General features: G+C 47.1%; 3 protein-coding genes across 5 annotated transcripts; 1 reads left to right on the top strand and 2 right to left on the bottom strand.

The window, feature by feature from the left end:
* The first annotated feature begins 2,633 nt into the window (after positions 1-2,633).
* Positions 2,634-13,338, top strand: LOC112565951 (eukaryotic translation initiation factor 3 subunit B-like). Its single transcript, XM_025241855.1, has 17 exons — positions 2,634-2,807; positions 4,561-4,753; positions 5,318-5,495; positions 5,968-6,093; positions 6,530-6,687; positions 7,110-7,241; positions 7,695-7,761; positions 8,349-8,395; positions 8,537-8,774; positions 8,963-9,035; positions 9,314-9,436; positions 9,663-9,741; positions 10,433-10,571; positions 10,970-11,095; positions 11,324-11,401; positions 11,788-11,896; positions 12,212-13,338. The coding sequence occupies exons 1-17, from the start codon at positions 2,678-2,680 to the stop codon at positions 12,304-12,306; spliced, it is 2,091 nt and encodes a 696-aa protein (XP_025097640.1). The 5' UTR covers positions 2,634-2,677; the 3' UTR covers positions 12,307-13,338.
* A 652-nt stretch (positions 13,339-13,990) lies between these two features.
* Positions 13,991-18,004, bottom strand: LOC112565962 (isoamyl acetate-hydrolyzing esterase 1 homolog). The gene is made up of 6 exons (XM_025241866.1): positions 17,865-18,004; positions 17,341-17,396; positions 16,599-16,818; positions 16,146-16,233; positions 14,835-14,953; positions 13,991-14,641 (listed from the first exon to the last, which is right to left on the bottom strand). Exons 1-6 carry the CDS (start codon positions 17,934-17,936, stop codon positions 14,471-14,473), a joined length of 726 nt encoding a protein of 241 aa, XP_025097651.1. The 5' UTR covers positions 17,937-18,004; the 3' UTR covers positions 13,991-14,470.
* Positions 18,005-18,281: 277 nt separating this feature from the next.
* Positions 18,282-40,400, bottom strand: LOC112569580. Of its 3 annotated transcripts, none has more exons than XM_025247411.1 (26): positions 40,245-40,400; positions 35,214-35,468; positions 34,352-34,704; positions 33,861-34,004; positions 33,288-33,448; positions 32,693-32,876; positions 32,091-32,281; positions 31,322-31,430; positions 30,894-31,085; positions 30,270-30,353; positions 29,599-29,763; positions 29,244-29,402; positions 28,571-28,765; positions 28,112-28,221; positions 27,788-27,941; positions 27,329-27,516; positions 26,926-27,013; positions 26,347-26,626; positions 25,786-25,961; positions 25,468-25,623; positions 25,187-25,332; positions 24,558-24,700; positions 24,276-24,373; positions 23,928-24,075; positions 21,362-21,884; positions 18,282-19,503 (listed from the first exon to the last, which is right to left on the bottom strand). In XM_025247411.1, exons 1-26 carry the CDS (start codon positions 40,342-40,344, stop codon positions 19,494-19,496), a joined length of 4,512 nt encoding a protein of 1,503 aa, XP_025103196.1. In that variant the 5' UTR covers positions 40,345-40,400; the 3' UTR covers positions 18,282-19,493. The 3 variants fall into 3 exon arrangements, with proteins under 3 accessions (XP_025103196.1, XP_025103188.1, XP_025103203.1); XM_025247403.1 differs by having other exon boundaries at positions 18,959-19,503; positions 21,258-21,884; XM_025247418.1 differs by lacking the exon at positions 21,362-21,884 and having other exon boundaries at positions 18,959-19,503.
* Between the last annotated feature and the right edge of the window lie 20,999 nt (positions 40,401-61,399).

Here is a 61,399-nt window from a genome sequence, read left to right as displayed (position 1 = left end):
AACATAGTTACAGAAAACACCTAGAATAATTTCAGTTACAAAAGGCTAGGATATGCTATCGGTATTGTTTCAACTGGTTGAAACCCGTTTACTACGAACTGTTCAATAAGTACTGTTGTAGTATTATCCTTAATAGGGATATTTTACATTCATTCCATATTTCACATTCATACAAATGGCAACTTTCAGCTACTTAAAAGTTATCGATAATGTCATTTTTGAAATGTTTAGGTTTTGGATGTCCTCATTTTTGCCTTTGTAAATACTGTAACTTTGCTTTGGAAAATGTTTAACTTTAAAAGAGGATCAAAACAGCCCTTTCTCACAGAACTGCATATACAATACAAACCTTTTCTGTTAACATAATAAACATAGCTTTTAATTATCAAGAAGATTGCTCAGTGAGAAGTATTTTGCTAATATTTAATCAAGAAAATAGGCAGTACATCTATCCATGAAGGCTTTATGTGAGGGACAGGGTAGCTCAGTGGTTTGACATGGGATCTAAATTGGAGATGGGGGCGGACTGGTTCATACTGTCTAGCACACTATTTCCCCAGTAGAAACGCCCTGTGGGAATGGGTTGTGGAAGGCAAGGCAGCGAAGGGTAAGAGATGATCTTTATGCAAGGGGAACATTCTTGGTGGACTTCAGCCATTAAAGAAATGAGGGGCTTAATGACTTTAATCTCAAGTTCCAGACTTAATACCCCTAAGGATTCTGAAAGAACTGAGTGTAGAATTTACCAGATGATTGGAAGAAAACAGGTAATAGCTTTATTTAACAACTCTTTGAAGTCTGATCCTGGTATAGACCAACATGCTTAACATGTAAAGTTTTGGAAAGTGCAGTCCAGGGCTTCTGCTAAGGCTAAATTCTTTGGGGTCCCAGGGACCCCTTCTTCAGATTTTTTAAGGGTCCTGTTTCTTACGCCAACTTTGGAGGGGACCCCATTGACGAAATTGAAGGGATCTCGAACATTTTAATGCGTCTGTAGCCCGAGACGAACCTGTACGCAAGTATGAAGAGGTGTGATATGATGTGTCTCTTGATTGGTGGTGTAGTAGTCATTTTTGTAGATCAAGCTGTGTAGAGTAGCACCCCTGGCAGTCAGAAGCTTACTTTCTATTGATAAGAATTTACACAGCACGCCAGCATGATTTCAGTGATAGAAGATCTTACATGACACAGTTGCTTGAAGTAATAGGGGATATAAATTTTGATTCTGTCCCACATAATAGACTTTAAATATGCAGGGCACCTGGTAGTTTCTGTAGAATGAGGTAAAGCTGAGGTTCAGACTGGAATTCTTCATGCAAGTATTTTAGATCTTACATTGTTCATGGTGTTTATCAACGATTTACCAGAAACATTCAGTACTTGAAATAAATGTAGATGATACAACAGTATATAATAATGCATGTAATAGCACAATGATTCAAAGTGACCGTAACAGATTGCAAGAATGGAATGTGAAATTGCATGAGAGAAATTATGTTTCAATATATGCTACGTGTGGAGTCATAAACAGGTAAAAATAATCCAGATGCATGCACAGAATAAAAATTGATGACGAGGTTCATGTGATACGGACTTGAAAGTCAATTTTTGATTGCATGTTGTGACTTACGCATCCAAAGAGTGGTAATCAAGCCAGTTCAAATGCTTAGTATTATTAGGAGGACATTGGGTTGCATATTATCACCAACAATCTTCCTGATGGTCATAGACTGGATTATGCACAAGACAACAACACCAGTATCCTGTGGACCTTCACCAAACAGCGAGAGGACCTGAACTTTGCAGATGACATTAGTCTCCTATCTCATAGGCAACAACATGCACAAACCAAACTGAGTAAGCTAGCAGAGAAGACTGGCTTAAAGGTCAACAGAAAGAAGACGGAAGTGATGAGGATCAACAAGAAGCAGGAACTACCAATCCAACTTCAAGGAGAGAACATCCTGGAAAGAGACCGCTTCACGTATCTGTGAAGCATTGTCAACAAGAATAGTGGAGCAGACGATGACATCAAAAGCTGCATCAACAAGGCCAGGCATGAACAGCCTACGCCCCATCTGGAACTCCCGAGCATTATCCTTCCGCAGTAAGACCTGCATCTTCAACACCGATGTGAAGGCAGTCTTACTGTATGGTTCTGAAACCTGGAGAGTGACAATTAAACACCATCACCAACAATTAGCTCCAGACCTTTAACCAATGCCTACGCCGTATTCTGGGAATAAGATAAGTATACGCACCAAATAAAAGCTTCAAATACTCTATATAACATTCCAAATGTATAGATCTGTTGTACAGTTTTGGTGTATAATAATATGTGTGTGAAACGCGACCCAGACAGTAGTGAAGGATTCAGGGTATCTTCGACCAAATCAACCGTTTCTATGGATACACATGGAAATGAGACGAGGAGCGTTTCAGTATTGTGTCTATGTTGGATACTCTGCCCTTTTTGCGCAACTTTGTTTGAAGTCGTTCTCTCGACCTGAGAACATTAATCTTCCTATAATTGGACGCACTATCAGAAAAACTGCTGAGAATTTTTAGTAAAAGATTTTACAAAACAAAAAGGGAAATAATTGTGAAATCTTTGCCATCGTGGATTAACTACCTTGCGGACGCATGCGCGAGGGCAAAGCCGCACACGAGGTGGAAGATGGCCGCTGGCAAAGAGATGGAGGGCAGAAAATCAAGAAAAAGTGAATCTCATGAATCTGATTTTGAAATCGAAGAGGAACCAAATTTCAGCGATCCCGAAGACTTCGTGGATAATGTGACTGATGAAGGTGCATATACTGGAATTCTTGATGTAAAACATATGGCGGTCGTACGCCGACCCTTGGCTTTAGATTACTTCGTTAGGCAGCAGGCACTTAAATTAACGCCGATTAAAGTTAATTTTTATTCATTATGTTGTAGGAATATTTTAGGCGATGTACATCAGATATGTTTCACGATTGTTGTTTCTTTTTCTTATCTGATTGAAGGCTGTTTCTTTGTTAAACATCAAGATTCCTAATGGCTAGTCTCTAACGTCGTTGAGTGGAATGCAGTTGCCTGTCGTGCTTTATTCGCATTTCAACAACGCCCTCCTCCTCTAATTCCTTATTAACATGCTTATCTGCATTGTGATGCAGATTGTGTATTTTTCTGTCACAACTTTAATAATGTAGGTTATTTACAATTTAGTTTAGATTTCTTTAATTTGTTTTCTACTCAGCTAATTTACTATCAGCAATACTTTCGAGAACAGTGGTTCGAATTCCTTTTGCACAACGCACTAGAGTTTTCTTGCAGATGACAAGTCAGATTTGTTATACAAGCAGTGGGTAAACAGTTGCTATTTACTACTTAAAAACATTCATGTTTAAGTCAACATTGGCCATTCTTCTAGAGTATAATTCAAGTGGTACCAAGATTAGAAAAGACTGAGCCATATGCGTACAGAGCTTGGTGCATTTCTTGATTCAGTATTTTCGCGTTGTAGCCAAACAAAAAACAGAACTTTGAAAAATCTTTCTATATGTTTTGCCCTTTATTATTAAGTGTGTGTGTGTTATTTTATCAAGTTTATAAAGCATTTTAGCCTTCCATATTTTATTCTATGAGCAACATATGTTTTGTTTTTGGATTTTCTTACATTTTAATTTGTTTGCTTCTTATACCACATTGAAAAGGGGATGCTTTGATGCATATAACTGTTTTCAATTTTGTCCTTTGATTTTGTTTACACAAGCAGAAAAAGTTTTGCAATTATAAGAAGCAGAAGAATATTTATTAGATTATGAATTTTAATTGTATAGACTAGTATAAGGATATAGATTTCATTAACAGATTTTATTCTAGAGCTCATTAAATTATTTTAAAAAATAGTTTTGTAAGTTGAGCATTTATTAAACAGGTTTGCAGCTGTTTAATAGCTTATCTGCTGCAATCTATGGTTTATTTTGACTGCTATTAAGCTTTGCAATATAGCTACGTTAGAAAATAAGCTAGACTCAAGATGTTGGAATTGGTATTTTATAATCCTGTGGTGATGAATTGTCATTCTTTTGCATATTCATTTTTTATCTATCAGATTTAATATAGAATATATAACAATATGTCCACTCACAACGAATTTGATGGGTTCATTAAGTAGGTATTTTTGTGTGATTGCCTGCGTTTCACTACTGTAAAGATTAAGGGGAAACTTTTCACCATAGGGCAGGAAAAAATGGATTTGATCTGGCAGTGGCAGATTGAAGGTACTTGTCGGGCTGGATGGAAGCAGTTAGCAAAGAATGGCCTCTGAATCGCCAGCACTGTGTGTGTGTTTCTTTCCTTCCCGCTTTCTATCCCACTGTCACCTAAAAGTTTAGCCTTTAAGTATGCTAATGCTATTTATAATCCTTTTTATCCATCTGTATTTACTCCAGGTTAAGTAGTTGTATGGAAGAATGCTGCATTATTTGAGAATAAAATGGGGCAACATGCCAAATCAGCTATGGTAATATTGAGTATTTAACATTTCAAGTAATTATGTAACTATTATTTCAGAACTGTTGGGTGACCTGCTGAAGAAGAAACCCAAACCTACAGATGGGATTGATAATGTGATAGTAGTGGATAACATCCCACAAGTTGGTGCTGAGAGACTAGAAAAGTTAAAGAACGTTATAAGGAAGCTGTATTCTAAGTTTGGGAAAATTGTTAATGATTTCTATCCAGAGGAAGATGGAAAAACCAAGGGGTATGCAACATTTTGTTTGTGTTTTAATTAAATATTTTGAAATCATAAGTATCCTCAAACTGACAGCAAATTTTGATACTGTCTTAAGCAGTTGTTTGGGGTTAATGCTTATTTTCTTTAAATGCATGAGTAGTGCAGAAAGGATAATCGTACAACTTAGTAAACATTGAAAAAGTTATGAAGGTTTGTCACAAATGCTGGGATATTTTCTTTTTTTCCACGCACATGTTCCCAGTTTCTGTTAAATATTGATTTATATACTGTATCTAATGATAAAGAAAACAAATTCTTTTCTTTGAAAAAGAAAGTTTTATAAGGGATTATGTGGATTGCAAGGGCAGTCGTGACAAAAGTAATGACTAGTAGGTGAATGCTCTGCCAATAAGATAAACTATGTATCATAAAATAATAAGTAGGACTCCATCATATCCAATGTTATAAGTCAGCATGTGGCAGAGTGGGCCCATTATTTTTGTCATGAATTCTTAAGAAAAGGCTTGTAGAACTTTTCCCCCCTTGCTAATGCTATTACAAGTGTGTGATAAAAATTATTTTCTGTCAAAGGTACATGTTTCTTGAGTTCTCTGCACCACTTCATGCACAGGAAGCAGTGAAAATGACAAATGGATATAAATTAGATAAGCAACACACATTTGCAGTCAATCTTTTCTCAGACTTTGAGCGTTTCAAAAATATTCCTGATGACTGGGAGGAGCCAGAAATGAGGCCCTATGAGGACAAGGTAGAAGACTTTTCAGTTTTATGTTAATGTTAAAACACTTGCTGAAGGTAAAATGTTGTATCCTATCATTTGTTTTGTTAGATTGCTAATACCTTGAATGGTATCATAATCTTGTTTTGTTTCAATAAGTAATTATTCTTACATGGAATGAAATAAATGAACAACTCAGCATATGCTTTTAGCATTGATTTGGGGGGGGGGGGCATGTGGTCTGATTAAAGATGTAGAAGACCTTTTCATTTACTTTTAAAAGGGGATAAAAACAGATCTTTGCTCAGGACCCCTCCCCTTGCCCCAATCTTTCTCTTTTTTTTCCTTATGTAAATGATGTTCAGATATACAGTATTTGTTTGATGTTGTAGACAAGTTTCAAATAAATGATATAGTTTATGTGAATATGTTACTTATAGATACAATCTGAGCTGTGTAAGATACTGACATCTAGTGTTAAAGCTTTTTTTTGACTCACCAGGGGAATCTACGACACTGGCTTCTCAATAAGGACTGCTATGACCAGTTCAGTGTTATATACGATGCTGGAGAGAAAACCGCCATCTTTCTGAACTCACCAGAACCAACTAGAGTAGAGGAGAGAAGTGTAAGTTACTGATAATAGCTGACATTTTGTTTTTGTGATTCTTGTGGACCATGGACATAAGGTTTCTGCATTTTTATGAATTTGAAATTAAAATGTGACACGTAACATCACTAAAGCTTTGATGACAGATAAGATTTATATATTATACAAAAGAGCATGCTCTCAGCACTAGAAACAACAATGATGCATAGCATATACAAAATGGAAGGATTTAAAAAAAAAAAAAACCAGAAGACCCAAAGAGGAATTGAGTAAGAAACAGATTACTGTTTATAGGAACATAGATGGGTGAAATTTCATCATCTTGGACTTTATGGTTGTCTTTCGGCATTGTATTTCAATGAAATGAGAGTAAATTTGCTAAAAGGAATAAACAGATTAGATCAGTATAAAAAAAAAAGCTTACATGATTTATGGACCAAAAGACTGATTTCAGCGGTGGACCGAGACCTATGTACGATGGTCTCCTCAAGGTACATATCTGGCCACGTTTCACCAAAAAGGCATTGCACTCTGGGGTGGAGAAAAGTTTGTACAAATTCAGAGATTCAACCATCCAGGTGTTCAGCTTATTGACTTTTCCCCGTGTGAAAGGTGAGTTAAAGTCCTGATGTTAGAGGATCTAATTTGTTACCCAGTAGTGCATGGCATTATTTCACTAAAACTAAAAACAGTACAGAGGACAAATAAAACTGCATGGATATTATAGCTAGAAGAAACATTGTTTTTTTCGCTGACAAAATATGTAGTCACATGAGATAAACATAAGATATTTACACTTAATAAAAAAAAAAAGATATTTGAGGAGCGTAAGTCCTTTTATGCACGATACCTAGCCATCTATTATTAAAGTAATAATTCATTGAGAAGTTTGATCTTGGTGGCCTATGCCTGAAAAAAACCAATTGGTGTGCAGTAACTTGTTTTTACTTAGCATGCATTGTGCAGGTGTGCAGTGAAGTTTGTATCTGATATTTAACAGTTACCATAGTTTTTTGCAATGTGTTTACATGCAGGTACCTGGTGACATTCAGCCCACTCACAGACAACAGGGAAGATCCACAAGCTATTATTATATGGGATGTTCGCACAGGTCACAAGAAAAGAGGTTTCCACTGTGAGAGTCAGACAACATGGCCCATTTTCAAGTATGCACCATATCATTTCAGCATATGATTTGTGCTGTCTAAATGAATTAGTTTTCAATTTTTTTGTGATGTATACACATGCCTATGGTATACTAGCATTCTTAAAACAGGCATAGATAAGACAGGTACACTGGTTTTAGCACTGTCATGTTCTGAACTTTTTGGTCTAAATTCAGTTCTTAATTCAGAACTGTTCGGAGTGAAGTCTTACCTGGCTGTTTGTTCACATATTAAGGTGGTTGAAAGGACTGAAGCTTGTGTTCACCTAATACCACTTCGGCTACTTTTATTTGATGATATTAAGTGATAGTATATACAGATCTATTTAGATAAACTTTCAGATGACTTCCTGCTAAGTAGATTTAGCATTTTATATCATTTATGTAAGATAGGACCTTCTGCTTCTACTTCTGTTGTTAACATAAATATTTCTTGTCTTCACATTCTTTCCAGATGGAACCATGATGGGACGTACTTTGCTCGCATGGGACCTGATACTATCAGCATATATGAAACACCAGTGCGTCAGCTTAAATATCTCTGACATTTTATATTTTATTAGTTTTTATATGCTACTTGCAGTTAATTGTATCTTTGCTGGATGATTACTTTTGATGATTGTTTATCTGAATGGTGATAGCAGTTTTCTTTTTGCAAAATCTCGTCAAGATAAAAAGAGTTTGCCATGTCTTGAGTTTTTGTAAAATAAGAGACAAGTTAAAACATCTATAGGTTTCATTGAGGATTAATTTTGTATAATAAAGTGTAATGCGCATAAATATCCCAGTAGTAGCTACTAGTAGGTTTAGTAAAAAAAAAGTTTCAAATATAATTTGATTTTGTAAAATGTAATTGGTTTGACATCTAGATGGTTTTTAGTTTATTTCATGCACAGTTTGCAAGATTCAAAAACTGTTTGGGTTTAAAAATATATCAACAACTCAGATTCTGTTTCATAGTACATAATAAACCATTGACCATTCCAAAATGATGAAATGGCGATACAAGAATTACTTGTGATAGGAAGACTACTCGCATTTACTTTTTTGTGACTGTTGTGCCATAGTATTATGTTACTTCACATGGAAACACCTTTTTACATTACAGAGTTTTGGTCTCTTGGACAAGAAAAGTGTAAAAATCACCTCTATAAAGTAAGTACTTGTTTATTACACTTATTATATGTGTAAATGACATATTTATTGTAAGTGAAGATAGGCAGTTTTGTTTAGGTGTGTCTCAAAACCTTTTATTACTGAAAATTAAGTGACTCTAAAACATGCTTTATGGAACAGAGATTTTAGCTGGTCACCAACGGACAACATTATAGCCTACTGGGTACCAGAAGAGTCCAACACGCCAGCCCGAGTCACTCTTATTGATGTCCCCAGCCGTAATGAGTTGTGTGTACGCAACTTGTTTAACGTAGCAGATGCAAAGATGCATTGGCAGAAGAGTGGAGACCACCTCTGTGTCAAAGTGGACCGCTATTCCAAGGCCAAGAAAGATGAGAAAGACCAGTTTAAATACAGTGTAAGTAGTCACTCCTGTTGATGTCATCCTTTTTGTGTGTGTGGCCTGAGTTCTTATGGATATGAGCTTTTAATTTTATGTGAACTGGTGGGGTTGTTTTTGTTGTTGTTGTTGTTGCTGTTCCTTCATACAAAATGCCACAAGTCACCGATGATACCATAATTTTGTAAATACTTGTACCTAAACAGGGCATCTACTACAACTTTGAACTGTTCAGGATACGAGAAAAACAAATCCCAGTCGACAAAGTTGAAACAAAAGGTAATGATTAAGGCGTTCTGTTAGGAAGTGATCAATGTAGTGCCTGCAACAGATGATTTGCTTGCTTTGAAATACATTAAAATACATTAATATTTCCTGGTGTCCGTGTTTAGTTGTGTTTAGCATATTCATATTCATTAATCTCCCACAGTTGTGGATTCTGCTATTTACTGGGTCCCAGAAGTGTAATAGCCTAAGCTTAACTACAGTTCTTTAAAGAATAAGCCTAATCAGAAGTTCAATTACTTTTGATGTTCTGTTGTTTTTTTAAAAAACAGATCCTGTTCTGGCTTTTGCATGGGAACCAGTCAACAATAAGTTTGCCTTTATTCATGGAGAAAACCCACGAATCTGTGTTTCCTTTTATGCCATTCAGCCAAAGGGAAAAGTGGAACAGCTTAGTGAGTTGTTTTGTTTTTTGTTGGTGCAGAAGAATTTGCTTGCATCATGCTGTGTTCTTTTGTTGATGTGCTTTATGCAAAGCCTCTGTGTTGGTGCAAGTCTGGTGGGGGAAAAGGTTGCATGTGTTAAAGAGAGTAGGAGTCTAATAGATCATAAAAATTGGTTGCAGCATAGATTCTTAGTTAACATCTGCAGTTTTAGAATAACTTGTTCCCTTTGTTGCAGAGACCTTTGAAAAACGAGTGGCTAACCATCTTTTCTGGAGCCCCAATGGTCAGTTCATAGTTCTTGCTGGACTCAGGAAGTAAGTGTATTTTTTAGTGAAGTAGCAAATGATTTATGTTTTCTAAGCTAGAATATCAGGAATACCGGTACCTGTAACTTACCTGTAGACCTGATATGCATAACTGGGGCACATAAGGCCTATTGCATACATGACAGATGCACAGGATGCTTGTTAGTAAATGGACACCACAGCATGAATTATATCGCTCGTCATTTGAGTGAGGAGGGCTTGCAACATTCCTTTTATCATCTTGCTCTTTAACGCTGCTGTGAGAATCAGTAGGAATGATAAGAATGAGTGTAGGTGCAGTCTTTATTTTCAGGTTTTCATCTAAAACATATCCGCTGCCCATGAAAACTATAAAACTGTTGTGTGGAGAATTGTCCAGTCTTGGCCAAAGAAATGTGTAGATGGTCATTAACTTGTTGACAGTAGACAAAGGACACTTCAAGTCACTTAAAATGTGATTTAAAGGTCAAACTGGCTTAGGGTGGAGAAAAATGGTTTGACCCATGAAGGGAGATGAAAAGCACATGTGGAAATGGCTAGCCTAGTGGTGGTCATGCTTCGCTAACTCTTTGGATCTACCTGACAAATGCCCTCACCTTCCTTTGGGTGTAGCTATTCTTTCCTGTCTGAAAGTTCAGCCTTTAAATAGTATGTTCGAAGGAGGATAACACTGAGATTTGTTTTTATGCTATGTGACCAGCATGAACGGTGTACTGGAGTTCATTGACACACAGGACATGACTGTTATGGCCCAGACAGAGCATTTTATGGCCACAGATGTTGAGTGGGATCCCACAGGACGCTATGTGACATCTGCTGTTAGCTGGTGGGGTCACAAGGTTGGTTGGGTTTTTTAATTGATGAAATTTTGTGTTGCTTTCAGTGTCTGAAAAAGTAGATATAGCATCAGGATAAAAATTTTGCTTGATATTCCATTGTTCATCTTAGTATAGATAACTAAGTGAAATCAAATGTGCTTGGTTTTCTGCTGATTTCTGTTCCCTTCAGATGACATCTTAAGCATCTTATTGGTACTGGCTGTTTGTGTGTGTACATCACATTTCATTTCACTTAGAGAGGATTTAGTGTTGTCCAGGAACTCCGTGAACAAGAATAGGCATTTAATTAATATTGTTGTTTGCTATGTAAGCAGTGTTTGTTGTATGATGGCTCTGGTGTGTAGTACCTTGGAGGACGGCCATAGATCTAATCATTAAAACTGTTTGCATACTTACAGGTGGACAACGCTTTCTGGATTTGGAGCTTCCAGGGTAACCTTATATGGAAGCAGCCATTGGAACGTTTCTGCCAACTTATGTGGCGACCTCGACCACCTTCTCTTCTTACTGAGAAGCAAATCAAGGTGTGCACACGTGTGCCTCTTGCGTGTTCGGGGGAAGTGGGGAAGACAGTGTGCAAATATGCTATCATGATGTACTGCTTAAGTATGTTAAAAGGGTGGGGGTTGAAGAGGGGTTCACATTAAAAACAGTGAATAGTAAATGAATTAATTGATTCTAATCCATTAGAAGAAGAAATAGGTAAACTGAACTTTCACAATAGTCATAGCAAGTATGTGTTTCCATCTTAGGAAATCAAGAGGAACTTCAAGAGTTGGGCTCAGAAGTTTGAAACAGAAGATGCAATGCGCAAGATGACTGCATCCAAGGTAAGAATTTTTTTTTAATCTTTAACTATCTATAGCAGGGGTGGGCAATTAATTTTCCCAAGGGGCCGCATGAGAAATTGGGATGGTTTTAGAGGGCCGGACTAATATTGTTAACTCAGTTTTACCCATTACTGTATATATATATATACTGGCTGGCGGGCCAGCGGGCGGGCCGGTCAGAGACAGGAGGCGGGCCGGCATTTGCCCAGGTCTGATCTATAGCTTTTAGAATATAGGATGTATTCTCCGCTGCTGTTTTTGTTTCAGTTTCTTAGATGGGACAGATGCCTTGAGTATTTGAAGTTGACCATAATGTGACTTTGTGAACCATAATGCATCATGTGATTTCAACGAAATCTAACCTGACAGTCTTGTGTGATTTACAGGAACTTATAGAAAAGCGCCAGAAACTTATGGAGGATTTCAATGCTTTAATAGCAGAAAAAGAAAAGCTGTTTGCAAGCATGAAGGAAAGAAGGCTACAGCTGAGAGGAGGTGAGCATAAGCAAAATGTTGAAACATTTCTGTATCAATATACATCTACATCTATTTACATAAATATCTTTTTTACATTTTTAAGCAGTTGTTTCAAAATAATAATGCCCCCCAAAAAATCTCTTGACAAAAAACAAGTGTTTGTAAATGTTGAATTTGCAAGATTCATGATTCATTTTGCAAATTTAAAAACTACATCGATGGTTTTATATTTCTTTAAGGTGAAATAATAGCAGTTAGGAAATAATTGGTGCCTGTGGGATAAATGCAGATGTCCTGTATTTCTTACTGAAACCGCGTGTTACTCTTCCTTAGGTGTGGACACTGATGAGCTGGACAGTCATGTGGACAACTTTGAGGAGGAAACCATTGAATTTTTGGTAAAGGTTGAGGAGACCATCGAGGAGTAAACCTGTGAAGAATTGGTCAGACAGTGCCCTCCCTCATCTGCGCCATTTTCCACACATCTGCTGTGTGCTTATGCTGCCACCTTGCAAGAGTTCATACACAGACTAGACATTAAAACTGTGTCAGTCGAATCTGTGCTTGGCAAACAACATTCACTGTTTGATTCAGAACAGGATTCTGTTGGATGCCACGGCACAATACGTTATTTCTGCATACATCGTGATCGATGATGAATGTTGTTGATAGCCGTAATCAAATGATTAGCTGTATTGTATTGCTTGATGTGGAGGCTAGGTTTTTTCCATCATACTTTGCTATATCTTTGAGTATTTTAATGGGACACTACTCGGGATTTTTCCCTACGCCTTTTAGATTATGTTCTTGCCTGCGTAGTAATACATTTCAGGGTGTATTGTCACTTTTATGTCCTTATTTTGGTCAATTAAACTATTCATTTGAATAATCTGTCAACTCTGTATATCTTGTGCGAACACAACAGTTATACTGCAGCATCTTGTACTTTTTTTTTCAACCTGCGAGACTTGTTTGCCACATATGTTGAGACATCTTCAATCTTCCATAAATGGTTAAAAAATAATTGTTACTCAATGAAACAATATAACAAAAATATACAAATTAGAACTAATGATACTGATATCCCTTCACCATACCAGCTTGCGAAGGTTAGGTCTGCATTTTTACCTTTTTTGTATCACTACATATAAGCGGGCCAGAGGAACAGATACTAACCACTTACTCCTCTGCTAGAGTGAGTCACTCTGTGGTCAGGTGGAACTGTTGGCATTTTTCCATAGATGTGTACAATCAGTCATACTTCTGCAGAAGTTGACTATGATAGTGACAAAAGGTGTCTGCATTTGGTACAGAAGTATATGCCACTGACAGGATCATTAAGTAGCATGTGTGTGTGTGCAAAGTTATGCAAGTGTACAGATGAGATAACGTAAAGGTGTTGTCTGTGTCCAGATGTATGTTGACATCATCCTTATGACTATAAAGTTTACTTTTCGTTGGCTGCTTTGTGGGATATTTTGTGGTTACCTGTTCCCTGATAATATTTGCGGAGAGTTTGATAGTCTGTCCCTTAAACTACAGGAGCAATTTTGAATATTATTTTTGGGAGGATGATTTTCTAAATGTTTGTTCCTGCCTAATCTGCCATGTGTTCCTAGTCTGATTATTATTTTAGTTGACCATGTAGCTCAAGACACATAAGAGTGGCCTTTGGCGATATATGCAATATATAGGTTCAAAAATGTAGGGTCATTGCTAAAAGTTTCATACTTTTACATTTTCTTAACACTTGGCCTTTAATTCATATGAATTTATGTATTTTTTTTTAAATCATAAAAAAATAAACATGACAGGAAGATAAATCAATAAAAGTCAAGTTAAAAGGAAAAAGAAACCATTCCTACCTCATTCCAATGTGATTTAGCACTTTCTTGTAAATCCAAAGGAAATTAGGTATATCCAATCATATTCATTGGACTTTGATGACAGCACACACCATGAAAAAATAAACATAACTTATGATGGTGAAGAACATCATTAGTTTTAGAAATAGGCTTGAAAATGAAAAAACACTATCTTCATGTGTGCATTTGACGTGTGGCTTTTTGAAAGAAAAGTACATCTGGAAAAATTCAAATAAACCTTTTCCTGTTCCCATGTTAAGAGATGTTTCTTTATTCAAATGTGATTCACCTAAATGACCAGATTTCGTCCCTCTTATTTTTTTTCTTTCTTACATAGCTTTGCAATAAACATTATTCAATCTGATTGACAAGGGTGGGCAATTCAGACTTTGCTGCTGAAGGGGTTGGATATACATTTTTATCTCAGACTCTAAGGGTTGGGATTGTGCAAAACACATTTCAATTTCATGTAGTGGAATTCAAAAATTGTTTATTTTCTCTTTCTGGAGTTCAGAAATGATGAGATTTCATAGTCCAAAATACTAGATTAACAATTTTTTTATATAAATCATTTGGAAGGATTCCACTTTATCATACCCTTTGCACAGCCAGAAATGGACAGCAAGGAAAGTGTGTGCATAATCATTAAGGATGTTAGCACGCTAACACAAAACAGCTTGCATTACAGATGCTTGGAACGAGATGATGTGCTGAAGTAAAATCAGCTTTACAGAATGAGCGATTGACGAAAGTCTTCCACATCCACTGCATCCCAGGCTGGATATATCATTGGTATGTTCTTTGTAAGCTTCTCTATGAGTGGCTTCAAGAGGCTGAACAGCATGGAGGATCCTGATGCAGACAGGTGAAGGCCATCAACCAGCAGTTGTTCCCAGTGCTGTGAATAACAGGACAAGAAAGTGGAGGCACTGTTTCATGAAAAGCATCCCACAATGATGCTCTCCAATGTTCACTATACAACCAGAAGCAAAACATTTGTTCTATAAATGCATATGCATGAAATATTTTAAAAGTTGATAAAATTGAATAAAAACATTAGCTGTGTTGATAAAAAAATGTATGACACCTACTGAAAGTTTCATCATTTCTGAGTACAAGTCAACCACTGGAGTACCCAGCTCTTTGGCAACCTCTACACATGCCTTGGCATATTCTCCAGTTGTTATATTATTCTTGCTCAATGGTCGACCTGCACACAATTATATTTCTCATTTAACAGAAGGGTTAATTTTTGTATGACGGGAAAGACCTTATAAAATCAGTAAAGAACAATGAATGATTGCTTGCACCTTGCTTCTTTACACAGCAAATCCCAGTTAACAGAACAGGCTTTTAAAATAAGTCTGCACTCCAGTCTTAAACAATAAATTTTGACTCTTTTATGCATTGCTATGAATTTGAGAAATAAACATTTTCATAGTGTTGTATATCATTTCTATGGTAGTGTGGAATGGAGGATGGCACGCATACACAGGCACACAGGAAGGGTGCGGGCTGGCGATGGGGGGTGGTCGCTGGCCGGGTGTCGGCCCAGTGAAACAATGACGGGCGGCGTGGGAGCAAGTTGAAACAATAGATGGGTGACGAGTGATCACCGATTTTGCCGCCTTGATTGATGGACACGGTCACGACCCAGAGTCGTGGGCGAAGTTAGTGAGGGAGCGCAGTCACCACTTCACAGGTGCGGGTGTTAATTGAAAGACCGGTACACTCGGCCGTGCGCACACTGTTTTGTTTTCTTTACCACCAACGGGACACCGGTGCTGAATGAGAGAATTAAACTGAATGTCGCGGCAGCCAGAGGTTGATGTGGCTGACCGTGAGATATTCACCCAAGTATAGCGTGGTGGGATGTAGTCACTTTAGTTAAAGATCGATAGTGTCAGGACAGGTTCATTGTAGTTCAGAGGGACCACGTGCTCCAGAAGTATATAGGCTAGGACAGAGCGGTAGTCGGGTCCTTTTCCCAAACACACGAGCAGGGACTACCGTCTTTGAGCGTCGGAGAGAGAGAGTGTGTGGTGTGGAGTTTTGAAATTGCCAAAACCATCGACTGGTGTTGGAGTAAATGATCTAGAACCCACGAAACGTGTTTTGTTGTTGAGGAAGGATTGGGGAAGAGAACCGCATCTAACCCTGTTACATTTCTATAAAGTGTTTGAGGAAATAGTTGGAGATGATATACAGAAGTAAACAATTACCAACCATGCACCCATATTCATATATATAAAAGACAAGCTAACTTCTACAACAGAAATACCTGCTCATACACAAAATAAATACAGACAGGCTAGGCAAGGTCATAAAGTAAACTTATTGTCACCACCATTATTATTCTTACTGACAACTTGCAAAGAACTACAAATATATCTTTAAAGTACCTTTCTTAATGCACTCTTTTCCCCATTCCTTTACATTGAAAGCAGGTGGTGTAATCAAAATTATTTTCTCTTGACTTACTCCAAGTGACTGGCAAACAAAAATATTCATAATTAACTGTTTAGTGAGTAAGCAAAATGTTAATTGCATATCGTAGAACCATCAGAATACAGTAGGAATGCTAATGTTTTAAGCAATTTTCTCCCTTTTCCACTTAAATGTTCCACCTTCCAGTGGGGAGATGGGAACCAGAAATGAAGGAAAGCTAATTTCACATATTTATGCCAATTGTACATACAATGCTGCTTACATTTAACTCTATACTTCTGCTCTTGTTTGAGTAATCTTAAATATCAAGGTCTGGATTTATGACCTGTTGACAAACAAGTTCTGGACCAGCAGGCATGCATATAAGGGCAGTGCACACTATTCATATAAACAATGTTTTAGTTTACCTTTAAGTATTTGATCATTCGTGCTAGTCCATCACGGTATTCTTGTATTGGAACATGCTGGCGTGGGTTTAATTCATAATCATTTGAGTCATTGGCCCCTAAGAAGATAGTAAATGCTGCTATTTCCTTTGCAACATCCTTGGTGATAAGTTGTGGAAGAATAAAAGAGCACCACCGCACATTATAGCCTGAGAATCCACGGTTGACAACATCACATTTCCTGCCAAATAAAAAATTTCCAAATGTACTTCTTTATATATTCTTTTTTATACATTCACTTCTTTATACATTCACTGGAAAAAATGAAATCGTTTAGGCTGTTTATCTACAGCTATTTGAAAACTCAATCTAATACATTCTATAGAGACATAAAAAGGAATAATTTCAAAGTCATTTTCAACCAGTGGAGGTTAATTAAACTTGTGAGAGGAATCTTCATATGCTTTAGCCTCATAAAAGCATCCATAAGGTGTTTATTTGATACTGAATAAAGTAACTTCAGATATCAAATAAAGTAACTTAAGAATAAACAATTTTAATAATAGAAGTATAAGACTTGTAATTAAGAATTAATTTTATCAGTCCTGGTAATAATGAAAATAATAATAGTATTATTTTAGAAACCATTTTTATCACATTAAAATAAAACAATATGATATTTTACAGTACTAACATAGCCGAACTCAGCCGCTTAAAGACTTTCATAATTTTTATTTATAAGCAATAATTACCATAGCAATACCTTTGAAGCAAATCAGCCACCAGGGCTCCCCAGCAACCATCTGAACTGAAGGAAAACTTATGGGGAAAGAAATCAGAAAAGAGTTCAGAAAAGACTGAATACTGTCAGCCAGTCAACCTCTCTCTCTCTCTCTCCTCCCTACCACATGTATGAGCAAGCCTATCGTGTTTTCTGTTTACGTGTGTTGTACTGATTTTATTGTTAAGTTGCATACCATCGACACTTCATGATTTTTAGATTTATGTTCTGTAGTATCGATATGAGATTCGCAGATGCTCACAATTAAACAACAATATCTGGAGATGTTCTTCGTGTTGCTCAATATATGGTCTTGGCTTTTGGCTAACGCTTCGATTTGCAACGTAGGCATATCATGCGATAACTTAACCGTTAAAAATTATACCTGTGTGAGAGAATCGCCAGATGGAATGACCTTTGGAAATCTCGATTAGATATGCTCTTGGCTACTTCGATTTGCAAAGCAGGCATATCATGCGATAACTTAACCAAGTCAAAAAATATACCTGTGTGATAGAATCGCCAAATAGAATGACCTTTGGAAATATCGACGGAGATATTTTCATCGTTGTGCACATTTTTTACAATTATTTGTATGCAAGCTGCCAGAGAGTTCAAAGCGTCCGCTTCCAGGTAAATGTGGGGTAACTCTGCGTAAATGTCGAGCATTACTTCCCTTTTGCAAACCTTATAGACAGGTGGCTGAAGCATGCTGCAGGCCTCAACGTAAAACAGTCGGATCCCATCACTAATATGACCGAGGCCGCCAATAAAAAGCAAAACATAACTAAATATAGAGAAAACATTAGTTATCACAAACAACACAACTGTCTTCGAGGACAGCAAACAGATGTAACTCCTTCCACCTCATCACCAGCACTATATATGCCACTTCGATCAGTGACAATATCGACAAGTTGAAAACGAAGAAATTGTTTATTTCCATCGTGAAGGCATTAACAACGATCCGAAAAGGCATGACATTTAGGAGTAATGAAAACAAGGTGATTCACTAAAAGAATCCATAACCACGAGAGCAAATGACAAGTTGATTGTTATTATGCTGGCTGGTACTCATTGTAATCCAGACTCAATAAGGATCGACATGATTAAAGACACATTAATTGTTTCATTCAAAATACGACTGAGAGACGCATATATGTGATAATATCATAGCTGTTCATTATTTTTGTTTCTTTTATTTCCACTGTAGACATCTGATTGTTTTTCACAAACTGATAAAGCCTAAAGAGTTCAGTTTAATTACAGTGTATATTCTTTCTGTTTTCATTAGTTGCTGTAGAAGTTGTACAAGATTTATTTAATTCTGAAAAATTTTGAAGCAGAACTGGATAGGTGATTATGGAATACCATCACGTACAATGTTTAGTATATTTTTGTTCGATACGTCGCAATAAAACGAACTTCAAGAAAGTCGATCTCACAAGTAGTTAACTTTGATGAGCGCTATAATTATTTTTCCTAAACAGAGGGTGAGTTGAAAACAGCGTTTCTAAATAAAAAGGATTGCTATGAACAACTGAACCACAGTGACAAAACATCACATTTTTTTGTACTTTTTATAACAAACTCAACTAAAGAAGTTGAAAGTAAATTTTTTTAATCAAATAGGAAACATACACATACAGGTGCCTACACATACAGACACACAGACACTCTCGTTTGCACAGAAACATATTAAAATATAAAAGAACATCAGTTTAATATCGCTTTCTGAAAATCTTAAAAGAATGGAAATTTAGAATTCCGGTTGTCTCTGATAAATGGCGAGATGGTAGTGACAACAATATTTTTAAAAAAAATTTAAACTAAAGAGCGAAAAGGAACGATCCAAATTATTTGAAGCAGAAAGAACATCGTTTCACAGTTGTCCAGACACTCAATGGATCATGGTGGCATTGCAGTATAGCTATCTCTTGAAGTCGTTGCCACAATGTCCTCTGACTTCAACCCTTCTCCCCCAAGTCTCACATTTCTTTTTGTAACAGGGAAGCCATCAAGGTGTACAGTTACATAGAGAGGAGCGCAACGTGTGACTCAGGTCTGTAGATCATCGTAAGAGCAGGTTCACCGTGACAGCCAAAAGAAGCGTGGTGAGACTCCAGACCAGACCACTAGTTCCACCTGGAACACAAATTTCTCAATAATTAAATATACAAAATGGTGATGGAAGATAATAAAGGTTAATCATGGAGGGTTAAATCATTTTTCTATTTCCAGCGTAGTGTTATGTGCACAATTGTTTTTAAAGGAACAAAATCAGCGACACACCTCCAACTGCGATTCACCTCCCTTAGTAAAGCACTACAAAAGAAAATCTGTATTTTTGCAAACAGAAATGTTGGTGATAAATGCAGTAAAGCAGTCTATTACATTTAATTTTTAAAATAATAACATATTTTTAAAAAACTGCGTGTAAACAAAACGCACAATAGCAGTTTTATTTCAAACAGACGCGCTGACAATAACGTTTCAAGGAAACGGCTGATATCCACATATTCATAACAAACAAAAACATAACTAGTTTCCATGATGAGCATGTCAAACAACACTGAAATTGCGTTAAAAATAATAAGCGAAGCACTTGCGTTCCAGACGAATAAACAAGAACGAACATAAAGGAAAAACACATCACCAATTAAAAGCAGGCAGTAATGGAAGGATTTAGGGCAAGCGTTTTGTTATTGTTGTTGTTTTTAAGTCAGCTTTAAGCATCATTACATACAACAAAAAAAAAACTTGAAGCCCGTTGTGACACATGCTTATTAGGAGCATCTTAAATGAGACATAAACTGTCGAATATATGACTGTTTAACAAGTTTTCGATATGGCGGTGATGTAAACACATCACCAAACATAATCGACAAAGTGTGTCTGATTAAAGATCTTCCTAGGCGCATTTTTTTTTAAAACAAAATAATAATTGCCAAAATCCTAGCGAAGAACACACCTACCTCCTCGAGATACACCTTCAAAAATATCACCACACACAAAAAGAGATCAAAAGCACCGACTGCAGAAACGCACCCAGACATGTTTTCTGATGGTTTCCAAGGTTACAACCAGTTGGAAAACTGGGGTTATAGGTTAATTAGGTCCTCACGCAGACATTTGTGACTTCACAGGTTTTGAACTCTCTCTATGCATGATGATATTTGTGAGCCTGTATCTCGAGAACGGACAGGTTATTCACTCATATTTAGGAAAATAATATTTTGTGAGAAGTTTGTGAGTCGAGGCAAGCGTCTTCAAAGAACAGCAATGCTCCAGCAAGAAACCACAAACATATTAATAAAGAGCAGGACAGAACATTTTACAGAGTAACAAGCTTTAGCTTCAATTCCTTTTTTATATGTACAATGTCGTCAGATAAAAAGGATATACTTCTGGTGCTTTAAACAAATTTTTTCTGGTGTAAAAAGTTGAAATATAGTTGATCAACATTACTCAAAATTCTGAGTGTGTGCTATTACTTGAAAGTTTAAGACTACTGGTAATATGTGTGTGTGTGTGCATACAATTACTATTGTCTCAATTTTGCTATATTGATGAGTATCACTTGCTGTGATGTCACTAAATTCTGTTACTTAAATGGCAATGTTACTATATCAGTTTGTTTGTACTAACAATTAGACTGTTACTAGGATATCGGGTTAACATTTTTGTTCCCCGTCTTAAAGCAGAAAGGTGGATATGAGGAGAGTGATACAGGCTCGCCGTCTGCCCATCCCGGGTAGATGAAGTGCAAGGACATCTACCTTGCAGAGGTGATGGAGATGGCGGAGGTTTATTTGGATATGTCTCAGACTATTGGGGACAAGCCATGCTGGGGGTTTGCAGGAGACGGCAAACAAATGGATACAGAAAATGGAAACTACCTTGTGACTGGCTCTGGCCGAGGCCACTATGTTCTGCTGGTATTTGTCTGGATGGAGATTCTGATGATGATGAGGGTGAGTTTGTTTCTGTTACGTTTACCGACCCTGCCACTTTCGAGGCCTCATTCTCGCCTGCTTCCGTCTGCTTCGTGTTCTCGGGTTTTACCGCCGTCACGGGATTTCCAGCCGCCGTCTTGGGCTCGGATGTAACTGTCGTGGATGTCGTGAGGTCACCACCAGGGTTAACTGCGACATCTTTTGACGGGTTTGCGTTAACTTTAGACGGGGTCGTGGTCTGAGGCGCTTTGGGAATCGTCGAGGTTTGCTTCTCTGAAGCTGGAGTAGCTCGCTCATTCTTTGTATCTGACTCCGAGTTTTGTCCAACTGTCCTTGTGGTGGTTGTGAAGGTTTCGACATTCGTATTTGACGAATGACCAGATGCCAGAGTCTGCGAGCTGGAAACTTCCTCGCGACTCAATGCCGGGGAGGATGTTTGCAGGACACCGGACGACTGTTGTCGACCAGGTGTTACAGTATCTCGAGCATTTTCTCCAGGCTGTTGTGAGGATGTCTGTGGTTTTTCGGAAGAAGAGCTCACTATACCCGTGTCTGACGTCACGCTGCTACCTAAGGAGGGGACACAGTCAGGTAGGATTAGAAGCAGAAGTAGCTGATGATTCTGGTCTTCTCCAGGAGTTTTTGTTCTTATTCTACCTCCTTTAAATGAAAGTTACTAATAATGATATAAATGTATACCTTCAAAAGGGTCAATGAAGGTATTGTATATAGAAATCTAAAAATACCACAACTGAAACTGTTTCCCTTAAAATATTTCAAGCTTATGTTGGATTTTTTTTTTTCCATTTTCATCTCTTGTGTCAAAAGACATTGGCATTAGGCGTTGATACATTTCAGTTTCTATGATCAGTTTACAGTTTTACACTTTCTGCATTACAAAGGTCTACAGTCATCATCATGGCTTGTTAAGGGTCACGTGAGAAGCCAAGGCAGTTGCCCGAGGAGGACGAAGCTTAAGACTTGTTTGTCATGCGCGTTAGAATGAAGCCATGATACATCGTCAGCGCACAGTTTCCACAAGAAGCAACGGCCAATGAAATGTCAAGCAAAGAATTCGCTAAATAAATGAGTGTTAATCACAAATGAAATTCTCTTCAGCCTGCTGGCTTTTTAATTGTCTTGCAACACCAGACTTTGTTAGCGTGAGATGCACTGGCGCACGGAGTTAGAAAAAAATGGTGCTCTCACTCTCTTCCCATCTCTCTCTCCTCAGATGAGAGAGTGAGGCCATGGAGGTCCCCGTAGAAACATGAGACAGATGCAGGTTGCCCAGTTAAAAAGCAGGAAACAGCCTGAACTGTGCATCATCAAGCACGTGGCATGAATGTGTGAGGAACTGGGGTCACAAGGTGTGACATCCAAGAGTGCAACTGTCCTCCACAACATTTAGAGTTAATTGCTCTGTATTCATAAGCAGCAGACGACATCGTTACACAGACAGTTACAGCAGATGTGTTACGCAGTTCATAGTTGTACATAGGAGGCTTAGGTATAGCAGACAGTTACACTGTTACACAGTTACATGAGATATTGTTACAGCACTGTTACACCATGCACACTTACATAAGGCACAATTGTAGCAGACATCGTTACACTGTTACACAGTTACATGAGACAGTTATAGCACTGTTACACCAGGCACAGTTACACGAGGCACAATTGTAACAGACATCGTTACACTGTTACACAGTTACATGAGACAGTTATAGCACTGTTACACCAGGCACAGTTACACGAGGCACAATTGTAACAGACATCGTTACACTGTTACACAGTTACATGAGACAGTTATAGCACTGTTACACCAGGCACAGTTACACGAGGCACAATTGTAGCAGACATCGTTACACTGTTACACAGTTACATGAGACAGTTATAGCACTGTTACATCAGGCACAGTTACACGAGGCACAATTGTAACAGACATCGTTACACTGTTACACAGTTACATGAGACAGTTATAGCACTGTTACACCAGGCACAGTTACACGAGGCACAATTGTAGCAGACATCGTTACACTGTTACACAGTTACATGAGACAGTTATAGCACTGTTACACCAGGCACAGTTACACGAGGCACAATTGTAGCAGACATCGTTACACTGTTACACAGCTACCAAAGATGCTGTTACAGCACTGTTACACCATGCACAGTTACACGAGGCACAATTGTAACAGACATTGTTGCATACGATTACACACTCTGAACCAGAGATGTTCCATTTCTAAACACTCCCCTGTTACCAAAGAAAAACATTCCCTTACATGCGTGAATGTGGTCTAGACTGTTGAAATGTATCTTTATATGTCACAATAAAGACACGTGTGGTGTAAATTTGAATATCTTCACATCTATGCGCATATATTGAAATTTTCACTGTTATATGTCCTTATAAGGATATGCAAACTCTCTAACACACATTCAGGCCTATAAAAAGATGTTTTGTAACAAGAGTGTGCAGGACTGGAGCACTTCTGGTTTCGAGTGCAACATCACCGTTACAGCCAACACAGTATCACCGTTACACCTGACACAGCAGACAAAGTAGATGCTTTACAGGGTCACAGATGGGTGACAGCGAGGACTTACTTGGTACTTTGGAGGATTTCTGGAAGGACACGGTTGCCTTGGTATCCAAGACTGCCTGCTGGTCTTTACTCAGAGCGTTGTAATGCGCCAGACGAAGCGAGTTCACCTGGTTGGTGCTGAGCTGCTTTAGCTGTGCCACCGTTAGTGCCTGCAGGTGAGAGACACGCTTGTGTTTACAGCTACACAATTATTTTAGTTTACAACAAGTTGACAGTCGTTTACAGTAGCAAATAAATGTTTGAAATAGCAAATAAATGTTTGAAGTAGCAAATAAATGTTTTTTAAATAGCAAATAAATGTCAGTTTGTTTAGAGCATCAACCACCCGCAATAAATTTCTGGAACTGACTTTTACTGTGTCCACCGGCAACCTGGAGATGACGCCTGGCTGAATGAGGGCCAGTTGATGACCAGCCAGTTCCTGCACACTGGATGAGGACAGGCCACCTGAGGTCAAGACAAACGACAATTTATTAATGCCATTGACATGTGATGCTCGCATTAAGCCTTTGTATTTGGCAAGAAGAGGGGATGAGAGATGAGGGGTCTGTTCAGCTGTTATTGCTGCTTGGAGGCAGCGGTTACAAATCAGCGAGGGTATGCCTAACTATTCCAACAGCGAAGCACATACCAAGCAGGTGGCCCATGTCACCGACGACAGCTGGAGACCAGGTGACCACCCGTTTCCCGAAGACATCGTGAGCTCGCGACACGTAGGCGCCCAGCTGCTGGGCGTTGCACGATCGAGCCTTGCCGAGGACATCCAGCGACTGCCTGTGGACCAGAGAGAAGCAGAGCATCAACTGTTTGTGTCAAACACGACTGTCGCTAAGGAAGGGAGAGACCACCGCTACATGAACAGCAAGAACTCGTTACACCTGTTAGTCCAAGAAGTCCACGAGATGTCACAGCATGTCAAGAAATTGTGTGCTGTCAGGACGGACAGGAGGTGCAATGGTACAGTGTTTGTTATGATTGAGAGAATTCTGCGGTTTTCTGTTATCCTTTATGGAAGCAGACCAACACAGTCAACAAAAGCAAATTTAAAATACTGAAATTTCATACTTATGGGATGGGTCCAATTTCAATTTTTAATTTTTTAATGCTGAAATAATCACTTTGAGTTGCAAGAATTCACTCTGTCTACTGTGAGGCTGTCCTCTTGCTTTCTCACTCCAGCCGTCTTACAACTGTCTCAAACGAAGCTGTTAATGTCAGGATGCAGACGAGTGAAAAATGAGGAAGGAGGAGACAACTTACTTGAACACATATACTGGAAGCTCAGATATCTGCACCACGGAGAGGCCACACACAAATTCAGACAAGGACGAGAATTCTCCAGCTGTTACAGCCGTGATGTTGTTCTTTTTCTTCAGTTCCAGCCAGCGGGTGAAACCTGCCAAAAGCTGCAAAGAGAAAACTTTCTTTAGAGAGTAACTCCCTTGACCACAAACTCCACCATCTACTCTCACTCCCTCACATCTTGCAAGTTGAGTGGGTGATGTGTTGAAGGACAGCGCTACATGGAGTTGGGAACTCACCTGTTGCTCGTTGAGACGACCGTGCTTGCCGATGCTGTTGAGGCTGTCCACCCCGGTTAGCTTCAGTTTAGCAATATCTTCGGCAGCCATCGCCGCCACCAGTACCCCGGCTCGCCGAACCAGCTCGTTAGTCCACGTTGAATAGTTGCCGAGGACCTGTGGAGGACAAGGATCGATCTTGTCAAAAATAAACCTGTGGAATTTGAATTATCATATAAAATATGCAGTCACACAGGCGAACACTGAGTTCCTGATATTTCTGCGATATAATAAATAATGGTAGGAAATAACAAGAGAGTGCCGATCTTTGGTCCTGACCTGTTTTGCGCGGGCCAGCAGGACGGCCAGGTCCTTGTCGGCCCAGTTGCTGGCGTTTCCGACGAACTCCAGGCAGTCCTTGAACTCCTGGTCTGACATCCCTGCCACCCGGTCTACACCGACAAGAACCACATCTTGTCGCAGTTGACGTAGCACGCTGCACGACAAGTCTCCCGCTGGAATGTAGTACGGACAGTTTGAATGACATGGACTCACAACGGAATGGACAGAAAACTGGACAAATGTCAGTCGGAGATACAACATGTGTCATTGTTTCTCATCTTCTCATACGTGATAGTCAATGTGACAGAATCTCGAGTGAGTGAAAGTGAGAAAAAACGCGTAGTTCGTGATATTGACGGAGGGAACAACGATTTCACAAGTAGTAGTAGTTGGTGGTGATGGTGGTACTAAAGACAGAAGCAGCAGTCATGGGAAAAGATATACATATTAGCTGCCGCAGTAACACCATGTGGAAGACAGGGTTGGAAGGAGAAAAAAAGAGAGAGAGACAAATGGACAAAGAAATATCAGGTGTCGAAATTATTAAAAAAAACTCACTCGTAGCTCTGCGACGTCTGCCTGAAGCTTTGTTGGAAGAAAGGGAGGTAACCGTGGCAGCTGCCAACATGCGCGTGACCAGACGCTTTTTGCCCTCGCTATCCTCCGTGACGTCATCGATTACGTCATCCATGACGTCAGACAGGTCTGTATCGTCGGGGGTGTCACGTGTGTCGGGGGTGTCCTCGCGCCACAAGCCCTCCTCCCACCTTTCCTCCACCAGCTCGTGGTGGCGCTCCAGGCGGCGCTCGATCGACGAGAAGCTGGCGGCCAGCGCCTTCTGGTGACGTCACACAATGATGTTCACAAATGACCGTATTATAACGGTATTATAACGGCATTATAACCGTGTTATAACCATATTATCGATATAGACTGCCAGAGCGTGACTGCGCATGCGTAGGTGAGTCTATGCAATGTATAATAATTTTGTATTGCGTGTATTCACGCTTGCTGACAGGGTTGAGGTCATTCAGTCCATTGAATACAACAATGTCTCTTGTTTAATTCTTCCTGAACAAAGCGACTTGCCAAACAAGGATTTAAACATTATTTGTCAGCGACATAAGTGTTCCTTACCTCGCAAATAGTCTCGAGTTTATCGTCATCAGCAAACTGGAGCAGGGGTCCAGCACTGGCTACTATGCTGGTCTTGCACTTCCACTCCCTGGTTGGACAGATGACTGATTAGCTTGTATCATGGACAAAGGTAAGTACATTTTACAATTTCCCCTTTTTCAAGCATGAAAACACCCAAGACTTGGGTGGGTGTCTTCGAGAAAATTCTTTTTACTTGAATTCCAGATTATACAGCCTGATGTGTAGGATATTACACACGCGGGCTAGAACTAGACCAAATGGTTTACGAGGCGGTCAGAAATAGGTATACGTGGCTAGCAGACCAATCAGAATATACAACAAGTAACCACCTAAATCAAAACAACCATAGTATCCGAAAAAAGGGTTTTTCGAGGCCACTCACGGGTCAACATCGTCCAGCTTGTCAAGTATTGCACGTGCTTGAAGGCGAGTGAAGGGAAGAACTCCAAGAGGACCCAGGTTATCCATGATCGCCCGCCCACTGAACTCTTTGATGTGTTCTGGGGTCAAACCCAAGGCCATCCCGCCCAGCAGCCGCAGTCGTCTGGAACTAGCTTTGTCTTGGTCGTCCTGGAAACCAGGTCAATAGCCTCACGATGAGTGTACAGGACTATGGGGAAATAAATAGTAACGAAACACCAACACCATCCTTCACTTTGTATGTTGATAACCTAAGGCCATGACGCGAGGGAAGTGAGGAGGAGTTGCAAGGTTAAGGCCATGGCCAGTAGCCATGAAAACAAGTCGCTGAGGGTTCGCCATATCATCAACAGGATCATAATAATAATAATAATAATCATCATCATCATCTTCTAAGTAGCATCATTTTTTCTCTGCCTACCTCCTGTTTGTCGTCGATCATGTCCGATATCTCGTCCGCCAGGAACTCCAGCTGGTCTCTGGGCAGTTTGGCCGTGTTCATCTTGGACATGAGGGCTACGAAGGCTTTCTTGGCATCGTCGTCAAACTCCAGGGAACTGAACTCATTGGGCGATCTGTCATGAACAACAACCATAGCTTTCTAATCACATAACAACAATCATAGCCCTCTAATCACACAAACAACAGCCGTGGTACGCTAGTCACAGTAGCCATAACACATAACAATCTCACAGAGCAGTCTACATACCCACCTACCAGTCTCACAATACAGAGAAGCACTCACAAATAGGCGAGGAAGACTCCTTTCTGCGCCACGTAGCTGGCAGTTACTTTGATATCACCTAAGTCGTCGAGGTCGTCTTTGTCGCGGATTTTATCTACGATGTTGTCAACCTGCAATGTAAAATTCCATTACAGTTCAAGAAGACCTTTACACCTCAGCCTAGCCAGTGAGAATAAACAATGCTGACAACATCACAAACAGAAAATCCGTCAAGCTTCTATTCGAAAAAGGACCGTTGATGACATCAATCGTCATTTAACAACAACATAAGTAATATTAGATAACTATAATGTATGATTATGTAAAAGAATTTAAAGTTTAGTCTGTGGTAGAAGAAGATAAAAAAAAAAAAAAAACGGAGGACGATGAAGATGAAGAGAAGGAAGAAGAAATTCAAGGAATACTGAGGGAATAGCACAGAAATTGTTTTAAGGAAAGACGAGGAAAATGATAACTAACTATTCCCGAAGAGAGCTCGTCTTCGTGGTCTCCCAGAACATCAGCCAGATCGTCGACGTCATCCGGGCGGTCCACCATGTCGTCCAGGTCACGTGGCAGCAGACCGCGCGAGAGAGTTCCGAGCCTGGTGACGTCAGAAGGACGGAGGGAACGGCCGCCCAGCGACTTCTTGACCTTCTCCACGAGTGTGGCGGCCTGCAGGTGGAGCAACACAATACAACACACTGTTTAGTCTTCTATTAGATTGCAGACATAATGTTGGAAGAAAACAGAAACCAAAGTATTGTTTACCTTCTGTTTCAGGTGTGTAATTAAAAAAAAATTGTGAGTATTTCAGGTTTAGATATAGCATTGGAAAGTAATAACTGAAATATTCATTAACGTTTTCTTTGTATCTTTCGCTTAACCGGAACAAACATCGTACCAGCTCGAAGAAAAGGGCAAATAAACCTCCAACTATACAACAACCTGTGTAAATTATCTCCCTTTGGCACCAACTATACAACCACCTGTATAAATTATCTCCCTTTGTCACCAAATCAGCTTAACGTGTAGTTTTTCTCACCCATGCTGCCTCACAAAACTGCACGAAATTGGCGAAAAAATTCTCTTCAACAAAATAAAAACAATAATTATTAATGATTTGTTAAAGTCTTAGTCTAACGAGGGTTACCTGAGCGGCTCGCCAGTTAGTTTTTGACGAGACCTGGAGAGATTTCACGACCTCGTTATCGTCCAAGTCATCGATGTCGTCAATACTGACAGCATTAGCGAGGCCAGGAAGTTGGATCAGGGACACGGCGCCAGGGTTCTTCAGCATCGCTTGTCTCGCCTGCGGGAAACCAACAGACTTTATCTACCTGTGTTCTACCCATCTCGTATAAATGTGAGTTAAGACGAAACTAGTAGATGTAGTTTTAAATGATAAAACAATGCATTAATAATTAAAGTAGATTTTTTTAAACATCTGTCAGAAAGAGCCTCACTGAATTTCGAGATACGTAACATCAGTTCCTATGTCCATTCACCTTTTCCACGAAGAGCCTTTTCTGGGCATCGCTGAGGTCAAGGTCGTCAATGTCGTCGATCACCTTGCTGACCACATCGTCGTCGAGATCTTCAATGTCGTCGGCGTCCAGACCGCGTGCCAGGGCCCCGATACGCCGGAAGTCCTCAACTGACAGATGTCGCGCCTGCGCACAGAATTGCATGACGTAGCTCAAAATTATTTGTTTCCTTACTGCATTTAATTTTTGGAGTAATAAATATGCTTATTTTGTGATGGTGATAAACATCAATAATGTCATCAATTATAAAAAGACGACGAAAAATATGGGTCTGGTTTGTTGTTTGTTTGTTTTTTTTAGCACCCGACATCACTCAGTCAATGGTTTTTTTCATATCCAGTGTCATCACTCAAATCTTAGAAGATAAGAAGAAATTAAAAGCAACCTAAAATTAAAGACTTACTCTTGTGAGATAGATGTTCTTCAGTTGCACGTGTCTTGTTGTGATAATCACTCACATCTCACCAATCATCACATGGCGGTATGATTATATTAAATTTACTTTTCACACGTAAATAATATTAGGTTTACAAATTATGTATTTGTACTCTACGCTTTTGTTGTGTTCTTGGAGATAATTATATCTAGTTACTGAGTTCTGTCTAGTTTGTTCACTGTTTTGATGTCCTTACCTTTTTATCATCAGTATCATCATCGTCATCGCTGTCATCGTCATCATCATCATCATCGAAGACGTCGTCAAGAAGCTCGCGGGCCTACCATCAAGTACGCAAACAAATAGTGAAGTAATGCAACTTATTCATTGGCTTGATATCACAGATCCAGGGACGTACTGGAACTCACTCACACACACACAGACACACACATACACACAGACACACACACACACTCACGCACACACAGATTTAAAACAAAATTCAATTCATCTTTGATTGCGACACGAAAACCTGGCCTCCAGCAGGTAAACAAATTGAGAACTGTCTTGTAAACATAGATAGAAAAATATCCATAGCAAATCACAATAAAAGAAAGAAGAAAACGGAATAAATTTACGATGGGCAGTCAAATAAAACAAACTGTTTATGGACTCCTTGCATACCCAAGGAGTTGGCAACCCTGCCATTGTTGGTCTGACTGACAGCACAATGGAAGAAGTACTTGCCAACCCTTGGGATTACTATCAGGGAATTTTCAAGTCCGAAATTTGCGTCTTCCACGTTTCATTGGACTGCTCCTTATAGTTTCCACCCGGCTATGAACAAAGCAAGATTTTCAGCAGCGACTACCGACATTACCTGCGATTCCCCGAAGTCTAGGTCCTTGAGGGTGTCCAGGGCATCTTTGACCACCTGGCGAGGAAGCTGCTGCAGTTGTGTCGGGGTCAAGCCGGGGAGCACGGCCTTCAGGCGCACCATCTCCGGGACCGTGACTTGTGTGAGGGACGGGAACTTCGGGGACTGCGACATGCGTCTGAGCAGGATGGCGGCCTGGGGCACACAAAGTTAGTACAGCTTCTGATGAAGACAGTAAACACAGCTCACGAATATCAATGCAGATTGTGGTCCAAAGACCGTGAGATTATTTTTGTACTGCTTCAGTTTAGTAGTTCACGGAAAGGATGTCAATGAGTACTGTAACGTTCTAAATTGGAAAACACAAACACACACACACATGCAACAATGCACACATGCACACACATGCACACACATGCACACACGCTCACATCGTCATCATCGAGGTCCAGTCCTTTGAGGTCGGCGGCGGCCTCTAGCAAATCGTCAGCATCCACATTTTCAATGAAGTCCAGATCATCGTAGAGGAAACGAACGACCCTGCAAAACCGACCAACGCGATGTTATAAGAAGTCTGTCCACCATCTTTTGTACCTCATGTCTTCAGGCTCCCCCTCCCCACTTCGTTCCCTCAACACACACTTTCTCTAATCCCCAACCCTAGCCAAACAAAAAGCTGAAAATTTGTTGGTAACAACACATTAAACGCTGCCCTTAACGCGGATGGACACACACGGGAAAAAAACTGACCAAGGTTTTGCAAAATTTTTACATGGAGGTTACATAAAAGTTTGACAAAGTTGAAATGACGATTATCCAGCAGGTATTCGGAGAATAAATAAATAATGGCAACCTCTCCACAGCACACCCGAGATATGTTCAGTAACATGACCATAATGCGATGTCTGTGGGTTTTCTCGGTTGTAAAGGCTCAATAATCTACGCTAACATTTTATTATTTCATATGCACTCTACATTGAAAATTTTAATAATATTTAATATTTGTTTCCATCTGATTACTCCTGACACTGATAACTATTGTAAACTGTTTCATTTATCTCTAAAATAAGCGATATCAATATATAATATTTATATAAAGTTCACACCGTGAAATACCACGGCATTGCTACTCCAAGAAGACCTTGTCAAGTGTGATATCATATCAAATCGGGGGTCAAAGGTCAGTAAGGAGGTACGTACTTTGCCAGCTGTTGTGATCCGTTTATCGGCGCCTGCATCATGCGATGACCGATGGCCAATCGTCGGCCGACAAATAAGTCATCATCATCATCGTCGTCATCATCGTCATCAATTCTACTATCATGCTCAGAGCTGTCATCGTCATCATCGTCATCATCATCAAAAATGTCGTAGAGATCGGCATTTAACAACTGAAACAAGCAGCACCAATCATTTTAATTCTATTTAATTACCTCCGAATAATTCACGATAGGAAAAGTTGTGTAAGAATAAATCACAGACTAGTTTAAATCGCTTGTCAGACAAAGGCAGGGAAAATAACGAAAAGAAAATGTTTGTGAATAATAAATCAAGGACTGTTTCAAATTTCTGGTCTGATGAGGTCTGAGATTCATAAGCAATCGCACTTTCTTCTGTATCAATGATGGCGCACGTGTGACCTTCCGCCCTCTGAACTTTAGATGATTTTCTGCATCGAAAGGACACGAACCATGAAACTATCTCTAAACTTTATATATATATATTGCTGTGTAAATATATATATATCTTGGTGTCTACACATTAGCTCCGTTGTATAGACACTAGGCTGAATGAGAACTGACCTCCTGTGGGTCAAGATCGTCAAGCGAATCGTCGCTGAGAGCGAGGAGCCCCTTGCCCAGGCCGCTGATCTGCTTGGCGTCCAGATGGTCCATCGGCTGTCCGGCCAGGATCCGTTGTCTCAGAGCCACTTGAAGGCTGGGGTTCGCTCCTCTTCGTGTTGCTAGGCGACTCAGTGCAGACAAACTGTGAAGGAGCAGAAAGCAGTAAAGATGTCCAGTTAGGATTTTGTGGAAGGTCAGTTGTGCCACAGGAGAAGGAATGGAAGGGTTAAGAGGAAGGAGGAGAGGAGGCAGTGCGATGGATGTAGTAAGTGCGACGAAGTGTTGTTGGTGGGAATAGTTTTCGAGTCTCTGATTGTCACGTGATCTGTCTTTCAGGGTGCTTTGGTGCGTGTAGTCTCGTGTAATTTTTCAGGTTTTATAGTCGGATCGTCTAATCCCAGGTTGTCATTGTTATTGCCATTATTAGTAGCATTTATTGACAAAGGTAGAATTACTATTGTTGTTGTTGCTTTTAAATGAATTTTCAAAGACTGTTGTACACAGATGAAGAACGGAAAAAAGGATTACATCATGTTCTCCAGCTCAAACATACTTTTCTTCAAAAAGATCATCAGAGAGGTCTTCGAGGAAATCGTCGTCGATTGCATCCGGAGAGACTGAGAGAGCGTGCTGCAGGTCTTGGGACGTCCAGGTGGACAGAGGCTTGGCCAGTAGGCGAGTCAACAGTGCCCTTTGAACTCCATCATCAAGATCCTGTCATGGAAATAACATCTTGTGAACATTGATACTGCCACTGTATGAAAGCTGTTCAATCCACTGGAAAAAAATTACCATCCGCTCTCAAAAACGAAATATCTTAGCGAGATCACAACTCCTGTGACAACAAACCTTGGAATTGTATTTTGTTGTTCCAGAGCTGTAAGTGATCAATCGTGTCAAGTTCTAGTGGTTTAAACATGTTGTGGGTGACAGAAATTAATAGATAGAAGTCGAAGGAAAGATTGTGTTATTTACAACCAGAGTTCCAAACAACAACAGAGGTTTTTCGCCCCAACTGCAATCTCGTGACCTGAGTGAACAGTCAATTCGTAATACATTTTACATACATGTATCTATATATAAAACCAACACACCATACACCATACAGACTTTATAATTCACTTACATCGTCACGGTCCATGTGTTTTGTGCATTCGACCACAGCTGCGAACTTGGAGAAGACATGGGAAGACTGTTTGGAGAACTGTTGGCACAGCTCTTTCTCGTCCTCATCGTTGAGGAAACCCGAGACACACTCCAGACTCTCCGCCTGAACAAAATAGTTCCCCGTGTTACCATCGCTCACTGTTTTATTATTTACTATAGCTTACTGTGATGCTATCTCCCTGGATCAGATTAATAAACCCCTTCGGTTCTCAAGATACGCGCCTTCACATCACCATGAACAGAAAGGGATCAACAGGACAGACGTCACGCTTGTACACACACGTGACTTATGAAAGCCTCTGTCGGACAGTTGGGACCAATCAGATTTCCTGAAGTAGTTTCCTACAATGGATCCAAACCAGCTGTTTGAGAAATAAAAGTTTACTCATTGGTTTTCCTTTTAATGATAAGTTGCAACGCTTTTTCAAAATCAACCTCAGTTGCACTCACCGACAGCATTTCAAAAATGTCGTCGATGTCCACATCGTCTTTGCTGTTGTCGTTGCTGGCAACAAGGGACGCGGTCATGGGACTTTCATCGCTGTGTGACTCGTCGGTGTCCTCGGTGACCGGAGGGCTGCGGCTGGTCCTGTCGTCATCATCATCCGTCGTCGTGGGATGATCGTCGTCGTCGCTGTCCTTGCTGTTGTCATTTCCGGCGTGGGACGTGTCGTCGTTGTCATGGGATTTATCCAGAAGCTCCTCGTGCAGCTCCTTCATCACATCGTGGACCTGCCGCAGGAAGAGGCTTAGACGGCTGGAATTTCTGAAGCATTGGCTCTGCAGGACCTTCTGGAAAGATTCTGAAAGGAAAGAAAGCATTTTCCAAAATTATTTGAATGCTTCAAACGTTTGGGTTATCCTTCTAAGTTTTCAATTTCACTTTTAAATAATTGCAAGAAAAGGACTAAAATTAGATTTTGTAATAAGCAAGAAGCATAAAATAAACTCTTTGTTACTGACAACAAGTGGAAAAAGTTTGAAAATCCTTCCAGATGTAATGTATGGTAAAGTAAAAGACATTTTCCCTCCAAAAATTATGTCTATCATATTTAATTACATTTATGCATACGAAAAATCAGCTTTTTCTAACAGCTATTTAAACTTTGATCTCATGATTGATACCTATCGAAACTCATACTCCCGATACCTATCGATACCTACTCCACCAGCTCACGGATATTTTGATACCAAGAATCACAGACGCAACTCAAAAGTGTATTTTTTCTTAATTATTCCTCCTGAAGAAAGTTATTAATTTTTCATTCATTTCATTTTCTTGTGACTGATCAGAAGCTACTCGTTCACAAACCTTTCTGATCGTCGCCCAGGAAACTGCCAAAGTCAAAGTCAGTCAGCTCCTCGGGCAAGTGCTCGGCGATGTCGTCGAGGTTGTCGAAAAGTGCTCTGAAGCCTCCATGGTCGTCGTCCAGGCCCCAGGAGCTCCGCGGCTTCTCCTGTGAGTCAGGTCTGTCTCTCTCTAACACATCTTTCAGTTTGTCCGCCAGCTCGCTCTTGCTGTATACCGAGGGCGTGTCCCGCCGTAGTCGTCTGGAGTGGAGGAGATCTGGGGCACAGGAAGGAAGGAATGATGGAAAGAACTAAAAAAAAAAATCTTTCAGCCATCCTGCCATCCATCATCTCCACCTTTTACCTTTTTGTTTACCTCCGTCTGTGTGTCTGCATGTCTTTCTTGTGTGTCTTCATGTCTGTCCGTGTGTCTGCATGTCTGTCTGTGTGTCTGCGTGTCTGTTTGTGTGTCTGCATGTCTGTCAGGTATCTTTTTTCAGTTTTCCGATACCAACCCTTCCCGCCACCATCGCCGCCCTTCTGAAGGTTGAGTGAGATGAGATCGTGAGATGAAAATGCCAGGAAGCATTGCATGATCTCACTTGTGAGATAATGTTTGCACCTCACTCGCCATGCATCATCCGAGCGTCACGTGCTTGGTGTTTGAAGTGACAGGTAGATGTATGGCGTGCTGTCACAGTCATACCCCGCACTCTGTACATACCCAGGTGAAAAGCCTGAGCAGGCTCCCTGATTGATTTAGGCGAGCAAATTCAGCACAACAAACAGTACAGAAAATATCAAATATTTATACCAAGACATTTCATTAGAAAAAGAAATGAGGGATTGCAAACTGAGATTTTGGGCGAGCGAGACACAACCTGTGAGTTCACTAGAAAGAACTTTGTTTTTGTTTGTCACTTCCGGGTTACGTATTGCCCACGTGACCCCAGACACCGCTGTCAGCGACACTTCCTCCTCCTGTCTTCTGTCTTAGTCAGGCTCAAGATGTAAGTCACCTTAAACAAGGGTTAGGGTTCGTGCCGTCTATGTCCGCCGACAAGATAATGTGTAAAATGAATTCCAGTAGCTTGTGCCGAAATTTCGTATATACAAGCCCCTTCCTCCACCTAAACAAGGAGGAGAGGGAGGAGGAGGAGAAGGATGTGAGTGAAGTTCGGGGAGAGGGAAGGGGTGGATGGGGAAGGGAAGTGTGAGGGGATGGCCGTGAAGGATATGATGTTTGTTTGCTAGAGACTGGAAATTAATGAGCTGAGAAAGCATGCGTAGGTGTTTGAGAAAGATAACCCGACCTCAGAGACTCAGAGACACAGACAGGATGGGTGGGAGGAGAGAGAGAGAGTCGAAAAAAAATTGTAGCAAACATCCCTGCCTGCCAAGGGTTGTACACACAAACTATTGTTCGCCCTAACATCCCGTACCATCCATCTTTTGCCGGACATCCGGGACACGTTCTGGCAAACAACGAGGGCGATGACATCCTTTGTGATCGATAGAAACGCTCGTCATTTCGCAGCTGGACGATGCTGGGGATCTCTCTGCAGCTGCGTGGTCTGCGCAGCTGTGTGCTGCGTGGTCTGTACAGCTGTGTGCTGCGTGGGCTGTGCAGCTGTGTTTGAAACAATGCAGACCAGCTAACTGCTTGACATCAGTGGATAGCCAGAGCGCCAGTCCTGGTGTTGAGGCTAAGGTCTAGCCACCTAAACTGAGCATCAGCACCCTACGACAGCGGGTCAGTCGGTCAGACAGTGATGGAGGACTCGGCAAGCAGCCAGAAGACCAACACAGTCCCTGGCCCCGATAAATTACGGGAGGGAAGAAGGACTGTCCCTGCGCATGCGTGAAAGATCGATCACTAGACGGTCCTGCTGCTGGCGCTGAGTGAATTGCTTCGGTCAGTAGGTGATGCACCATCCGAGCATCAACCTGGCAAGACTCCATCACTGTCACAGGGGCAGGCAACACTCGAATTGGATGCCAGATTTGATTCTCTGCCCTTAATTACACGGGTGGGTCCTCATTGTCCTACCAGACTTTCCTCTAACCCCTAGTCCACTTCCTACTTCAGATTTGTAAGTAGGTCAAGTGTCAGGCCACAGGCACCTCCATTTTAATGTTGGCATGCGCAGTAGCTTCCAATTTTGAACCTACCTGCTTATTTCGTTTCTAAAACAAATAATAAAATTAAATCGAAAAAAAAAAAAAAACATCGTTGAGAGACGACCGACGATAGACCGAACGCTTTCACAACGACTACTTGCTAGATCACGTGACATGAGTCAGCAGGGCATTACAAGGTGAAAATGGTCAGAAACTATGGACAGATGTCCTGTGAAGAAGGTCTTCCTCATACTTGTACACATTCTTCTGTTCTTGGCAGGCTGCGATCCTGTTTAGCAGGATGTAGGGGCATTCCTGCTTCCCTGTCGCTGTGGCTGCTGATCCAGTTTCTCTCTCTGTGCAGCGATGGCTACTTCATCATCGTCATGCTCAACGGACTAGGTCACTGCACTCGTGGGTCACAGACGAACAAAGAGATAGAAAGTTGGAAGAGAGGCTAAATACAATGCATCTTTATTGTCTATTTCGGTGTAAAAGAGATTTTTAGCAATAATTCTCAGAGGTGCTCGTGTACACACACACACACAGATGGTACATTTGTTAGTCCTGTTCTAGAGTGACATTGCAGCCGGTATAAAGGACATGGCCAAAATATTTTTCTTGACGACCAGGTACTTCTATCACGGCCAGAGGTAGCATCTGGAAATGGTGATGCAGTGGGTGAGAGAGGGTCTGTGATAAATAGCCAGTAGACATGATCGGACTGCACGCAGGACAAACACAATGATGAACTGATTGTGTCTGGTCAGTTCCCAAGGTACCACTAGGACGCTCTAAATGAAAAGCAGTGTCACACTTGAGAGACTTGCTCGACTACCAACGGGGTTGTCTCGGGTCAAGGTCACCAAACACGTCATCTTTGTGCTTGTGTTGCCCTCTGACCTCAAGGCTTTCACAAAAGTAGAGACGCATTGACAGAAGTTATTTTTCATTGTTATTTTTGAGAACAAGAGGTCAAGTGGAGTTGACCTCTCGCACAGAATGCTAAGCTGCGGTCAGATGCTTGGTGCCTGTGAGACTTTGGTATTACTCATGTCGTACACGCGAATGATTTATGATCTTACACGGAGGAGATGTAAGAAGGCGGAGATTAAGCTGCCATCACGGATGTAGACTTCACTGGATGGCGAACAATTAAAACTCAGAGTTGACGAGGGACAACGGGGACGTTGTTAGTGATGTACGCATGCGCAATACCTGATGTCGATTAATGCTGGAGGACACCCCCCCCCCCCCGCACACATAATGAGAAGGAGAAAAAATGTCACGTGGGAAGGTATTAAAATAATAATTAAAAAAGAGAGAAAGCACAGAACAATAGACAATAGGAGAAAATATCGGGGGTCGGGGGTCTGGGGAGTTGGGGGGGGGGAGGTTAGGGTGTAAGGAGTGGTTGGAGGATAAAATACTCCTTTATTATGTATGCAGCACCCAATCATGGAGGAAAAGGGTAAGGAGTGAGTGGTACGGCGGCCGAGGACAAGAGACACGTGCAGGTAACCATGCTCACCTGTCCAACCACGCCATCATGGCAGTGTCACGCGAGGGCGGGGCCACACCTAGCTGTTGACATCTGTCATAGGACATCACTTTGTAACTGCCGTGACTTCGTGACATCTCGCTTCTAAAAATGTAACTCTCCTTGACTTTAAAAATAAAAATCTTGAAGGCTTTTGAAGTGTATGGGTGTCAATTGGAGAAAAACTTATAAGAAACCTTAATGCAATGATTTTCCGACTATTACCAAATTAATGAATAGGGTTAATGAACAGTAGTTATTAAGAAGCTGGGATCTAAAGTGAATGGATAACCTGTACTGAAATGTATTTAATTGTAACTAAGTTGTTGGTAAGACAAATGAATGTTCCAGGCGCTGAAGGAGATGAAATGTTCTCATATCAACTTCCTTCTCTGTAACCGGTATTTTAAGTGTTGACAAAGAACAAACCATCTTCCTTCCAGTTCTCTGTTACAAGTGTCTGTGACAGTTTTCAAGAAGTTTGTAACAACAATGTATTAAGGAAGTGGAAAAACATAACCATAGCTCACAGTCACTGCAACAAACAAGTTGATGCCTTTGTCTAATGAGTCCATCCTCCGATGTGGTAATTAATAACTAAGTGATAATGGAGAGTTAAAAAAATAAAAGAGGATGAGAGAGAGGGAAAAACAGAAAAACCAGAAATAAAAGGGGAAAAACAAGTCAGCGCATGTGTGCATGTGGGTAGAGTATGTAAGCATGGGAGGCCCCTAGAAATAACAGCCTCAAAATGTTAGCGAACAGTTGTATGTGCAAAATAAAACACTTGTTGAAAAAAACAAAACAACAGAATTTGGTATAAAAAATGTTTTAGTTTGTATTTGTCAAGAAATAAAAAAATATCAAATAGAAAAGGTAAAAACAAAACAAAAAAATAAATAAAAATAAAAATCATAACAAGAGAAAAATGAAGCACATGATAGAATGAGAAGGAAGAGAATGAGAACAAAGAGCGTTTCCCACAGCCAGACTCTCACTCCGTCCCAACAAAAATGCAAGAAAGAAGCAAAACCGCCAAGATAAAGCAGCTAAGTAGAAATTGTAGCATCTTATAATAAAACAAATACAGTAAAAAATTATAATAGTAACAGAAACAAGAGGTCTTGCTATGGAATTCACACGAAGAAGCCTCTCTTCAACTTAGCCGCCATGACAATTATTTCTTCAAGACATTTGTTGTCCGTGTTCTCAGCAGCCAACTGTTCTTGTCAGAGTTAGTTGCCTTGAACCTCTCTTATTGCTAACTTTTGTTGAATTCAGCAAGCTATTGAAAAACCTCTTTAGTTTTGTCATCTGAAAATTTTGTCTTGAAATAAAGAAATGTGGACGAATGGCACAATGTAAAACAGGAACCAAAACTCTTGTACTCACCAAGGGAGGCTATTGGAGTCACAAACAAAAGGTACAGTCCCAACATTGCACGTGTGGTGGCCATCTTCTCGAAACTGAATGGGTTTCTGGGTTGTCTCATGGCCTAACATCTACCGGTCCTCACCTTTTATATCTCCATATGCGTGTCACACCCCACCCTCCCTCTCCCCCAACCGCCGTGCTTGCTTCGTCACACCTGGGCGAGCAGCGTCGTGCATGGTGGCGCTGCCTCATCTTTCATCAGACGTGTTCATTCTGGACGTCGACAGGCCTGCTGTCCTACAGAAATCCTCCCATTAGTCACCCATCTCACCGCAGTCCCACCACTCGTCATCACTTTGTCACACCTGAGGATATTCACAGAAGAGTCAGACGCGCGATGACAAGATGCCAGGGACAGACCGGAAGTGTATTAATGTTCTAGTCTGTGCGTGGAGACGCAGGAAGAGAATTCATTGCAAATGCGAATGTTCAGTTTTTTGGGGTTTTGCTCGTCTGTTACAGTTTTGTTCAAATTTGAGGAATCTTCGGCAAAGAAGGGAAAGACTGACGGGTCTGTCATTTTGGGAGATCGGAGCATCCGTGTCGGGTGTGCCAGAAATAGCCGAGCCACCGCTCCCTTCCTGCACGACTTTTCAACCCGCGGACAATGGGGAGACAGGTGGCACTGCGTTCCCCCGTGTTACTATAAATAGCAACCTACGTCATAGCCTGTGTAGATTAAACGTTTATCACCGACTCATTGACTTCCTCATTTAAAAGGGAGACAGGTAGGTGTAAAAATAGCAAACAAATGTACGATACGCTAGCAGCGAGATGTCAACAGATTATTTGTCCTCTGAAACACAATCGCGCAATTCCCTCCCCCACAAAAAATCAAGTAAATAAAAACGTAGATGAAAATAATTTGATCGGCAAAATGGCAATGGAATGTTGAAATAAATACGAGTGACACTGATGTGTGGAGGGGAATATGTCTGTACAGTTGACTGTTGGTCTCCAACTACCTGCCTGTGATCTCGCGCACCTCCTGGAATCAGTGTGAGAGATGGAGAAGGAAAAGAAGGTCCAACCACCCTGGAAGCTTTTCAATGTCTTTAAAGCTTGAAAATGAGTCCATGACTTGAAATGTATGATAAGTGTGTATGTGTGTGTGTGTTTCCCTACGTGGATGTGAATAAACGCCTTCATCAACTAAAAAATGGTTCTTGATCAGGACTTTCCGCTAATAATTTTTCATAGTTATTTTGTTAAAGAACCAATCGAGAGCCATAGTACACCTCTTGGCCAAAATGAATTGGACCTTGAGAAAATATTTCCCAACGCAGGAAAGTGTGATAGACTGTTTTGACCACCTGACTTCTGACACTCTAATGATTTTAAGAAGGAATCGGCTTTAGGAATTCTCACTTTTTTCTTTTTTTCTTTTTTTTTTTTTTTTTTTTTTTTTTTTTACCTTGGGTAAATACGCGTATCTGAGATACTGTGCTTTTAATACTATGACTCAGTGTGTCACTTGTTTGTTGTCCAGGAATCGTGGACATTGATGTTTTGAAGCCGCTGAAAGGTATTTTTCTGTGTGTGTGTGGTGTTGAAGCGATGACTAATAATTTTCAATGCTTTGAAGTAGAGTCTTTATTTTTCGCAAGATTTGTGTCTTTACACTACTTTCTCGCCTTAACAAAGGACTTCTGAATCCTCATTTAGTTTGTTCCTTGGCTTTTATTGGCTGAGTACGTGGAGTGTCTCATTCATGGCATTCGGGTATTTGCTTGGGTACCACGACTGTCTCCCCGTTACTTCTCCCCCTCCTCCTCCACCCTGCTTTCTGACTTTCTGTTACCAGCTAATACAAGCTCCACGTGTGTGTGTGTGTGTGCATGTGTGTGTGTGTCCTTTTCATACAATATAATACGTTCTTCTGTCCTTGTCTGCGCCGTTGATGAAGTTTATGGCGGTTCATGTGGGGCTTGGCCTGTACGTGGGAGGACAAAGGGCAGGCGTGTGATAATGAAAACAACATCCATTTATAAACTCAGCAAAACTGCTTCCTGTTGATGTGACAGTCACCGACAAAGCAACGAGTTGTCAGCACGATGCAAAAGGACACCAACAAACATTTGAGTACAGGCAGATATGGCGAGTGAACACCACGATCACAAGTGGTGAGACGAGTGAACATCGCCATCACAAGTGAACACGATCCATCACAAGTGAACGTGTCAGGCAGAGACACAGGATCGTGAAGAGACAAACTTGTTTCTCGCTGACAACCATTGGAAAAACTCCAATCCAAATAATACAAATACAGTAATTTTAAAATGTAAATTTTGATATGTATCTGTTTAAATTTAGTTAATTAACTTTCTGTAGTGTAGTTATGTGGTTATGAAAAAAATCCAATATGCTTGTAAAAACTATGTATTGTGTGTCTGTGTGTGAGTGTGTGTGTGTGTGTGCAAAAGAGAAAGAGAGAGAGATCGCGATCGTTCTGAGTTTATTCCTCCCTTTTAACTTTCTTTACTTCATGACATCTTCTCTTCTTGTAAATTTTCCTACTTTAATATCGGCGTTTAACTTAAGGATGTGGCCATTGAAATGTATTTACTCACAGTGCACCATTTTAATTAGTAATTAGTAATGTAGTCTTTACAGATTTTAGAGTCAATTAAATGTCCTCACTTAGCATGTGTGAATGAAATTTACAATATTTTCAACTTTTAATTATTTTTTCTTCTGCGATCAGAGGAGGAAGTATATATGAAAAAGTGTTTTATATTCTGAAGACTGCAGTGAAAGTTTTTGTTGAGTGAAGCAAGATTCTGAATGAACATTAGTTTCTGTCATGGCGTTTCTTGTATGAAGAGAATTATCTCCAGGAAGTAATTGAGAATATGAAGCACAGAGCATTTGACGGATGACTCACTGTATAAAAGGAATTTAATTACTGGTATTAAAAAATACATTAAAGGACTGGTCATGTGGCATTTCAAGTTTGGCTTTATTCACAGGGATGTGTGAGTTCCACGAAATCGCACAAGATGACACATCTAGGTGATGAATTATAAAACAATTGCTGTCACTTCATTTCCTTGCTTTATTCCTGTTTGGTCTATCAGTACTGTCCCTGTCACTGTCACTGTCATGTGACAGCCTGGCGGTGAAGATGTTCATCATTCATCATGTGCGTCACCAGCAGGCCTACTACATTTTGGAGAACTATCCTATTATCTGCACCAACTCACAATTTTGTTGACAATGGATACAAACCAAAATCAGGATTTTCTTTGCCATGAATGTTTTACCTGATCAGATAAAACTTTATTTATTTCACAGGGCAATTAGAAACAATTCTAAATGGAAGCACAACAGCAATCAACAATTACATTCTCCAGCAAACAGACGCTCATAATCAGGATTCAGACTTGCAAATAATCTACATTTATTTTCACACAACAGTGTTCAGAAGTCGCACGGTCAGAATAAAGAAAAAAACAGACTCAACCTGTTGGTCCTGCAGGGACACAGAACTGACGGTCCGATGGAAGTCGAGGAAGTTCTCGACAGGACATGCCGGTCATCGAGTGCATTTTCATACACTTGCAGGTGTCTGCCTGTTGACAGTGTCTGGAGGTCAGTCAGGTCTGTCCCAATAACAGGACAGCAAACTGTTATCTAGGTATATATAAAACAGATGAACGAGAAGGACAGCACACTCTTTATGTGGGGTTTCGCTGAAATCGCTGGGAGACTGAGAAACATCAGATTGCTAAGAAGGACGAGGCTCTGTCTAGTCTTCTCCATGATAGAGGGTTTGTCTCCCAGCAGACTCCAGTCCAGGTACTTACATGTGATGACAATTTCCTCTTCCTCGTCATGGATGACATTCATATGACTTGGTGGAGAATTCCGAATGAAGTTAAGCGGAATCTCGTTGGTTTTACTCACATTAAGTTCTAAGACATTGTCATGGCAACAGGCTATAGGCCATGGGTATCTACTGGCCCCTGAGAAGACAGAGCAGTGCAGTGTCATCAGAGACTGAGGTGATCAGACGTGTCGGGGGCGATGATGGCGTCTTCACCGACAGACAACGCCGTCAAACTTCTCGTCTTTGTGATTGGAAGCATCCGTGAACACTGTCACAAAACGGGCATCACTCACCTGCTTCTGTACTTTGTTCATTATTCATTTCCAGACGTTTGTAACGATTGTTTCATATTTCGTTGAGTTTGGGATCATACATTTTTTGAAGCAGTTTCGACGGGCAGTCCATTGATCTCAAACTGTGATGATGGAAAACTGTGTGATACTCAAAAGTACCTCCTGCGGCTGCTTCCTTGACTTCTTGATGGCCAGGTTCAACATTGGAGAAGTACCTGTTGATAGAATACTAGAAGCTTCCAACTTCAAAGCGTTCTTATGACGATCCGTATTCCGGTGTTTGGTTACATCACTGCGTCCACCACGTGCCACAGAAAACTGTCATCCACATCTGTCGCCCCGCACTCCACTGTCATTGTTGATTCCTCTTGCCTTCTTCATAAATGCAACTCGGCCTGTAGCTCCCTGTTGTTTTGTGTGGAATGAAGGAATGTCACAAAGAATTTTCTTTACGGATCTTTTGGCATTGTAAGTTGACTTTCCGAAAGACTGCTAAAGGTTTGGGCTGCGTGTGTGCTCGGGCATGTCAGTCCGGGGGCTGGGGCATTACAAAGTGGGGAAATATTATCAGGAATTGTCTAGCTAGCTTCGTCTCTCTAATCTCTAATCTAACCCCAGCCTGGCACCCAGTAGAATGCCAGTAGAAACACCATGTTTATAGGCGCTGTGTTGTTATTTTCTTTTTCTGTTATATATTAAATACATTCTGATAGCACAGTCCTGTCCACGCAGCGAGGGGCTGCAAGGCGGGGGTGGGGATTCTGGCATATTTCACCACTGGGCAGGAGCACCACCACCTGATGGTTACCGACAAACCTAGGTTGTTAATTGTAATATATAACAACACACACGCACACGCACATGCACAAACACACACTCACACACACACAAACAAGCACGCACGTACGCACAGAAAGAATAAAAAGACAGAAACAGAAGACAAACACACAAGTTAAATAGACATGAAATGATTTTGCGTCGCTAAAACCCATATGAGGATACCACACCATAACAATTTTCTTTCAATCGAAAACAAAAGCGAATTGGGGTTTGTTTACAAGTCCTTTATTTTACAAGTACATAAGCTATAATAATAAATACAATACATATGATTTCATTGTGAGACATAAACTAACTGCTGTTACATGCTGCCAAAAGGTCCAGTCACATTTTTACGGCTTCAGCGGACATGTAAACAAATTATCTTCAGCTTACAAAAAGTTCATGTATTTCAGCCTCAACGTGAAAATCCCTGGTGCCGAGGTGTTTCTATTTCAAGGCAGCAGCTGGCATGATGGCCCAGCCCTGTCCAGGCAGGCGTGACACGGCTGATGGAGCAAAGGCGGGTGTGGGTGGGTCGGCACCAGCTTTCTTACTGGGCAGGAGCACCACCCCGGCTGCAAGGCGGGTGTGGGTGGGTCGGCACCAGCTTTCTTACTGGGCAGGAGCACCACCCCGGCTGCAAGGCGGGTGTGGGTGGGTCGGCACCAGCTTTCTTACTGGGCAGGAGCACCACCCCGGCTGCAAGGCGGGTGTGGGTGGGTCGGCACCAGCTTTCTTACTGGGCAGGAGCACCACCCCGGCTGCAAGGCGGGTGTGGGTGGGTCGGCACCAGCTTTCTTACTGGGCAGGAGCACCACCCGGCTGCAAGGCGGGTGTGGGTGGGTCGGCACCAGCTTTCTTACTGGGCAGGAGCACCACCCCGGCTGCAAGGCGGGTGTGGGTGGGTCGGCACCAGCTTTCTTACTGGGCAGGAGCACCACCCCGGCTGCAAGGCGGGTGTGGGTGGGTCGGCACCAGCTTTCTTACTGGGCAGGAGCACCACCCCGGCTGCAAGGCGGGTGTGGGTGGGTCGGCACCAGCTTTCTTACTGGGCAGGAGCACCACCCCGGCTGCAAGGCGGGTGTGGGTGGGTCGGCACCAGCTTTCTTACTGGGCAGGAGCACCACCCCGGCTGCAAGGCGGGTGTGGGTGGGTCGGCACCAGCTTTCTTACTGGGCAGGAGCACCACCGGCTGCAAGGCGGGTGTGGGTGGGTCGGCACCAGCTTTTCTTACTGGGCAGGAGCACCACCCCGGCTGCAAGGCGGGTGTGGGTGGGTCGGCACCAGCTTTCTTACTGGGCAGGAGCACCACCCCGGCTGCAAGGCGGGTGTGGGTGGGTCGGCACCAGCTTTCTTACTGGGCAGGAGCACCACCCCGGCTGCAAGGCGGGTGTGGGTGGGTCGGCACCAGCTTTCTTACTGGGCAGGAGCACCACCCGGCTGCAAGGCGGGTGTGGGTGGGTCGGCACCAGCTTTCTTACTGGGCAGGAGCACCACCCGGCTGCAAGGCGGGTGTGGGTGGGTCGGCACCAGCTTTCTTACTGGGCAGGAGCACCACCCCGGCTGCAAGGCGGGTGTGGGTGGGTCGGCACCAGCTTTCTTACTGGGCAGGAGCACCACCCCGGCTGCAAGGCGGGTGTGGGTGGGTCGGCACCAGCTTTCTTACTGGGCAGGAGCACCACCCCGGCTGCAAGGCGGGTGTGGGTGGGTCGGCACCAGCTTTCTTACTGGGCAGGAGCACCACCCCGGCTGCAAGGCGGGTGTGGGTGGGTCGGCACCAGCTTTCTTACTGGGCAGGAGCACCACCCGGCTGCAAGGCGGGTGTGGGTGGGTCGGCACCAGCTTTCTTACTGGGCAGGAGCACCACCCCGGCTGCAAGGCGGGTGTGGGTGGGTCGGCACCAGCTTTCTTACTGGGCAGGAGCACCACCCGGCTGCAAGGCGGGTGTGGGTGGGTCGGCACCAGCTTTCTTACTGGGCAGGAGCACCACCCCGGCTGCAAGGCGGGTGTGGGTGGGTCGGCACCAGCTTTCTTACTGGGCAGGAGCACCACCCCGGCTGCAAGGCGGGTGTGGGTGGGTCGGCACCAGCTTTCTTACTGGGCAGGAGCACCACCCCGGCTGCAAGGCGGGTGTGGGTGGGTCGGCACCAGCTTTCTTACTGGGCAGGAGCACCACCCGGCTGCAAGGCGGGTGTGGGTGGGTCGGCACCAGCTTTCTTACTGGGCAGGAGCACCACCCCGGCTGCAAGGCGGGTGTGGGTGGGTCGGCACCAGCTTTCTTACTGGGCAGGAGCACCACCCCGGCTGCAAGGCGGTGTGGGTGGGTCGGCACCAGCTTTCTTACTGGGCAGGAGCACCACCCGGCTGCAAGGCGGGTGTGGGTGGGTCGGCACCAGCTTTCTTACTGGGCAGGAGCACCACCCGGCTGCAAGGCGGGTGTGGGTGGGTCGGCACCAGCTTTCTTACTGGGCAGGAGCACCACCCCGGCTGCAAGGCGGGTGTGGGTGGGTCGGCACCAGCTTTCTTTACTGGGCAGGAGCACCACCCCGGCTGCAAGGCGGGTGTGGGTGGGTCGGCACCAGCTTTCTTAACTGGGCAGGAGCACCACCCCGGCTGCAAGGCGGGTGTGGGTGGGTCGGCACCAGCTTTCTTACTGGGCAGGAGCACCACCCCGGCTGCAAGGCGGGTGTGGGTGGGTCGGCACCAGCTTTCTTACTGGGCAGGAGCACCACCCCGGCTGCAAGGCGGGTGTGGGTGGGTCGGCACCAGCTTTCTTACTGGGCAGGAGCACCACCCCGGCTGCAAGGCGGGTGTGGGTGGGTCGGCACCAGCTTTCTTACTGGGCAGGAGCACCACCCCGGCTGCAAGGCGGGTGTGGGTGGGTCGGCACCAGCTTTCTTACTGGGCAGGAGCACCACCCCGGCTGCAAGGCGGGTGTGGGTGGGTCGGCACCAGCTTTCTTACTGGGCAGGAGCACCACCCCGGCTGCAAGGCGGGTGTGGGTGGGTCGGCACCAGCTTTCTTACTGGGCAGGAGCACCACCCCGGCTGCAAGGCGGGTGTGGGTGGGTCGGCACCAGCTTTCTTACTGGGCAGGAGCACCACCCCGGCTGCAAGGCGGGTGTGGGTGGGTCGGCACCAGCTTTCTTACTGGGCAGGAGCACCACCCCGGCTGCAAGGCGGGTGTGGGTGGGTCGGCACCAGCTTTCTTACTGGGCAGGAGCACCACCCCGGCTGCAAGGCGGGTGTGGGTGGGTCGGCACCAGCTTTCTTACTGGGCAGGAGCACCACCCCGGCTGCAAGGCGGGTGTGGGTGGGTCGGCACCAGCTTTCTTACTGGGCAGGAGCACCACCCCGGCTGCAAGGCGGGTGTGGGTGGGTCGGCACCAGCTTTCTTACTGGGCAGGAGCACCACCCCGGCTGCAAGGCGGGTGTGGGTGGGTCGGCACCAGCTTTCTTACTGGGCAGGAGCACCACCCCGGCTGCAAGGCGGGTGTGGGTGGGTCGGCACCAGCTTTCTTACTGGGCAGGAGCACCACCCGGCTGCAAGGCGGGTGTGGGTGGGTCGGCACCAGCTTTCTTACTGGGCAGGAGCACCACCCCGGCTGCAAGGCGGGTGTGGGTGGGTCGGCACCAGCTTTCTTACTGGGCAGGAGCACCACCCCGGCTGCAAGGCGGGTGTGGGTGGGTCGGCACCAGCTTTCTTACTGGGCAGGAGCACCACCCCGGCTGCAAGGCGGGTGTGGGTGGGTCGGCACCAGCTTTCTTACTGGGCAGGAGCACCACCCCGGCTGCAAGGCGGGTGTGGGTGGGTCGGCACAGCTTTCTTACTGGGCAGGAGCACCACCCGGCTGCAAGGCGGGTGTGGGTGGGTCGGCACCAGCTTTCTTACTGGGCAGGAGCACCACCCCGGCTGCAAGGCGGGTGTGGGTGGGTCGGCACCAGCTTTCTTACTGGGCAGGAGCACCACCCGGCTGCAAGGCGGGTGTGGGTGGGTCGGCACCAGCTTTCTTACTGGGCAGGAGCACCACCCCGGCTGCAAGGCGGGTGTGGGTGGGTCGGCACCAGCTTTCTTACTGGGCAGGAGCACCACCCCGGCTGCAAGGCGGGTGTGGGTGGGTCGGCACCAGCTTTCTTACTGGCAGGAGCACCACCCCGGCTGCAAGGCGGGTGTGGGTGGGTCGGCACCAGCTTTCTTACTGGGCAGGAGCACCACCCGGCTGCAAGGCGGGTGTGGGTGGGTCGGCACCAGCTTTCTTACTGGGCAGGAGCACCACCGGCTGCAAGGCGGGTGTGGGTGGGTCGGCACCAGCTTTCTTACTGGGCAGGAGCACCACCCCGGCTGCAAGGCGGGTGTGGGTGGGTCGGCACCAGCTTTCTTACTGGGCAGGAGCACCACCCCGGCTGCAAGGCGGGTGTGGGTGGGTCGGCACCAGCTTTCTTACTGGGCAGGAGCACCACCCGGCTGCAAGGCGGGTGTGGGTGGGTCGGCACCAGCTTTCTTACTGGGCAGGAGCACCACCCCGGCTGCAAGGCGGGTGTGGGTGGGTCGGCACCAGCTTTCTTACTGGGCAGGAGCACCACCCCGGCTGCAAGGCGGGTGTGGGTGGGTCGGCACCAGCTTTCTTACTGGGCAGGAGCACCACCCCGGCTGCAAGGCGGGTGTGGGTGGGTCGGCACCAGCTTTCTTTACTGGGCAGGAGCACCACCCGGCTGCAAGGCGGGTGTGGGTGGGTCGGCACCAGCTTTCTTACTGGGCAGGAGCACCACCCGGCTGCAAGGCGGGTGTGGGTGGTCGGCACCAGCTTTCTTACTGGGCAGGAGCACCACCCCGGCTGCAAGGCGGGTGTGGGTGGGTCGGCACCAGCTTTCTTACTGGGCAGGAGCACCACCCCGGCTGCAAGGCGGGTGTGGGTGGGTCGGCACCAGCTTTCTTACTGGGCAGGAGCACCACCCCGGCTGCAAGGCGGGTGTGGGTGGGTCGGCACCAGCTTTCTTACTGGGCAGGAGCACCACCCGGCTGCAAGGCGGGTGTGGGTGGGTCGGCACCAGCTTTCTTACTGGGCAGGAGCACCACCCCGGCTGCAAGGCGGGTGTGGGTGGGTCGGCACCAGCTTTCTTACTGGGCAGGAAGCACCACCCCGGCTGCAAGGCGGGTGTGGGTGGGTCGGCACCAGCTTTCTTTTTACTGGGCAGGAGCACCACCCCGGCTGCAAGGCGGGTGTGGGTGGGTCGGCACCAGCTTTCTTACTGGGCAGGAGCACCACCCGGCTGCAAGGCGGGTGTGGGTGGGTCGGCACCAGCTTTCTTACTGGGCAGGAAGCACCACCCCGGCTGCAGGCGGGTGTGGGTGGGTCGGCACCAGCTTTCTTACTGGGCAGGAGCACACCCCGGCTGCAAGGCGGGTGTGGGTGGGTCGGCACCAGCTTTCTTACTGGGCAGGAGCACCACCGGCTGCAAGGCGGGTGTGGGTGGTCGGCACCAGCTTTCTTACTGGGCAGGAGCACCACCCCGGCTGCAAGGCGGGTGTGGGTGGGTCGGCACCAGCTTTCTTACTGGGCAGGAGCACCACCCGGCTGCAAGGCGGTGTGGGTGGGTCGGCACCAGCTTTCTTTACTGGGCAGGAGCACCACCCCGGCTGCAAGGCGGGTGTGGGTGGGTCGGCACCAGCTTTCTTACTGGGCAGGAGCACCCCCGGCTGCAAGGCGGGTGTGGGTGGTCGGCACCAGCTTTCTTACTGGGCAGGAGCACCACCCCGGCTGCAAGGCGGGTGTGGGTGGGTCGGCACCAGCTTTCTTACTGGCAGGCGCACACCCCGGCTGCAAGGCGGGTGTGGGTGGGTCGGCACCAGCTTTCTTTACTGGGCAGGAGCAACCCGGCTGCAAGGCGGGTGTGGGTGGGTCGGCACCAGCTTCTTTACTGGGCAGGAGCACCACCGGCTGCAAGGCGGGTGTGGGTGGGTCGGACCAGTTTCTTACTGCTGCAAGGCGGGGTGGGTGGGTCGGCTTTCTTACTGGGCACTTGGACGGCTGGGCGGGTGTGGGTGGGTTCGGCAGCACTTTCTTTGCAGGAGCTGGAAAGCGGGTGTGGGTGGGTGGCACCAGCTTTCTTACGGCTGCAAGGCGTGTGGGTGGGTCACCACTTTGCAAGGCGGGGTCTGGTTACTGGTGCAAGGCGGGTGTGGGTGGGTCGGCACCAGCTACTGGGCAGGAGCACCACCGGCTGCAAGGCGGTGTGGGGTGCGGCACCAGGCAGGAGGGCTGGGCGTGTGGTGGGTCGGCACCAGCTTCTTACTGGGCAGGAGCACACCCCGGCTGCAAGGCGGGCGTGGGGTGGGTCGACCCAGCTTTCTTACTGGCAGGAGCACCACCCGGCTGCAAGGCGGGTTGGGTGGGTCGCACAGCTTTCTTACTGGGCAGGAGCACCACCCGGCTGCAAGGCGGGTGTGTGGTGGGTCGGCCCAGCTTTCTTATGGGCAGGGGGTGTGGGTGGGTCGGCAGCTTTTCTACAGGACACCCATGGGCTCAGGCGGGTGGGGTGGGTGGGGCACCAGCTTTCTTACTGGGCAGGAGCACCACCCGGCTGCAAGGCGGGTGGGGTGGTCGGCCCAGCTTTCTTACTGGGCAGGAGCACCACCCGGCTGCAAAGGCGGGGTGTGGGTGGGTCGGCACCAGCTTCTTACTGGGCAGAAAAAAAAGCACCACCGGCTGCAAGGCGGGTGTGGGTGGGTCGGCACCAGCTTTCTTACTGGCAGGAGCACCACCCCGGCTGCAAGGCGGGTGTGGTGGGTCGGCACAAGCTTTCTTACTGGGCAGGAGCACCACGGCTGCAAGCGGGTGTGGGTGGGTCGGCACAGCTTTCTTACGGAGAGCAGGAGCACCCTCGGCTGCAAGGCGGTGTGGGTGGGTTCGGCACCAGCTTTCTTACTGGGCCAGGAGCACCACCCGGGCTGCAAGGCGGGGTGGGTGGGTCGGCACAGCTTCTTACTGGGCAGGAGCACCACCCCCGGCTGCAAGGCGGGTGTGTGGGTCGGCACCAGCTTTCTTACTGGCAGGAGCACACCGGCTGCAAGGCGGGGTGGGTGGGTCGGCACCAGCTTTCTTACTGGGACAGGAGCACCACCCCGGCTGCAAGGCGGGTGGGTCGGGTTCGGCAACGCAGCTTCTTACTGGGCAGCCCCACTCGAGCCGGCTGCAAGGCGGGTGTGGGTGGGTCGGCACCCGAGCTTCTTACGCGGTGCAAGGCCAGCCCCCGGCTGCAAGGCGGGTGTGCGGTGGGTCGGCACCAGCTTTCTACTGGGCAGGAGCACCACCCCGTGCTGCAAGGCGGTGGTGGGTGGGTCGCACCAGCTTCTACTGGGCAGGAGCCCACCCCGGCTGCAAGGCGGTGTGGGTGGGTCGGACCCAGCTTTCTTACCAGGAGCACCACCCCTGGCTGCAGGCGGGTGTGGGTGGGTTGGCACCAGCTTTCTTCACTGGGCAGGAGCACCACCCGGCTGCAAGGCGGGTGTGGGTGGTCGGCACCAAGCTTCTTACTGGGAGGAGCAACACTCGGCTGCTAAAGGCGGGTTGGGTGGGTGGCACCAGCTTTCTTTACTGGCAGGAGCACCCACCCCGGCTGCAAGGCGGGTGGTGGGTGGGTCGGCCACCAGCTTTTCTTACTGGGGCAGAGAGCACCACCCCGCCGGCCAGAAGGCGGGTGTGGGTGGGTCTGGACCAGCTTTCTTAGCTGGGCAGGAGCACACCCGGCTGCAGGCGGGTGTGGGTGGGTCGGCCCAGTTTCTTACTGGGCAGGAGCACCACCCCTGGCTGGCAAGGCGGGTGTGGGTGGGTCGGCACCAGCTTTCTTACGGGCAGGAGCACACCCGGCTGCAAGGCGGTGTGGGTGGGTCGGCACCAGCTTTCTTACTGGGCAGGCGCCCAACCCCCGGCGCAAGGCGGGTGTGGGTGGGTCTTTACTGGGCAGGAGCACCACCCGGTGCAAGGCGGGTGTGGGTGGGGTCGCAAAGCTTTTCTTACTGGGCAGGAGCACGACGCCCCGGCTGCAAGGCGGGTGTGGTGGGTCGGCACCAGCTTTCTACTGGGCAGGAGCCACCACCCCGGCTGCAAGCGGGTGTGGGTGGGTCGGGCACCAGCTTCTACTGGCAGGAAGCACCACCGGTGCAAGGCGGGGTGGGTGGGTCGGCACCAAGCTTTCTTACTGGGCAGGAGCACCACCCCGGCTGCAAGGCGGGGTGGGTGGGTCGCACCAGCTTTCTTTACTGGCAGGAGCACCAACCCCGGCTGCAAGGCGGGGGTGGGTGCGGTCGCACAGCTTCTTTACTGGGGCAGTGAGCACCACCCCGGCTGCAAGGCGGGGTGGTGGTTCGGCACCAGCTTTCTTTACTGGGCAGGAGCACCCACCCCGGCTGGCAAGGCGGGGTGGGTGGTCGGCACCAGCTTTCTTTTACTGGCAGGAGAGCACCCACCCCGGCTGCAAAGGCGGGGTGGGTGGGTCGCACCAGCTTCTTTACTGGGCAGGGAGCACCACCCCGGCTGCAAGGCGGGGTGGGTGGGTCGGCACCAGCTTTCTTTACTGGGCAGGGAGCACCACCCCGGCCTTTTGCAAGCGGGGTGGAGTGGGTCTGGCACCAGCTTTCTTTACTTGGGCAGGAGCACCACCCGGCTGCATAGGGCGGGGTGGGTGGGTCGGCACAGCTTTCTTTACTGGGCAGGAGCACACCCGGCTGCAAGGCGGGGTGGGTGGGTCGGCACCAGCTTTCTTTACTGGGCAGGAGCACACCCGGCTGCAAGGCGGGTGGGTGGGTCGCACCAGCTTTCTTTTTACTGGGCAGGAGCACTCCACCCCGGCTGCAAGGCGGGGTTGGGTGGGTCGGCACCAGCTTCTTTACTGGGCAGGAGCACCACCCCGGCTGCAAGGCGGGGTGGGTGGGGTCGGCCACCAGCTTTCTTTACTGGGCAGGAGCACCACCCGGCTGCCAAGGGGGTGGGTGGGTCGGCCACCAGCTTTCTTTTACTGGGCAGGAGCACCACCCCGGCTGCAAGGCGTGGGTGGGTGGGTCGGCACCAGCTCTTTACTTGGGCAGGAGCACCACCCCGGCGCAAGGCGGCGGGGTGGGTGGGTCGGACCAGCTTTTCTTTACTGGGCAGGGGCACCACCCCGGCTGCAAGGCCGGGTGGGTTGGGTCGGCACCAGCTTTCTTACTGGGCAGGAGCACCACCCCGGCTGCAAAGGCGGGGTGGGTGGGGTCGGCACCAGCTTTCTTACTGGCAGGGAGCACCACCCCGGCTGCAAGGCGGGGTGGGTGGGTCGGGCACCAGCTTTCTTTACTGGGCAGGAGCACCACCCGGCCTGCAAGGCGGGGTGGTGTGGGTTCGGCATCCAGCTTTCTTTACTGGGCAGGCGAGCACCACCCCGGCTGCAAGGCGGGGTGGGTGGGTCGGCACAGCTTCTCTTTACTTGGGCTAGGGCCAGCCACTCCCTGAGGCTGCAAGGCCGGGAGCTGGTTGATGCGGGTTCGGCACCACTTTTTTACTGGGGCAGGAGCACCACCCCGGCTGCAAGGCGGGGTGGGTGGTCGGCACCAAAGCTTCTTTTACTGCGGCAGGTAGGCACCACCCCGCTTGCAAGCGGGTGGGTGGAGCGTCGGCACCAGCTTTCTTTACTGGGCAGTGAGCACCACCCCGGCTGCAAGGGGTGGGTGGGTCGGCACCAGCTTTCTTTAACTGGGCAGGAGCACCACCCCGGCCTGCAAGGCGGGGATGGTGGTCGGCACCAGCTTTCTTTACTTGGCAGGAGCACCACCCCGGCTTGCAGGCGGGGTGGGTGGGTCGCACCAGCTTTTCTTTACTGGGCAGGAAGCACCACCTCCCGGGATTTCTGGAGTGGCCGGACAGCCAGCTTTTTTCACTGGGCAGGGACCACGCCCGCGCGTGCAAGCGGGGTGGGTGGGTCGGCACCAGCTTTTCTTTACTGCTGGCAGGAAGCACCACCCCGGCTGCAAGGCGGGGTGGGTGGGTCGGCACCAGCTTTCTTTACTGGCAGGAGCACCACCCGCTGCCAAGGCGGGGGGGGTGGGTCGGCACCAGCTTTCTTTTTATCTGTCGGGCAGGAGCCACCACCCCGCTGCGAAGGCGGGTGGGTGTGGTCTGACGGCACCCAGCTTTTCTTTTACCTCGGGCAGCAGCACCACCCCGGCTGCAAGGGGCGGTGATAAGAGTGTAGGTCCTTTTCTAGCTCTTGGTGTGACTGGGCAGGTAAGCCACTCCACCCCGGCTGCAAGCGTGCTAGTGCGTGCTTCGCACCAGCTTTCTTTACTGCGGCAGGTGTAGCCGCAGTCCACCCTGCACGCGCGGAGTGCGTGTCGGGTCGGCACCAGCTTTCTTTTACTGGGCAGGGCACCGACGCCACGGCTGCAACGCGGGTGTGGTGTGGCTCCTCCTTGGCAGCCACATTTCTACTTAACTGTGGCAGCGTAGCACCACCCTGGCATGCAAGGCGGGCTGTGATGGTCTCTCATTGCACCCAGCTCTCTCTTCTATCTGTGGGGCAGGAGCGCCGAATCTCACCGGCTCGCAAGGCTGGGCCGGGTGCCAGGTGGCGTCAGGCATCGCTTTCCTTTACTGAGGCAGGAGCAACCACCCCGGCCTGGCAATGGCGGTCGAGTGGGTGTGGTCGGGGACACACAGACTTTCTGTGCTCGGGCAGGAGCCCACCCCGGCTATGCAAGCAAGGGTGGGTGGGTCGCACCCAGCTTTTTTACTGGGCAGGAAGCACCACCCCGGCTGCAAGGCGGGGTGGGTGGGTCGGCACCAGCTTTTTTACTGGGCAGGAGACCACCCCGGCTGCAAGGCGGGGTGGGGTGGGTCGCCAACCAGGCTTTCTTTACTTGGGCAGGAGCACCACCCCGGCTGCAGCGGGGTGGGTGGGTCGGCACCAGCTTTCTTTTACTGGGCAGGAGCACCACCCCGGTGCAAGGCGGGTGGGTGGGTCGGCACCAGCTTTCTTTAACTGGGCAAGGCGAGCACCACCCCGGCTGCAAGGCGGGGTGGGTTGGGTCGGCACCAGCTTTCTTTACTGGGCAGGAGCACCACCCCGCTGCAAGTCGGGGTGGGTGGGTCGGCACCAGCTTTCTTTACTGGGCAGGAGCACCCCCCGCTTGCAAGGCGGGTGGGTGGGTCTTGGCACCAGCTTTTACTGGGAGGAGCACCACCCCGCTGCAGGCGGCGTGGGTGGGTCGGCACCAGTTTCTTTACGGGCAGGAGGGCACCACCCCGGCCTGCAAGCGGGGTGGGTGGGTCGGCACCAGCTTTCTTTACTGGGGCAGGAGGCACCACCCCGGCTGCCAAGGCGGGGTGGGTGGGTCGGCACCAGCTTTTCTTTACTGGGGCAGGAGCACCACCCCGGCTGGCAAGGCGGGGTGGGTGGTCGGCACCAGCTTCTTTATATCTTGGCATGGAAACCACCCGGCAGAGGCGGTCGTGGTGGGTCGCACCAGCTTTTCATATTACCTGGGGCAGGAGCATCTGGCTGGCAAGGCTCGGCGCGGTGGGGTGGTCTCTTCGGCACCAGCTTTTCTTTACTGGGCATCGGCTGCAGCCGGTGGGGTGCAGAGTCGGCACCAGCTTATCATTTACTGCAGGAGCACCCACCCCGGCAGCAAGGCGGGTGGGTGGGTCCAAGGCACCAGCTTTCTTCTACTGCCGGCAGGATGCTACCACCCCGGCTGCAAGGCGGGAGGGGGGTGGGTCGGCAGCAGGCTTTCTTTAACTGGGGCAGGAGCACCACCCCGCTGCAAGGCGGGGTGGGTGGGGTCGGCACCAGCTTTCTCTTTACTGGGGCAGGACGCGCGCACCACCCCGGCTGGCAAGGCGGGGTGGGTGGGTCGGCACCAGCTTTCTTTTACTTGGGGCAGGAGCACCCACCCCGGCTGCAGGCCGGGGTGGGTGTCGGCACCAGCTTTCTTTACTGGCAGGAGCACCACCCGGCTGCAAGGGCGGGGTGGTGTGGGTCCGGCACCAGCTTTTTCTTTACTGGGCAGCGAAGCACCACCCCGGCTTTGCAAGGCGGGGTGGGTGGGTCGGCACCAGCTTTTCTTTACTGGGCAGAGCACACCCCGGCTGCAAGCGGGGGGTGGTGGGTCAGGCACAGCTTTCTTTACTGGGCACGAGCACCACCCCGGCTGCAAGCGGGCGTGGGTGCGGTCGGCACCAGCTTTCTTTACTGGGCAGGGAGCACCACCCGGCTGCAAGGCGGGGTGTGGGTCGGCACCAGCTTTCTTTTACTGGGCAGGAGCAACCACCCCGGCTGCAGCGGGGTGGGTGGGCGCACCCTTTCTTTACGGCAGGAGCACCACCCCGGCTGCAAGGCGGGGTGGGTGGGTCGGCACCAGCTTTCTTTTACTGGGCAGGAGCACCACCCGGCTGCAAAGGCGGGGTGGGTGGGTCGGCACCAGCTTTCTTTACTGGGCAGGAGCACCACCCCGGCTGCAAGGCGGTGGTGGGGTCGGCACCAGCTTTCTTTACTGGGAGGGAGCACCACCCGGCCTGCAAGGCGGGGTGCGGCGCGGTCGGCACCAGCTTTCTTTACTGGGGCAGGAGCACCCCCGGCTGCAAGGCGGGGTGGGTGGGTCGCACCAGCTTCCTTTTACTGGGCAGGAGCACCACCCCGGCTGCAAGGGGGTGGGTGGGTCGGCACCAGCTTCTTTACTTGGGAGGAGCACCACCCGCTGCAAGGGGGTGGGTGGGTCGGCACCAGCTTCTTTACTGGGCAGGAGCACCACCCCGGCTCAAGGCGGGGTGGGTGGTCGGGCACCAGCTTTCTTTACTGCGCAGGAGCACCACCCGGCTGCAGGCGCGGGTTGGGTGGGTCGCACCAGCTTTTCTTTACTGGGCAGGAGCACCACCCCGGCCTGCAGGCGGGTGGGTGGGTCGGCACCAGCTTTCTTTTTACTGGGCAGGAGCACCACGGCTGCCAAGGCGGGGTTGGGTGGGTCGGCACCAGCTTCTTTACTGGCAGGAGCACCACCCCGGCTGCAAAGGGCGGTGGTGGGTGCGGTGGTCGGCACCAGCTTTCTTTTACTGGGCAGGAGCACCACCCCGGTGCAAGGCGGGGTGGTGGCGTCGGCACCAGCTTTCTTTACTGGGCAGGGAGCACCACCCCGGCTTGCAAGCGGGGTGGGTGGGTCGGCACCAGCTTTCTTTACTGGGCAGGAGCACCACCCCGCCTGCAAAGGCGGGGTGGGTGGCGGTCGGCACAGCTTTCTTTACTGGGCAGGGAGCACCAACCCCGGCTGCAAGGCGGGGTGGGTGGTCGGCACCAGCTTTCGTTTACTGGCAGGAGCACCACCCCGGCTAGCAGGCGGGGTGGGTGGCGTCGGCACCAGCTTCTTTACTGGGCGGAGCACCACCCCGGCTGCAAGCCGGCGGCGGTGGGTGGGTCGGCACCAGCTTTCTTTACTGGGCAGGAGCACCACCCCGGCTTGCAGGCGGGGTGGGTGGTCGGCACCAGCTTTCTTTACTGGGCAGGAGCACCCCCGGCTGCAAGGCGGGTGGGTGGGTCGGCACCAGCTTTCTTTACTGTGGGCAGGGCACCACCCCGGTGCAAGGCGGGGTGGGTTGGGTCGGCAACCAGCTTCTTTACTGGCAGGAGCACCACCCCGGCTGCAAGGCGGGGTGGGTGGGTCGCACCAGGGCTTTCTTATGGCAGGAGCCACCCACCCGGCTGCAAGGCGGGGTGGGTGGGTCGGCACCAGCTTTACTTTACTGGGCAGGAGCACCACCCGGCTGCAAAAGGCGGGGGTGGTGGGTCGGCACCAGCTTTCTTTATGGGCAGGAGCACCACCCCGGCTGCAAGGCGGGGTTGGATGGGCGTCTGGGCACCGCTTTCTTTACTGGCAGTGAGCACCACCCCGGCTGCAAGGCGGGTGGGGGGTCGGCACCAGCTTTCTTTACTGGGCAGGAGCACCACCCCGTCGCAATGCGGGGTGGGTGGGTCGCACCAGCTTTCTTTACTGGGCAGGAGCACCACCGGCTCAAGGCGGGGTGGGTGGGTGGCACCAGCTTTCTTTAACTGGGCGGAGCACCACCCGGCTGCAAGGCGGGGTGGGTGGGTCGGCACCAGCTTTCTTTACTGGCAGGAGCACCCCGGCTGAAGGCGGGGGTGGGTGGGGTCGGCACCAGCTTCTTATACTGGCCAGGGCACCACCCCGGGCTGCAAGGCGGGGGTGCGGTGGGTCGGCACCAGCTTTCTTTACTGGGAGGAGCACCACCCCGGCTGCAAGGCGGGAGTGGGGTGGGTCGGCACCAGCTTCTTTACTGGGCAGAGCACCACCCCGGTGCAAGGCGGTGGTGGGTTGGGTCGCACCAGCTTTCTTTTACTGGGGCAGGAGCACCATCCCCGGCGCAAGGCGGGTGGGTGGGTCAGGGCACCAGCTTTCTTTACTGGGCAGGAGCACCACCCCGGCTGCAAGGCGGGTGGGTGGGGTCTGCACCAGCTTTCTTTACTGGGCAGGAGCACCAGCCCCGGCTGCAGGCTGGGGTGGGTGGGTCCGGGCATCCAGCTTTCTTTACTGTGGGCAGGATTGCACCAACCCCGGCCTGGCAAGGCGGGCGTGTGTGGTCGGCACCAGCTTTTTTAGAGGGAGGAGCACCACCCCGGCGATGCAAGGCGGGGTGGGGTGGGTCGGCTACCAGGCTATTCTTATACTGGTGCTAGGTAGTCACCACCCCGGCTGCAAGGCGGGGTGGGTGGCGTCGGCACCAGCTTTCTTTACTGGCAGGAAGCACCCACCCCGGCATGCCAAGGCCTAGGAGGTGGGTGGGTCGGCACCAGCTTTCTTTACTGGGGGCAGAGTAGCACCACCCTGGCTGCCACGGCGGAGGGTGGGTTGGGTCGGCCACCAGCTTCTTTACTGGGCAGGAGCACCAGGCCTCCGGGCTGCAAAGGCTGGTATCACCACGGTGAATGGTCGCGGTCACCCAAAATAGGCACCAGCTTTCTTACTGGGTCGGAATGTGCAGACAACCACCCCCGGACTGCAAGCCGGTGGGTGGGTGGGTCGGCACCAGCTTTCCTTTTATCCTGGGCAGGAGCACCACCCGGCTGCAAGGCGGGGTGGGTTGGGTCGTGCACCTTAGCTTTCTTACTGCCGGCCAAGGAGCACCACCCCGGCTGCATAGCGGGAGTGGGATGGGTCGGCACCAGCTTCTTTACTGGGCAGGAGCACCACCCCGCTGCAAGGCGGGGTGGTGGGGTCGGCACCAGCTGTCTTTAACTGGGCAGGAGCACCACCCCGGCTGCAAGGCGGGTGGTGGGTCAGGCACCAAGCTTATCTTTACTGGCAAGAGCACCACCCCGGCTTGCAGGCGGAGGTGGGGGTCGGCACCAGCTTTCTTTACTGGGCAGGAGGCACCCCACCCCGGCCTGCAAGGACGGGTGGGTGGGATCCACCTGGACCAGCTTTCTTTATCTTGGGGCAGGGAGCACCACCCCGGCTGGCAAAGGCGGGGGTGAGTGGGGTCAAACAGGCACCAGGCTTTCTTTACTGGGCAGGAGCACCACCCCGGCTGCAAGGCGGGGTGGGTTGGGTCGGCACCAGCTTCTTTACTGGGCAGGAGCACCACCCCCGGCTGCAAGGCGGGGTGGGTGGGTCACTTCTGGCACCAGCTTTCTTTACTTGGGCAGGAGCACCACCCCGGCTTGCAAGGCGGGGTGGGGGGTCGGCACCAGCTTTCTTTACTGGGCAGGAGCACCACCCCGCGCTGCTAAGGCTCTTGCTCTTGGCTCTTTGGCTCTTGGCTCTTTGGCTCTTGGCTCTTGGCTCTTGGCCTGGCTCTTGGCTCTTGGCTCTTGGACTCTTGGCTTCTTTGGGCTCTGGCTCTTGCTCTTGGGCTTTTGGCTCTTGGCTCTTGGGCTCTTGGCCTCTTTGGCTCTTGCTCTTGGCTCTTGGCTCTTGGCTCTTGGCTCTGCTCTTTGGCTCTTTGGCTCTTGGCTCTTGGCTCTTGGCTCTTGGCTCTTGGCTCTTGGCTCTTTGGCTCTTGGCTCTTGGCTCTTGCTCTTGGCTCTGGCTCTTGGCTCTTGGCTCTTGGCTTCTTGCTCTTGGCTCTTGCTCTTGGCTCTTGCTCTTGGCTCTTGGCTCTTGGTCTTGGCTCTTGGCTCTTGGTCTTGGCT

The sequence above is a fragment of the Pomacea canaliculata genome, linkage group LG1 (assembly GCF_003073045.1).
Source record: "Pomacea canaliculata isolate SZHN2017 linkage group LG1, ASM307304v1, whole genome shotgun sequence".
NCBI lineage: Eukaryota > Metazoa > Mollusca > Gastropoda > Architaenioglossa > Ampullariidae > Pomacea > Pomacea canaliculata.
The sequence above is the reverse complement of the archived record's forward strand: the minus strand, read 5'-3'. Positions and strand labels throughout refer to the sequence as shown.

What these genes read in the sequence shown, in the direction of transcription:
- LOC112569580 (XM_025247403.1), bottom strand. Translation starts at nt 40,344, where the DNA reads ATGAGACAACCCAGAAACCCATTCAGTTTCGAGAAGATGGCCACCACA. An exon ending in GATGATCTTTTTGAAGAAAA is followed by an intron (nt 32,877 to 33,287) that starts GTATGTTTGAGC and finishes GCTCCTTCACAG; the next exon opens with TTTGTCTGCACTGAGTCGCC. An exon ending in AAAGGCTCTTCGTGGAAAAG is followed by an intron (nt 29,403 to 29,598) that starts GTGAATGGACAT and finishes GGTTTCCCGCAG; the next exon opens with GCGAGACAAGCGATGCTGAA.
- LOC112565951 (XM_025241855.1), top strand. Translation starts at nt 2,678, where the DNA reads ATGGCCGCTGGCAAAGAGATGGAGGGCAGAAAATCAAGAAAAAGTGAA. An exon ending in ACAACATGGCCCATTTTCAA is followed by an intron (nt 7,242 to 7,694) that starts GTATGCACCATA and finishes CATTCTTTCCAG; the next exon opens with ATGGAACCATGATGGGACGT. An exon ending in GCAAGATGACTGCATCCAAG is followed by an intron (nt 11,402 to 11,787) that starts GTAAGAATTTTT and finishes TGTGATTTACAG; the next exon opens with GAACTTATAGAAAAGCGCCA.
- LOC112565962 (XM_025241866.1), bottom strand. Translation starts at nt 17,936, where the DNA reads ATGTGCACAACGATGAAAATATCTCCGTCGATATTTCCAAAGGTCATT. An exon ending in AAAAGAGTGCATTAAGAAAG is followed by an intron (nt 14,954 to 16,145) that starts GTACTTTAAAGA and finishes AATTGTGTGCAG; the next exon opens with GTCGACCATTGAGCAAGAAT. An exon ending in CAGAAATGATGAAACTTTCA is followed by an intron (nt 14,642 to 14,834) that starts GTAGGTGTCATA and finishes TGTTATTCACAG; the next exon opens with CACTGGGAACAACTGCTGGT.